This window comes from Physella acuta, unplaced genomic scaffold, assembly GCF_028476545.2.
Source record: "Physella acuta isolate Inbredline_101_S28 unplaced genomic scaffold, ASM2847654v3 ptg001199l, whole genome shotgun sequence".
Lineage (NCBI taxonomy): Eukaryota > Metazoa > Mollusca > Gastropoda > Physidae > Physella > Physella acuta.
The window spans coordinates 112,859-184,947 of record NW_026732716.1 but is presented as its reverse complement, the minus strand read 5'-3'; the positions used below and the strand labels follow the sequence as shown (position 1 = coordinate 184,947).

General features: G+C 40.5%; 2 protein-coding genes across 2 annotated transcripts in view; both read left to right on the top strand.

Annotated features, from left to right (window-relative positions):
* The first annotated feature begins 13,159 nt into the window (after positions 1 to 13,159).
* On the top strand, positions 13,160 to 39,519 carry LOC131957051 (SCO-spondin). Its single transcript, XM_059321752.1, has 45 exons — positions 13,160 to 13,217; positions 13,516 to 13,641; positions 14,334 to 14,495; positions 15,416 to 15,609; positions 15,822 to 15,963; positions 16,123 to 16,296; positions 16,481 to 16,551; positions 16,697 to 16,798; positions 17,256 to 17,427; positions 17,651 to 17,906; positions 18,202 to 18,352; positions 18,610 to 18,782; positions 19,011 to 19,125; positions 19,504 to 19,650; positions 19,764 to 19,950; positions 20,358 to 20,589; positions 21,029 to 21,245; positions 21,392 to 21,480; positions 21,872 to 21,927; positions 22,080 to 22,232; positions 22,354 to 22,551; positions 22,873 to 23,075; positions 28,165 to 28,292; positions 28,664 to 28,773; positions 28,896 to 29,045; positions 29,308 to 29,422; positions 29,637 to 29,797; positions 30,023 to 30,130; positions 30,422 to 30,541; positions 30,660 to 30,767; positions 30,930 to 30,959; positions 31,420 to 31,673; positions 31,872 to 31,998; positions 32,157 to 32,201; positions 32,399 to 32,631; positions 32,796 to 32,934; positions 33,349 to 33,438; positions 34,069 to 34,445; positions 34,844 to 34,898; positions 35,096 to 35,131; positions 35,999 to 36,111; positions 36,303 to 36,393; positions 37,800 to 38,258; positions 39,214 to 39,230; positions 39,484 to 39,519. The coding sequence occupies exons 2-45, from the start codon at positions 13,536 to 13,538 to the stop codon at positions 39,517 to 39,519; spliced, it is 6,402 nt and encodes a 2,133-aa protein (XP_059177735.1). The 5' UTR covers positions 13,160 to 13,217; positions 13,516 to 13,535.
* Positions 39,520 to 52,129: 12,610 nt separating this feature from the next.
* The window catches only part of LOC131957050 (sialidase-like), a gene marked incomplete at its 3' end in the record, with an annotated part of 27,012 nt that continues 7,052 nt past the window's right edge, over positions 52,130 to 72,089 (top strand). Inside the window, exons 1-2 of the mRNA XM_059321751.1 lie at positions 52,130 to 52,163; positions 52,707 to 52,835. Of these exons, the coding sequence (XP_059177734.1) occupies positions 52,130 to 52,163; positions 52,707 to 52,835 (163 nt within the window). The remainder of the gene's footprint in view (positions 52,164 to 52,706; positions 52,836 to 72,089) is intronic.

Below are 72,089 nucleotides of genomic sequence, written 5' to 3'. Positions count from 1 at the left end.
TTTAGAAAGGCAGTATAAACTTTACATAAAAAAGTGACCGAAAATTGACTTACCACTTCTCTTTTACTATCGAATCCACTGTTTATTTATTTATTTTGCAGTACAAAAAAACTATAATACATCATCTAGAAAAGACGGTGACACGAATTGCCCACTAGTAAGTATTGTTCAAATGGAAATTCTGTTTCAGCTCGCCTTTTCATGACCCTTCCTGGATGCAGTGGTGTAGCGAGGCAGGGTGTCACCCCCCAGAGGCGTAGCGACCCTTCCCTGGGACAAACTTTCAATTTTCGATTTGCACGACCCCCCCCCCCCCCCCCGTCAAACTTTAGATTTTCAACCCCCCCCCCCCCCCATCAAACTTTCGATTTGCACCTCTTAAAACACTATTTAACACCCGAATTAATTACTTAATTAAGTGGAATTATCATTTTTCTCTATATATTTTGCTATTTTTTGCCTTGGTGTCACCCCCTATATGGTGTCTCCCGGTGCGGTCCGCACCCCCCCCCCTCGCTACGCCTCTGCCTGGATGTATCCAAGTTATTGGATTAGATCAAAATATTTTTTAAGCAGCCTAATAATTTATGAATATGCAAGATTGTATTTTAGTTGCCTGAAACTTGCTTTGCTAAAATGCGACCCCCGTTTTATTAGTTTCATTAGTTTCGATTAAGACAGCAGTTTGATTGGACAAGTTCATAAAAATTGCATAAGAACAAAGCAACAGTATATTTTTTAACGAATTAATTGTTTCTTTTTAATGTATATTAAAAACAGTTCGGTTTTAAGTAATAAGTTTTGGTTAATTTCCTCTATAGAATCTGGCATTGCTAATTAATAGGTAAACAATTACAAACACTCATATTAAGAAATATATTATGACCTATTATAATTAGATGTAGATTAATTTGATTCCCATGTAATACGTTCTATCTATCATTGTTTTAAAAAAAGCTATGAATCATTCTATACTCAAATCAAAATTTGAAATGCACACACAAACGCTATTTTCAAAGAATTAGGCACACTTTCAAAGTGTTAGTTACTTTTAAGTAATTTTTTTTTAAATTGATGTTAAGGAATAAATGTTTGTAATTTAAGAAAACTTTGACGCATGGAATAAGATAAGGAAGAGGAGGAGGAGGGGGGTGGAGACAATGTTGTTCGGTGTGGAGGGATCTCCCCATCCTATCATTCAGAACTTGAGTATCAAACCAAACTGCTTACTGAGGTCATTTTCCTATTGTTAGTACACCGACAGATTTCAAAATCAAAGGACTAGTGGTCCTTCCGTCCGTCGTCCCCCCCCCCTGCAAGTTTTAAGTATTTTACTCACTGTATAAAAACGTGATGATAATAAACAGGACATATACAAAAATGAAAACTGATTTTTTATTTTTATATAATGATGCATTGGTTTATTTTCTTATTAGTCCTGACGGGAAGACCTACACAAAGCTTATAAAGCGAGCGCTATGTAGAAGAAGTCAACGGTTCTATTAAAAAAAATTATAGCACAGCGTACAGCCATGTTTGTGATGAATGAATAAATGCAACTGCATGTGCATCCCGCTGCTGCATAAGAACATTAAAACAAATGTTGATTGTAAAAATATTGAAGAAAAAAACATTATAAAAATTGAAACCTTACAATTTTCTTTCGCTTTCAAAATGTTTAGATTTAAAGCCCATTTCTCTATATGCTTTCCAATATGATGGCACAATAAAGTTCACCCATAAAAAAGAAAGCAAGCAAAATAAAACACTTCAATAAGCTGCCCCTTTTCCGAGGCGACAACTTATAAGGGGATAATAGAACCACAAAGTTGGTGGGGGTCAGATACGTCATGAGGAGTTTCAGCTGCTTGCAGTTTAATTTTGTATTATTTATGTAAAACTGTATTTAAGTGTTGGTTTATTTATCGTGTTGAGGAGAGTCGTTGACAAAAGAAACATGGGGTGGAAGTATATGGCTTGCCCAGCAATGGAAACCGTGTCGAGGTTCTCTTGGTGCCACATGCAACAAAGACTGCAAGGTTTTCTTCTTAGTTCTATTGTGTTGTTTCATAACGGTGAATTATTGTTTTTATCAACAAATTCAGAAATGAGCGCATATTCGTGTGAACCCATCTATGTATACTTCATATAGTTTAAAACATACTTATAAAAGAGAATTTTGATATTATTCTTATATCTGTCCATTGTGTTTCATGGTCGGCGATTTTATGCTTAATTAAGATTTTGATCACGCACGACGCTTATGATTGAAAAGTACAATCTAATAAGATTAAAATCGTATGAGTCGGGTTAAAATCCTAAACCTCGCTTTGGTCACTTGCCAAACAAGCTGTTGACAAACTTTGCAATCCATAATTCGAATTTTCTCTTAGCGCGATTTAAAATTTGCTTATGTAAGCCCTGACGGGAGGGGGGGGATGTCTAAAACCCTCTACCTGTAATTGCCTAACCGTATCCCCATTGCTAATCATTGATCGAGCGTCAGTGCAACCGTAACTAAACCCACGGTGGTTAAACCCTTACATTAATCTAGATAAAAAAAAAAATAAGTTTATCAATTTTATTTACACTAAAATAATGGAACCATCAATGTAAAAAAAACAAAAAAAAAAAAAAAAAAACAAAACAACAACAACAACAACCGTACATCTCATCTCAAGCTCAAACAACTATTTTAAAGACTAGAAAAACAAACAAACAATCTTGTCAAACTTAACAAAACACAACAAACAAACATCCAACCAAACAAACAACCAAACAAACGTCTAACCAAAGAAGCATCTAACCAAACATTTACATAATCAAATGCAATCTGGAAATGTAAAAGAAAACATGAATAAAATGCATTGGAAATATATACATAAATATATACATCCTAATCACCATTACTAAAGATAACTATCTAAAGCCTCGAGTAAAATCCTAATCGCTACTAGTACTACTAATACTATAGTACTACTAACACTAATTTTTAAATAATAAAATCAATTCTTAAAAATACACCTAACCACTCTCTTACCAAGAACGCCATGGTATCAAACAGGGTTTAATAAGCCATAAGGATTAATAAAATAGTATGCAAAATTTAACTTAGCAAATTAAAAATAACGTTTAATAAAATCATGGTAGAACCAACTTAACCTAAACAAGGAGCAGTCCGAAGTCATTGCTCTACCTTTACAACATCCACATTGATAACAATAAAGTTAACCCACCCGTTAAGGCCCCAATAAAGGCAGATATAAAGCAGGTGTCCAAATACACATGGTCCAAAACACACGGAAATGGTTTAGGAAATACAACAATTTATAAATCACAAACCCGACCTGCCGAAATCCACTATCTCGTTTCAATCGAAAGAATGAAAATAAACGAGAAATATATCGGCAGTCGCATTCATGCAATTTAAAACCACACTAAACACACATAAAAATAATATAATTTATAAATACCTCCGACACAAAGAGCCCACAACACACACTCTGTCTCCTGCCTAGCCCATCCTTGACCGCTTTCGAGGAGGGAAAAAAGTCTGAAAATCCCGCGTTACTGGCTTAAATAGTAACCGGGAGTAACATTCTCATTAAGATTTGACACGAAATAATTTAAAAAATACAAATAAACCATTACCCGCTCAAACTTATGACATCAACGAGAGAAACTCTTAATTCAGCAAATCTTGGGGGATTTATGTCGCGAATATAGAATTCAGCTATTGATCTTGGGGTTGTCGACTCGTTTTGAAAAAAATCCCATCTGGTATGTTTTTTAAAGAATATATTTAACTTAATATAGTATACTAGTCGATCCGCGGCGTAATATACGCCGCTATTTAGTGACCGAAGATTTCCTGATAGACACAGTTGTCCAAATAAGTTGGGTTTGGGCTAACGACTGTGAGTGAATGGAAAGAAGTAACTCTGGAGAGCAACATACAATTGTCCATGAGTGAAAACAGGTTTTGAAAGATATACAGACATATCTTTTTTTAACGTTTGGCCCTTTGCTTTATTGATCGTCATGGTAAAGGCAAATCTAACAGGGAATAATCTGCGAATTAAAAGTAAAAGGCAAATTTGAATCTGATGGAGTCAGGGATATCCGGGAAATAAGGACAGTTTGTGAGGTAGAAGCTGCGATAGTTTTACACTCCAGTACGTCGCGGTGAATGCGGTTAAAAAGGTAACATTCACTCTTGTGCCATTACAGAGACCTCTTGCTGGCATGAGGTTTCTAAGAAGCATGACAACTGAACCAATTTTAATTTTGAGTTTATGCGAGGGCATGCCAGTAAGGGTAACACTGTTAAAAAAATTCTACGGGGAAGGAAAGTTCATCTGCGGGATCGTCTATGACAATGGAGTCAACGCTGATGAACGTCACTTCGTCGATTGGGATAAGTTTCAATACTTGTTCATTCGGGTGCAGGGAGTCTTCGTTCGTGACCCTTAATATAGCTCGCGTACTGAGTTGTTTCGAAGTGACAGTTGAGAAGTCGGGGTCGCTATATAGTTGTTGAACGGGATCAGAATGAAGAGGGAAATAATGTGACGGTAATGTTACAGGTGTTCCAATTATCCCGCCTCCAATACAGAGAAGCCATTTTGCGAAATGTTGTTCGTCAGGAAGAGCTCTCATATTTGTTAATGCAAGTAGCGACAAAGCGTTCTTGGAAGCCACGCGGAATCATGGGGAGTATTTGTCGGAAATCTCCACCCAATAGAATTGTTTTCCCTCCAAATGGATGCGTCTCGCCTGTGAGATCACGTAACAACCTGTCGAATGGTTTGAAATCTTCGGGGGAGGGGGGGGGGGCGGTAGACTTTCTTCGGGGGGGGGGGGGGGGCGGAGGGGGCAGACACTGTTAAAAGTATATATTTTCTATTTAAATTTCATTTCGTTCGGGGGGTGGGGGGGGGGTAGACTTTTTTCGGGGGGGGGGGGGGGGGTGGGGCAAAGGCCACCCCGAAGAGATGCCTGGAAGAAACTCAGGTGTTGAGTTTGTCGCAGTGTTCATGCGGACGTTCTCGGATGTGATAGTAACGGGAAGTATTTGAGACATCGCCACAATTGCAGCCTTGCCACCATAAATGCCGGAAGTATTCATGTAGGCAGCGTATTGTTGAGCAGAGTGTATGACTGTGCTCCCGTGAGTAAGAACAACGGACAGGGCGTCGCCATAGTTGTCACAATGTTCACAAAGAAAGCTTACAGCCATCAACAGATTCGTCGATGACATTTTTCCCGAAATTTGCGACTGACAGAAATAAACAGTTACCCGATGCAGGAATTTCAACCATACGGAAAGACCTGTTGACTCAACGAAATATATGTGAAGTGATGGCCATGGTTAGGAAACGAAGGGGCAAAATCAAAACAAAGCTTCGGGGACAAACGTAGCTCAGGGGTCATCCATAAATGACGTCACGCTTTTTTTTGACGATTTTTACCTCCCCCCTCCCCACCGTCATACGTCGTCACAAAAAGACCCCCCCCCCCCTTAAATGACGTCACACCTCAGCCTCAAAATTGCAGTTGAATTTTTTTTTAAACATCGATATTTTTCTAAAATCTGGTCTGAACTCTGTCAAAGTAGAGTATTTTAATCAATTCCTATTACAATTTATTAAAACAGTCTTCTAAACCGCGAAATAACGTCTACAATTTGTTTTCTAGCATTGCTTTTTACTTTCTCGTATATACGAAGTATAGAGAAAGTCTTGTAATCGTGCAAAAAAAAATCGAGATTTTTGCAAATCTCGACGTTTTGCATCTCACTGATACGGAAAAACATAATTTTGCAATCTTGTCCGTATGTCTGTGTGTCTGTGTGTGTGTGTGTGTCCGTGTGTAAACACGATAACTTGAGTACCGTTACAGCTAGGTTGATGAAATTTCATATATAAGTATTTAATCAAAATCGTAGATCCGTATCAACTTTTGAGCGATTTCCGATAACCGGAAGTGGTACTTTTCCTACTTTGAATTTTTCAAAAGCCTATAACTTGAGTACTATTTTAGATAGATAAATGAAATTTCATACGTAAGTAAAAGATCTAATTCTCTACCTTCTATTAAATTTTGAGTCATTTCCGTTGACTGGAAGTAGTACTTTACGCTATTTCCGATTTCTCAAAAAACTAATGTAAATTTTAAAAGTAATAATAATATTGCGCACTATTATGCGCTTTTTTATTTCGCGTTCACTTGGTGTACAATTAATTTGTCTACGAGAGTTTATTCTATTTTTAAAACTTTAAGTATTTAAAATGGATTAAAAATCATGTCTATAGCCCGAGTTCCCATCCCCTGTTATTTTATATAAGAATATTCGAGAAAGTTTAGGGGAGATCACTCCCGGTTTATTTATAATGCAAAAGTGTGACGTCGCACCATCTGAACCCCCCCCCCCCTCATCACACACCGTCACAAAATTACGGACCCCCCTCCCCCTTACGAGTGTGACGTCATTTATGGACCACCCCTCAGGTGACTGTAGGATATACTAAAGCGATTGTGGACACACGATCGACTGAGGTACACACTGCTGCGGGTACATACTGTTGCACACGCTTTTCTCCTCCCCCCCCCCCACCCTGCCCCCGTGGAATCAGTCGTCCGTGACGACAGTTTACAGACGATAATGAAAAGATTAGAGATTTAGCAGAACTTGTTATTACCTCCCTTAGTTTCAAATCGTTTAAAAAATAAATTATCTGCTCCTAATAGCCGTAATTCGAACCGGCTCACTGGTGGGGGTGGGGGTGGTAGCGATATGGTCTGTTGAGCATGCCTGGACAGAAATTAGCGGGTTGTGTAACGGTAGAAAACTTAGAAGGTATAAAAGGGCGAGATTGGGCCGACTCAGTTAAAGAGCTCACAGCTCTGAGAGTCGCGCATATTTCTGTTTAATTGTGAACTTTGACATACAGGACTTGCGCATTCAAAGAGAGCATAACTGCGACACCACCAGCAGAAGAAGGCTTTTCGCCAACGCCAATTATGGCAACCAAGGGGAGAACACCCCTCCCACTTCTTGGACTGACTTTATGGCTTTTGACCGTCACTGCACCCACCAATGCCGAGTAAGTTTTCAATTTGACTCCGTCAGTAAAATAAATTTTGAACTTAATTTCACGACAGCAAAACAATAAAAGCGAAATAAACAAAATAAAATGTATCGGTATCACCAAGGTAGTCAACATTAAACTAACAAAAACTAATAACAACGGTGTAATGTTATAAATGGAATATAATATTTTATATAACGCAGCTAACTTGTAAACGGGTTAATGTTATTGGGGCTGTTGATTTGAGTTCAGTTAAAAAATAACATGTCTAAAAATGTAGGCCTATAAGCTTGGTTAAGACTGATTTAATAAATCTGAAATATTTCGTTTTATTTCCTGTCGTCATGGCGTAGCGAGGTAGGGTGTCACCCCGTGCGGCGAGGTAGGGTGTCACCCCTCAGAAAGAGAAAAGCGTAACGACCCTTTCCGGGGACAAACTTTCAATTTTCGATTTGCCCCCCCCCCCCCCCTCAAACTTTCGATTTGCACCTCCTAAAAGACTATTTAACACTCGAATTAATCACTTAATTAAGTGGAAATTATTATTTTTCTCTGTATATTTTTGCTATTTTTTGCCTTGGTGTCACCCCCCTAAATGGTGTCACCAGGTGCGGTCCGCACCCCCTCCCCCGCCCCATCGCTTCGCCCCTGCCTGTCGTCAAATAAAAGACAAAAGAATTACTATCTATTACAGCTAAAACCGTATTAAATAATTCAGTATAACAACCTTTTATTCTCTTGAAAGAAAAAAGGATAGATGTACCATCCAAATGTAGCCTGATAGGCCTACTACCAATGTCTTAGTGATATAATATACATTTCTAGCGCCGAATTGATACTACTTGTTTTGAAAAAAAATTTATTTGAATAAAAGATTTTAATGCTCGTGAATAGCCCATTAAGTACCGTCACATTCCTCTAGTCCTAAACATTTGAAGATAAATTTTTAACCATCAGGTTATCGTATCGTGGCAGGAGAGGTTGAGGCTTAAATATTCAATAGTCGTCTAACCCGCGTTAGGCGAGCGTTTTACCCGCGTTATGCTTGAATATTCAATGTGCTTCTAACCTGGGTTGGGCTAAAATATTCAATATTCAAAGCGGTTAGGGTTACGTTTTGTGCTTCTTTTGCGACTGGCGGTTGGGCATGGGGATAAGGCTTATAAGAGAATTCTATGGAACGTGAACATAATATATTTTAGTAGAATGTTGAGTTTTGCCTTTTTAAAAAAAAAAGTTTAATGAAAGACTAATTATTATTTACTTGTGACAATGCTTCATCTTGTTTTTAAAATATATTTAACAATATCGAAACCAAGTGCAGTGCTAACTTGTCGAATAGACAATTAGGAAGCACGTATCAATTTTTTGTAGGCTGAAATAAAAATATATTTCAGCGGGGTTAAATACAAATTTCTGGCATTAATTTTTGCTTTTTTTTTAATTTACTGTCACAATTTATAATGAAGTATTACTGCAGGATTAAATTTAAAACATCTTTTTATGTGCATGTCTGCATTTTAGTGTGAATTTAATATTTTAAAAAAGCTGTAATTATCGTTGAGAAAACTAGTTCCCAGGCCCATCAAACAATGGCTAGTCACATGATGACTGCCAGTGTCGCATCTTTCGACACGCCAGTCTCCCCCCCCCCCCCCACCTTAAACCATAATGTTGGAGTCTTACTACAACGACACCGAACTCGGCATTATAACTATAAGCCGTGTCTATTGAAATAAAATACTGAGCCTTAAAATGATATAAATGGGATAAATTATTTTTTTAAAAGCTTGGATTTTAAATTGTATTACTAAATTATACACAGTTAAAGTTGATAAACTAGATGTGTAACTTGCTGTGCAGTCTTTTTAAAATGCTTTCTACATCGATTGTATAGAAGCAAAATAAATGTTGTTTAGACTGAAGTCGTAATGGTCAGCGACAGGTAAAAAAAATGAGGGGGAGGGGGGGGATCATGCATCAGTAGAAAAGCATGAACATGTGAATGCTTGCTTCCTATGGTGACACATTCGCTAATGCCTTAATGAAGCTACTGCTAATACAAGACCCGGATTTTATCTTCGGAACAAAACGTCGACTGCCACTGTGACTTTGTTGGGCTAAACTTTAAATCTAACTATATATTAAACTATGTTCGAGAATGTTAAAAAAAATACGACATTAAAAATATGCCAAACAAATCCCCTTATAAACTCAAGTCGGGCATTATATTTTGTGATGATAGACAACGATAAATCCACTTAAAGCAAGTAAGAGTAAATTAAACACTGTATCGAAAGTGTTAGGAACAGTAGAGTACGCAGGGGGGGGGGGGGGGAGGGGGAGAAGGGGGAGCAGCCGCTCCCCCTCTGGCCATTTTCAGCAAAGTGGCGCTTTTTTTGGAAACTTTTTAAACTCAAAGCTTTAAACAATGATTTTTGTTAAAAAATTATTTTTGGTCGGCACATCTATGTAAATCACAAGATTTATTTTCATGCAGCAATTAAGCAGAATTGTACTATTCTAGTAGCTTCTACGTTTACAACACGTATTATCAGCTGTATCAAGTTTGTCATTCTAAAAATAACCATTACGATGCATTGCAATTTAAAAAAACCTCTACGGGTAGTACCACTTGGCAAGAGGGGTGTTAAGTTTAAGGCAGCTGTATAATGTATTTGCTAAAGAATAATTGATCTAGAAAATATTATACATAAATCTTCACACATAATTACTTTTTATATACAGTTTTAATCGTGTAATTAATTTTAAAAAAAATACAATACAGACACAAATACAACTGATGTGGCACCTCTATTTAAATTTACTTATGGGCAAACTGCGTAGTGGTGGGGAAATTTTGACAAGGTCAACAACGTCATCACGATGAAGTAGTAGTATTATGACAGTTTGGGCGATAGTGATTACGATTACCAATTATATGAAACAGTTACAACCCCCCTCCCCCCAAGGACCCCTCTGTAAAAAAAATAGTGTCATAGTACCTCTGCTACTTATTTAAATCCAGTGGCGTAGGTGGGGGTGCAAATCGAAAGTTTGAGGGGGGGGGGTGCAAATTTGAAAGTTTGAGGGGAGGGGGTGCAAATCGAAAGTTTGAGGTGAGGGGGGTGCAAATCGAAAGTTTGAGGGGGAGGGTGCAAATCGAAAGTTTGTCCCCGGGTAAAAATTGGAAACCCCACCCCCCTTGAGATGATCCTGGCTACGCCACTGTTTAAATCTATTTCAGAATCAGTATATATGTGTAATTGAATACGTATGTTTAGAACAGTCTTCTAAAAACTGACGCTATGCTCACTCTGTTCACCACACACACACACACCTCACCACCACAATTGTGTAGAGCGACATTAATGTCACACCTAGGTATACACTGGGTTGAATAATTGACCTAAAGTGACCTGACAGGGGTGAATGAAGTTGACCCCCCCCCCCACCCCGAACTGATCTGTTAAGTACATTTGGGAAAACGCGTAACGATGTACCAAAGTACCATGCCGCCAGAATCATAGCTTTTGAATCAGGTAAAACTCTGTGAATATTGTTTTTGCAATTACCCGTAAAAAGGTGTGTGATCAATACAGTGATCTAACCCATACCTGATCACTATGTTAAAAATGATCTTTAAAGAACACAAAAAGCAGTAGCTAATTAAAAAGAAGTATGATCTTAACTAAAAGACCGATATTTTAGTTAAATGTACGCTATTATTCCGGATGTTTTGCTATAATATTTAAAGCGTGTTTTTATACCAACTCTGATTTTAAAAACTTTCATTATGCTGTAATACTTTAGCATTTATGATGACGATATATTTAACTCTGATTGTAGACAAAAAAAAATTGAAAACACGAATACTATTAAATAATTATATTACATTCTAAAGTAACCATTGATTTGTTTTGACATTTATAATTAAGTATGTAGATGTATACATATTTATATTAAGAGCGTGATTATTTCCCGCTTGTCTTAATTAATGTCCCAGGAATTATTATGTAAAATTTCTTTTTACAAGAATTACAAAACAGATTGTGTTGCGTTTATTGTTTTTGGTTGTAGTGTGTATATATATATATATATATATATATATATATATATATATATATATATATATATATATATATATATATATATATATATATATATATATATTCTTTACATTGATACATTTTTTGTTTTGTCGACCTATATTGTGTGTTTTTTCTTATTTCTTCAAGTGCTAATAACAATGTATTTTACATCATAGCGAAGTAATGACATACAGTAATTTAATATATATATATATATATATATATATATATATATATATATATATATATATATATATACTAGCCGTCACGGCCAGGCCCTGCTCTGGCTTCTGTGAAAAACCTTTCTGTCAAAGACCATTACCTGTGTGTTTAGTAATCATCATAAACCCGGCATTGCCCACCCAAACCATAACCAACCAACACCAAAACAACAAACCGCAAACATAACGCTAACAAAATTGCAAATGAAAACAAAAACCTAAGAACAAACCCAACCACAACCACAAACACCAATACAAACACAAAGAAAAAACAAACAAAAAAGCAAACGAAAACAAAAACCTAACAACAAACCCAACCACAACGACAAACACTAATACGAACACAAAGAAAAAAAAACGAAAAAGCAAACGAAAACAAACCAAATCCAAACGCAAAACCAACCACAAACACAAACCCTAAGAAAAAACACAAACGAAAACGAAGAAAGAAAGAACAAAAACGAACCAAATCAAAACGCAACCACTAACGCAAACCCAACCTAAATACAAAGAAAACACAAACGTGAACATAAACGCAAAGTGCTCACAGTCTAGCCCGGGGCGGAATCGCCTGTTTCAGCTTAATAAACGACTATAGTACCCCAACTTATTCATAGTCTTTTCCAATCACTTAAACGAACGTAGGTGTTAAACCAAACCAAATGAACAATTATAATACTCCAAGCTTATCCGTAAAATACCTACAACATTTGCACTTGATCAATCCCCGCTAATTATGTAATTATTTTTTTCCCAACACCAAAACAAAGTAATAAAAAGTAAATTCTTTTCCACTAATGCAATGTTTTATAAAGGTAAGTAATTGTGTTTTCCTAATTTATCAAAGGGAAGTAAGTGCTAAAGGACTAAATATAAATAATTTTCAGACATAATTAGAATTTTTGTAAAAGACGATATTTTTTTGAAATTGTGTTTAATGAACATGCCGACAATTATTATTATCACTTTGAGACATGAAAATTATTTGCCAACACTTTCAGTATTATTTTTTTAAACTCATAAATTTAGACCGTGAGCACTATAATAATCTAACACTTAAATACATTGAAGTATCCACGACAAACTTTTTACATACTGAATTGAGCTTGATATATTAGATAATACACGCATATAGAACATGTTAAAATTTCGGCGCCTTTTTTTGCTCATTTCGCTCCCCCTACAACGAAAACCTGGATACGCCTCTGGTTAGGAATTATAAATCATGCACTGCTTCTTAGCTTATTTGTTGGCTAAACTGACAAAAGCAAAAACCCGATTTGAATAGATCCAACAGTTATTTTTTTTACTATACTAATAAGACTCCACACATTATTTCAAACACGTTCTACTAATACATGCTATTCGTGTGTTCTTCCACAGTGAACATCAGTGTATGGTTACTGAAACTGTTGAGACCAAAGAGAACCACCTATGTCGCGACATCATTGCCTTACTGAAACAATCCAATGAGACATCCAGAGTGTATTTTGTCGGCGCTATAGACGGCAGCTCCACCCCCGACCTGACAAGTCAAACGGCAATATGTGTTTATGCAAGGTTTGTTGCGTTTTATTGCTGAAGATACTCTAGTTGTTCTTGTCGAAAATCCTTGAATTCTTATAATAAATTAAACTATAAAGTATAAAAAAAATAATTAGGTGGTATAATATATAAACTTGTATGCATATATTTAAACTCTATATAATATATAAATGTATCATATACATGTGATGTCTACTGCACCCACAGGTCAAATACAATCACAAGAGCAGCTTGTTGCAAAGGTTGGAAGGGTCCAACTTGCGAAGAGCGTAAGACACAATTATTGTTATATGTAGTGTATTATATCTATATAACTGTTAGACACAACACACTCTCCTCTTTCTGTCTCTAAAGTTACAGGCCAATAATGATATATTTATATAGAGCTATAGATGATAATATAGATAGGCCTACAAATAGAGATAAATGTATATAAAATTATAGTCTTGTATAGATATATACATATTTATATACATAGACAGATATATGTATTTGTATAGATCGATAGTTTTATATAGTACCTTTTATATAGTAAGTGGGCTGACCTGTCATTTGTATGTCTTGCAGCTGTATGTGATCCACCTTGCATGAACGGAGGTCAGTGCGTTGAAGCAGAGACCTACCCAACAGCATTGCCAAAGTGCTTGTGTACTTCACCCTTCACAGGAAAACTCTGTCAGGAGAACTTAGATGGTATGTAAACTACTGTAGTGATATGTCTATCACCGATGTTTTAGTGGGATGGTATGTAAACTAATTTAGGGACATGTCGATTATATCTAACTACTGTAGGGACATGTCGATTATATCTAACTACTGTAGGGACATGTCGATTATATCTAACTACTGTAGGGACATGTCGATTATATCTAACTACTGTAGGGACATGTCGATTATATCTAACTACTGTAGGGACATGTCGATTATATCTAACTACTGTAGGGACATGTCGATTATATCTAACTACTGTAGGGACATGTCGATTATATCTAACTACTGTAGGGACATGTCGATTATATCTAATATGCTTTTTAGTTAAAACAATACGCGATTACAAGTCGATTGTACCAAGTTATTGCAGGATATGTCGATTATATTAGGCTATTGTGGAGACACATCTGTTTTAGTGTGGGCAGGGCTCTGTTATGTTACTTATTAGAGAAAAATATTTCTAATAAGTAGGCCCTATAGGCAAGTGTATTTTAGCAGCTGTATTTAGATGTTGTAATATTTCGTAAAATATTTTGAGCAATATAAAGGTTGACTTATTTTTTCTTTAATTTTATAATCAGCTCCGTAAAAACTATGGTTGCTAAGCATTTTAGTTTGCTTTTTTTTAAATTTATAACCCACGAATTCCTATCAAAGTGGTAAATTCCTTTCAGTTCTGAAGAACAGCACGCTGAGGTACTGCTACAAGGGTACAGGCTGTCAGGGAAATCTGAGTTCTCCTCAGGCCATGGAGATCGGTCAGTGTTGTGTTGATGGTTTCTCCGGATCCTGGGGAAGTCAGACTAGTCCATTGGCTTGTTCACCTTGTAACACAGGTAGGACATAGTTTATAGATGACAACAGATGATCGGGCTAATAAACATACATGCATTTATTTAATTGTGCTTCTCTGGTTAAAAACCTGGAATGTGTGTGCTTCCTCACATTTCATTGTTAACAAACTATTAATTCCCATTCCGTGCTGCATTTTTTTCCCATTACCTTAAATGAAAGGACAACTCAACAATAATTTTGCAAATAACTTTTTAATAAGGGAGATAAGTAAAAAAGTGAGTTTTTTTGTAATTGCCTCCCATGCTTATTTTTTAAATTTTATAACGCAGCGTTGGGTCACAGTGTTTGGCACTCGGTTTTATGACAACCCAAAAATTTTAATCTATTTTAATATTAAATTACTCATTAAAAATTAATTAAAAGATTATCATATTCAATAAACGGGGAAATAACAGGCTTTAGAAGTAGAAATCAATCACCAGTCGAGTGATCACGGATGTTTTCAATCTTAGAGCTAACAAAAGACATCAGGAAGGGGCAGATAATTGACAAACTGTCACTGAGATTTACTGATCGTTTCAGTTTTATCAATTTTCAGCATTGTTATTAAATGACAATTAAAAATGAATGGAATTGAAGTAATTTAATATGTTACTTATAATTATTTTCAAATCGTGATTAATATGATTCATTAAATATGTAAATATTTTCTGAATTGAAATTTTTTGGTCCTTTCAGTAAAAAAAACATAATTACATATAGGGCCTAGATCTATATCCTATTGGGCTATTATCCTAGTTGTTAATTCATTAACCATGACAGATTTACCCATGTTTGTACTTATCTCATAGATAGAGCACCACAAAACACTTTCATGTCATACAGCCTAGAAAGTTAGAATATCACAAAGCTGTCTTATGTCATGGACACATAGATTTAGAGCATCACATTTTTTTTGCAGACAAAGCTGTTAAAGTCAACAACAATCTTGACTACGTCACCTGTGTTACATCTGGACCAAGCTGGTACAGAACATTTGACTCTCTACAGTACACCTATCAAACTAACTGTGGTGCTGGTCTCGTAGTCACACCTCAGATCAGGATTGATTCCGTCACTGACTGCGAACCAATGAACACATGTGCATGCTACAAGGTATTGTAATTAGAAACTTTATTTCAATTAATTAAATTGTATCCCTCATTTACATTTAATCCTGATGATGTGAATAAAATTAAAAAAACTTACCTTAAATGCATTATTTTCTGCATAAAATTTTGAAGTGCATATGCCTATATTTAAAGTACCTTTTAAAAAATTAACTTTTGAAGTTTTAAATAAAACCATGTATGTATATTTATTTGCAGATTGTTACAATTACTGTATATGGTAGCCCTACCTACACATACACATTGGATGGCCCAATCCTGACATCAACAGATGGTCAAACTACTGACAGTTACGATGCCTCTGCCCTCCCAGACAACACACCAACATCCATCAACAAAGGTATTTAAGTTTCTAGCTCATATATGCATTACATTTGTGTTAAGATTTATTCAACTTTGACTGCAGTATCTAATTTATATCAATTGAAAATGCAGTTTAAATACTGTTTTTTTTATAAAAAGAGTTTATTAACAATGTATTTCATGCTATGTTTAATAGGAAGTTTGATGATGAAGTATGATAAAGATTCAAAGGCTGTGTACCTTATGTTCAGTAATGGCATAAGTGTACGAACTGAAACTGATGGAACTTGCTCAATCACTCTTATGAAAAACTCACCACTCATTGCCAATATGGCTGGTGTCTGTGGTAATGCAAATGGCTATGTTGATGGTAAATAATTTTTCTTAATCTCTTTTAAACAATTTTTTTATCTCTATGCAATTTGTTTCATTTATTTTTATTCCAAGTCAAAAGCTGTGTTTTTTATGATAGAGAAGACACAGGATTGGTTAGTGCATTATTAAATGCTTTGAAATAGAGAAATTACATATAATGTGTATTCTCTATTCTCTAGATGAGTATGGTCTTCAAACACAAATGGGAGCTCAGCGTATATTTGATATTTACAAGAATACAGATCTACCAGTAAGTCACCTTAGTTAGTTTACATTTGTATTCATTTTTAAAACTGAAAAACTGTACTTATTTTATCATATATTATTGTAAACATTTTTCCAATGCAAATATATTTATGAAACTTTTGTTAATTTGTGATTGTGATGTATTTTAGTGTGGAAGAGGTCTCTCCAAGTGTCCAACACCTGAATTGACAACAAAGGCTGATCTTGCTTGTCAGCCATTGCTTCTCATTATGTACAGATACCATCCATTTGTGAGTATTAACAAATATATTTTTAAATATTATACTTGACATAACTATTAAAACTAATTAAAGAATCATGATCATTATGTAATATGTGATATCATTATGTTTGCAAAAAAAATCATAAAAAGATTCAATTGATGGCTCATGCAGGGGATGAAATCCATGTTTAAATTATTTATTTTTATTCATTTTGCAACACTATATAAAAGATTGTCAGTTATCAAGCAAACAATAAGAGGAGATAATTAGTGTAAAACAGTTTTTTTCTCAAAACAAAAACAGCATTTAAACAATTTTATCAATCAGTTGTTATAAAAACTTGTAAATAAACCACAAATAAATCTTGCCATTTGTGTTCTTTTTATTTAACAATCCTAGTCTGTCCATGTTGAGCTTATTTAATTTCATTTCTTCTTGAAACACCTATGAAATTTTTTTTTTAAATTATTTTAATATTTACCAGGTGCCTGTTGAAACCAGTATAGAAAATTGTCGTCAATCCTATTGTACTTCTTTTGCTGCTGGTGGAATTGAAGCTGCAACCAAAGCAGTTTGTAAAGCTCTCTCAGCTTACCACACATTGGGCACACTCGCTTCAGGGGAAGCTATTTCATGGAGATCCAAAAATCTTTGTCGTGAGTACTCATTTCTATCTATGATTCTCTTTATATTTACTATATATAAAATTTTATTAAGTAATCATATTTTACTATCTTCCACGGTGTAAAAGGAATTATGACTCCTGTTTCATTATGTATCAACCATGATTGTGACAATATGTTTTTAAGTTTTTATATTTGATTATTTTGGTTTTTATGTGTTACTTTTATTAATGGTTTTGTGTGTTCATTCTTTTAGCCAAGACCTGCAAACAACCTATGCAGTTTAATGGCCTCATCATTAACAAATGCCCACTTACCTGCGGAGCCTCACTCTACTCCTACACAAGAAGCACATGCCGTACTCAACCCTATGGGGGTTGCGAGTGTCCTGATGGCTTGGCCAAAATCAACAGCACTTGTGTTGCACCAGAGACTTGTCAGTGTAGGGGAGATGATGGTCGCTACTACAACAGTGGTGATGTCATTGAGTCCGGAGATCACTGCAAAACCTGGTAACATTTCGTTTATGATTAGCCACTTCAACTGTACATGGTGTTAGAGTGACATAAGTAATATTTGTTGAATAAAGTTTAATGGTGTATGATAAGGCTACACTAATTTTATGAAAACTCAACAACACTTCACCCCTCCATTCCCACTCTAAATGTATCAAACTTTGTGAATAACCCCTTAATTTTGATGTAACTTCAATAATAAAATCTCAGACAGTGGGCTTATTTTGTATCAAGCAAGTAGTGATGTTAAATTTTGGTAAATATTTGTGACAAATACATTTTTTCTTTACAGCAAATGTGGTTACCTTGGTCTATGGGATTGCACAGATAGTCCAGAAAAATGCTCATCAACTTGCATTGTTTTAAGAGGAAGCTATGTAAAGACATTTGATAACTACATGTATGGAATTCAAAACGCTTGCGGTGAAATGACTATTGCTTCAGTAAGTCTTCCATTTTATATATTCAGTAATCACTGCGATAAGTTAGCTTTATTCTCTTCTTTGATTGTTTAGTAATTCAATAACTATTTTAGAATTGATTGAAAATTAGAAGATTTCTGTTAATTTGTCGTTGTATATATATATATATATATATATATATATATATATAAGCTATAATTGTATTATATGTGTACATATATTCGCATATACTGTAGAGGTTTTCTGATTCAATTATTCTTTACATTTTTATTTTGTAGGGAGAAGGATTAAAGATTGTTTATGGTACACTTACAAGCACTCAGGATGAAAATGGTGAAACAATTACACCCTCTTATGTTTCAATTACTTACAAAAATATCACAAGTCGTTTGGACATTCACAAATCTGGTGCAGTAATGGAGAATGCATTTAGACCCAATGTTTACATCAGGTATTTTATGCTGCAATTATATCTTGTGGTGACATCTTGTTTATTATTTTAAAATTTATATTGCTTGAATCATTATATTTTGAAATTTTATATTGCTTGAATAGAATATTAGTTGTATATTATTTTTTTATCTGTTGAAAATGTTTGTTTATTAGGTGATCTTAAAGGCAGGCAAAAAAGCAAAAAAAAACTTTAAAATGAATCAAATGCTTCATTTAATTTTTTCAGACAAATTGCCAAAAATGCTTTTGCTTGTGATATTGATGGAGGCAAAATCCGTCTGCTGTCTTATCGAGATGGAAAATTGTACATCAAGCTGAAAATAAATATGTTTAGAGACAAAGTATGTACATTTAAACTAAGAGTTAACATTTAAAAGATCTATTACTAATTATTTTGAACACATGAATGTATTTTATTGAAAAGTTTTTAAACATTTACTCTGAAGAGAGTGTTTAGAATATTATAATACTGATTGATTATGCAGTTCCAATATCAAACTAACCATCTACGTCCAACAAATATTTTGTATTTTTAATACAATACATGAAGATTGTAGTTAAATTTGTTGTAAACTTTCTATGATGAATCTATAAATTGTCAATATTTGTTACACTGATGATGTTTTGAAAACTAATAACCCAAAAGAAACTATTCATTTTAACCAAAATAAGCAAATTTTAATTTGAGAAAGCAATAATTACTATCTTTTGTATTTCAGATAAGAGGTATCTGTGGTAACTTTGACAACAACAAAGACAATGATCTGATGTCCCCCTCTAATGCTATCATGGATGGACAGGCATTCGTTGAGATGTACACCACATGCAAGGAGGCTGTTTTTGCTGAAGTGACACAATCAACTCAGGTATTGTTTTTCATGTACATTTTGTTCAAGAATTGCAAACTTAGTATAATTAATTATTTAATTAGACATATTAATCTATTCAACTCAAAATGTTTAATTTATTTTTGCCTTAGGATCCCCGCTGTGCAGCTATCAATGATGTTCAGAAACCATCCAACGCCAATGTGAATAGTGACATGGCTGTCATGTTTTGTAACAATGCCCCAGATGATGCTACACGATGCCAAACACTGCAGGCTTTTTGTTATCAAGCTAATGTTAACTTCCAAGAAGTCTTCAGTAGTATTTCTGGAGCATGCTGTAAGTATTAATTAAACAGTCTTCATTAGTAGTGTTAGAGCATGCTAGAGCTCTAACAATTAAACCAACCTGTAGGTTATGTACAGACTTTACCACATAACCCTTTACAGAAGCATTTTATACTTTGCACTGTGATATGGATTTCTTTTCAGTTTGTATCCAACTCGTTTAAAACTAAATAATTAACATTTTTGATTTGTTTCTGAGATACGCTAATCATGAATGGTTCTTAAATCTTTTCTATAACAGCACAATTGTTTGAAAGCTTAAGTAAAAGTTCAGCTGGGTGAATTACTTTCCCACTAATTTATTTAAAACATCTTTTAGGTGTAGGCCTGGGATATTTTTATTTTATTAACCTTTCTCGCAATAACAGATTATGTGAAATATTTTGTTTTTCTGACCAGCTGATACCACATGCCAAAGAACAAAAGTGGATGTCTGTACTGCCAGTTGCTATGGAAGCATGTTCCGAGACTGTGAGCCAGAAACCATTTACACTTGTGGCTGTGCTGAAGGCTTATTTATGAATGACAAAGGAGTCTGTGTAACCAAAGCTGAATGTGGTTGCAAAGACTTCACAGCTCCAGACAAACTCTATGCTCAAGATGACAAATTCATGAGTGGATGTAGAAAATGGTATGTCTATTACTTTTTACATCAACTCATTTTGCTATATTTTGTTGCTATATTCAGCTTTATTGTACTGATAAACAAAACTTTAAAGCCATTTGAGAAAGTCTCATTCAAATGTGGTGTGCTAAGTATTCTAAAAATGAATTGTAATTATTATATACATGGGACAGAGTGGTCGGACTGTAGAGACTGCTAACTTGAAAGTCATAACTTTGAGCCCCAGGCTTGAGTCTGAAGGGCATCCTTGAATCCATCCATTAGGGAAATTATGCTGGCTGAACATAGTGTTGACTACACTATCCCCCTTGTTTGCCAATGTAATTGAAACAGATGAACTCTATCTGCCACATGTGTCATTGGTATGAACTGGGGAAAATAAGTGAGAGTAATTGTATATAGCTTATTGCTTGCACTAATTTGTTCTGTCAATTTTCTATAACAGTACCTGCTTGAACAGCACACTGTCATGTGACCAAAACTGTGAAGAAGTGATCTGTGCTAAATTACACATCTCTAAAAAAGATTTACTTGACAAGAACCCAGACCCCACATGTGCCAGACAGATCTGTCCCAAACCATACTACACAGAAAAAGGCTGTATCAATGTTGCAACTAGTTCACAGTCATGCTTCTGTGGAGATGGAGATGTTCAAACTCAAGTAATTTTATTGTAGTTTTAAAATTATAAACATTTTAAAAACAGACTATGAATATAAAATAAATTACTATTTACAAATGTGCTATTAATATTAAAAAAATATAGGGTTTAGCTAATTTATTATTATTATTTTTTTTACTAATTTAGACTGGACTCTGTGTCAAACATTGCCCTTGCTACAACAAAGGCACATACTACCCTCATGGTGCAAGCATTGTTACCAACTGCATTACACAGTAAGTACACATTTGTAAAACTCAGTGAATACTGCTGAGAAAAAACATTTGTTAAACATTTTCAGCTTATCCTATTTATAAAAGAATTAATTTATACAGACATCTATTGATTTTTAAAAAAAAATTATGGTTTTGGTTTTTTATTAAGAACTATTTTTCAAAGATTGTGAATTGTGATTATTCATAATTTATTGTGAAAGAAGACAATTTAAAAGAACTTTACATTAGCATTTAATCCTATATGTGCAGAATTGCTCTACTTGTTGTACCTTTTTTTAGATCTGGTTAGCTTAATTTTAACTGAAGCTCTCAAGCCAGATTTATTTTTGGGTATGTAAAAGTACAATTATTCAGTTTGTTATATATTGAAAATTTCGACTTTTTACTACAGAATTTGTAATGATGGTGTCTTAGAAACACAGGAAGGACGAACATCAACTTGCTCAGGTGAAAATTATTTTTCAGTTAGCTTGGTGAAGTTTTTTTTTATATATACTTCCTTAAATTTTGTTCCTATAAAGTGCTTAAAAAGAATATTTATATTTTTAATTGAAAGTAAGATCTTAGAATAACACTGAAGTATTTTATTTTAATAACAGGCACTTGCACAGTCTCTGGAGCATCCATGAAGCTAAAATCTTTTGACACCTCAACTCTCAGTGATTTCTCATTTGATTCTAAGTGTGAGATTATAATGTTTAAGACTGATGAAGACACTATAAAAATTAAACCAACAGAGTGCGGCTCATCACGTATGTATTTTTAATGTACTTTAGTCTTTATAAATTTAATGCCAACAGAATTTTGTCAATGTTGTTTATTGTGTTGCAGATTAATATAATATGTTACTATTCAATTTATTATATTTGACAGAACAAACTTGCTTGTACCAAGTGACATGGGAAACTTCATATATCAATGCACCAATCACCCTAAGATCTACTGAACCCAGCTCTGTTATGGTGGGAAACAAAGTATATCAAAACAATGTGGGAAACTTTATACATATCTTTGACAATGGCATTATCTTGACAATTACAACTCCAAATATGGCTTTAATATGGGATAAAGGTTCGCATTAGTTTCTTATTTTAAAATTTGTATTAAAAATATATATAATAAATATTTTTATATCATAAAATTGAAGTTAGTTTTCAGGCATGATTAATTTTATAAAATATGTTTAAACATTCATTGTAATTATCTGTCCGTTTATTTTACAGTATTGAATACAAATATTTGAGCACAGTTATTGTATTAGCTAACCAAACTCAGAAGGCATATACCTAAACAAAAACAGTCAGCTATAATCTTATGTAAACAGTCTATCAAATTTAATAGTTTAAATTTAACATAGTTTTTTTTTTTTTTAAATATATTTATTTATTACAGGAACATCACTGAGCATTGAAGTTGGGGGCAACTATTACAATAAAACAAAAGGGTTGTGTGGTAATTTCAACATGGATGCTCATGATGATAGCATTGGTAGTGACAATCTACCAAAAGACACATTGAGCAAACTTGCAAAGAGCTGGATAGCTAATCCAGATGAATGTACTATGACAGAAGATCAGACAGTTGTAACTTGTGAGGTGAGGAAATAATTTATTAAAACATACTTCTATGTTATCGATTTTTATAAAAATAAATTTAATTATTGATCAGATAATTGATGGTGGACTGGTTGTGTCCTAGAGGCCCGGGAAATTTTAAAAAGGATCTCCAACCCCAGATTGGAGTTTTCATTGTGCTTTTTTTCATCAAATCCTGAATTTTAGCCATGGTAGATTTATAAAGGAATGGACAAAAAAAATCAGAACCATCCTGCAGGCCCACCTGGTTTTTGCCTGCAGGTAGACAGGCAGGCCAGTCCAACCCTGGTTAACAAATCTTTTCCTTTTTAGTAACCTAAACATGCATTCCTTTTAATTAAAACTTCTTATAATGGATTGACGATAGAAGCATGTGGTTGTATATAAAACGTTTATTGGCCTTCATCTACATGATGGTAAAGAGAGAGGACGGAAGTGACGAGAGACAATTATTTATATACATGTAAGGGACATCACTCAAGATAACAGTATAAATATAATACTAATACAAGAAGAGTGAGTTCCCTTGACTTCACAAGTCTCACTATATTACATCCCTTTACCCTTAGTAAACACAACACATCTCTCAATAGAACAATTTACAGTATCCTAAAATCACCAATTATATTGTAACATGAACACTATGGTAGATTGCATCCTTACAAACAATGCACAATATGTTACAACATAATTAAAATACAAAACAATGATGTCAAAGTCCTTTTGACCTTTAAAATCATAGGTCTAACTTATTTGGGACTTTGATTGTCCTGCTTGACCTTCTCAGTGGCTTTTGATTTGGTGACTCAAGATTCTGACCATCTGGATTCTCTATCTCAGGAGGTCTAGGATCAAAATCATTAATTCCAGAATTTACATTTTCTGACTCCAGACTACTTGGTTCACTCATATCAACAGAACTTGGTTGTGGAACAAACTGAGTTGGTGTGAACTGTTCAGATTTGGTGGGATTGACAGATTCACACTTATTATCTGCACAAGTTATTTTTACTTTATAAGACACAGGTCCTGTACATTGAACAATTTGACCTGGTATCCATTTTTCCCTTCTCCCATAATTTCTCAGATACACATTGTCATTAACTCCAAAATCTCTTTCAATGCATGTTTTGTCATGATTTAATGGAACTATTTTTGAATTGGCATCTGGAAGTATTATGCTGTTATTCAGATCCTTGACTGACATAGATTTCTTTGATTGATCAATTTTCTCAGGTAATCTGATAGTGCTTTTTAGTAACCAAAAATACTGTTTAAAAGTAATATCCTGGACAATATCACTTTGCAACTGTGATCCAGTATTTGAAGTGGGTGTATTAAATGGCAAAAATCTTTTTTTTTTCCTTTTGATGTTACCCTTTTAGTTTCTGTAAGTGCTAATAATGTTAGCAAAGTTGTTTGATGATCACATTCCTTCTTACTAATGTATTCTCTTTAAAAGCATTTGAAATTGCCATATCACCATAATCATTTATTAAGTTATAAATACTTTGTTTAGGTAACTCTGACTGATAATGGACTGCATCTTCTCCATCTTTTAGACTTAATTCTATTTTTCTTATTTTATATGGCCTTAAGTCATCATTCACAGACTCTTCAGGCCAACCATTCTTACAGTACTCATATGCTTTTATTAAGCACTCATCTTTTTGTGTTTCTCTTTTAATATCATTCACATTTATATTGGAGTTATCCATGATAGTGAAGAGAACAAATACATCTTCTGGTACATAGCTAAGGCTTTGGTTTTTTAAAGGTAATCTACTAAGACTATCTGCACTATTCTCAGATCCAGGTTTGTATTTCAATTCATAATTGTATGCAGTTAGTGTGATAGCCCATCTTTGAATTCTTGGTGAGGCATGCTCAGGTAAGGGTTTGTTTTCTCGAAATAAACCTAGCAATGGTTTATGATCTGTAAAGATGGTGAACTTCCTACCAAACAGAAACTTATGAAATTTCTTAACACCAAAATGATGCCTAAGCCTTCCCTATCTAACTGAGAATAATTTTTCTCAGCCTGGTTCAAAGATCTACTGGCAAAAGCAATGGGTCTGTCACCCTTTTCATCTATGTGGGATAAGACTGCTCCTACACCATCTGGTGAAGCATCACATGTTAATATAAGTCTTTTCCCTGGGTCATAGTGAGTTAGTAAGGTGTCAGAAGACAAAGCTTCTTTTGCTGTATTAAAAGCAGCTTCTTGTTGTTTACCCCAGTGCCAAGTTGCATTTTTCTGCAGCAGCTTGTACAGTGGTGATAGTTTACCAGACAGATTCCCTATGAACTAGGCATAGTAATTTATCAAGCCCAAAAAAGCTCTTAGTTGTTGGGTATTTTCAGGTTTGGGTGCTTCTTTAATGGCTTTTGTTTTCTCAGGTTGAGGTCTGATACCTTGCTTGCTTAATATATAACCAAGAAAACTAATTTCTGTCAGCATGAATTGACATTTATCTTTGTTTATCTTTAAACCTTTTTCACCAACTATTTTCAAGACTTTACGTAGTGTTTTAAGATGTTCAGTGTCATTCTTACCAGTTATGTACACATTGTCAAAGTAAACACAAACATTTGGAATATCCCTAAAAATACTGTCCATGACAGCTTGGAAAATTCCAGGGCTAGATGATATGCCAAAACATAGTCTTTCATATTGGTAGAGTCCTTTATGTGTGTTTATTGTCGTATAGACTTTTGAATCTGGATGCAGTTCTAGTTGAGTGTAAGCATGACTAAAGTCTAATTCAGTGAATTTGTCTCCTCCTGCCAAATTCAAAGAAATTTCCTCAATGTTAGGAATAGGGTACCTATTTAGCTCTATTTGCTTATTCAGTGTAGCTTTATAGTCTCCACAAATTCTTATAGAACCATCCTTCTTTAACACTGGCACAATGGGCGTTGCCCAATCGGAATAGTCTACCTTCTTTATGATGCCATTAGATTCCAATCTACTTAGCTCATTTTCAATTTTATCCCTCATTGCATAAGGTGGAACTCTAGCTTTGCAGTATCTTGGATTTGTGTCTTTAATGCTTAACTTCACTGTTCTATCATTTAGTAATCCAGAATTACCAAAAACACATTTATTTTCAGATATAACTTTATCTATTGAAGTAAGACTAGATTCTCTTGCATTGTTCAATGAACATATACTCTCCCAATTTAACTTAAGATCAACTAACCAGTTCCTACCTAGTAATGGTGGTCCATTTCCTTCAACCACAAGAAGAGGAAGTTTAACACTTTGACCATTATAACTTACATGAACCATACACTCTCCTATTACCGGAACATTGTCACCAGTGTATGTTGTTAGACACTTGTGACATGGTTGTAGAGGCACTGATTTTCCTGTGACAGCATCAAAGTCCTTCTTTGTGATGACTGTTAGAGATGCTCCAGTGTCAAGTTGGAAGCTGATGCTCTTACCGTTGATATTAACTAGTACATTGATGGGAGCATGACTTATTGATTTCACAGAGAACAGGCTGAAATCCGGCTGCGAATCAGTTTGAGCATTTTCACAGGTAGAGTGGTTCATTGGTTGGGTTAGGTAGTCTTGGTGAGAGTTAACATAGTGCTGCCTTTGGTTGCGGTACTGTCTTGACTGGCTAGATTTAGCAACAGACGAAGACTTTGCAAAGCAGGCCTTAGCAATGTGACCTTGCCTACTGCACTTATAACAAGTTGCTGACTTGAACTTGCATTGATGAGATGCATGGGGACCTTTGCATCGATGACATTTTTGATAATTATTACTAGATTTAGATCTAGGCTTTGAACGTGCAGGATGTTTAGCATAAGTTGAAATGCTCTGATGGAGTTGGTGTTTGTTGACTAACCTGCTGTTTACTGCATGGATCTCTGAAGGCGTTAGAGATTTTGCCGCATCTGATGACTGCTGGAATGAAGTTGCTAGTTGAATTGCTTTTTCTAATGTTAGATCTGACTCGAGCAGCAACTTTCTTTGAACATCAGGACTGTTTACACCTGTCACAAACTTTTCACATAGTCTGTCAGACAGCGTGTCTCCGAATTCACAAAATTCACTTAAATTACGTAAAGCAGCAACATATTCTGATATTGACTCGTTTGGTCGACGAGTCCTACCGTCAAATCTAGCTCGACATAGAAACTTTGATGGGGTAGGCGCATGGTGGTCTGTTAGCAATTTGCTCAGCTCGTTAAAGCTCTTGGTAGTTAGACTAGCTGGTGCGCATAAGTCCTTTAGTAGCCTAAATTGTTGAGGCCCTATGACTGTTAACAAAACAGCTCTCTTTTTGGCTTCTATCGTCACGTCGTTAGCTTCAAGGTAAAAGCTTAACCTATCTAGATAATCATGAATGGTTTCATCATTCGAATCAAATTCTTTTATTTGGCCATACAGCGCCATTATTCTAGAAATACTTAGCCAATATGCCATATGCTCTAGCAAACCTCTTTTTGAGTAAGTAGGTGCTCTTTCTAGTGGATCATTTATCCTTGTCGCCAGATATAATGGATTGACGATAGAAGCATGTGGTTGTATATAAAACGTTTATTGGCCTTCATCTACATGATGGTAAAGAGAGAGGACGGAAGTGACGAGAGACAATTATTTATATACATGTAAGGGACATCACTCAAGATAACAGTATAAATATAATACTAATACAAGAAGAGTGAGTTCCCTTGACTTCACAAGTCTCACTATATTACACTTCTAATGCCTAATACCTCATTTAAAATTGTCAATGATTTTCTATCAAACTTTAACTGTGAACTAGTCTATTTCACTGCCTGAAACATACTTGTTGTATGGGGTGAGGACAGAATTACAACACTAAAACAAGGCAGACAACTAAAAATATATTCAATTATATAATGAAGATGAAAAATGACCACTTGACTTAGTTAACACTATCAGACAGAATGAAGAAAAAAACAAAAGACCATAAGTTATACATCAAGACATCAAATGTTTATCTAGACAAAAATCTGAGGTTTGACTGCAAGGCTTATAGATGTGTATCTGGTTTGTATATAAAATTGTACATTGTTTATCTCCAAATTTGTTTTCATCTATTAGGGATCACCTCGTGAAGCATGGGCACGTAAAGCCTGTCTGATCATTTTGGAAGGTGAAGCTTTTGCTCAGTGTAGAAAACAAGGGGGAGCACTCAGCTTTTATCAAAACTGTTTGGTGCAATCCTGCGCGTATGTATAATCACTACTAACGCCTATAAAAATTGCTTATTTTCTATATTTTCTTTTCCACAATAAATGAAACTGTATTCAAACCATTTCAAGTTCATTAAAAATTCTTTCTCTTATATACTTTTTCTTAATGGAACTACTTTTAGCATTGTCTTCTTTCTATACAATGGCCAGCTGTGGATTTCAGACACCATCCTACTTTACAGTATCATTATAAAGACACACGTCTAATACTTGCATACTTCATGAATTCATTATTCTTGCAGTGGCTGGGATTTTAAGCCTTTGTATGGCAACTCATAATGCTTAGGGGGCTATTCAATAAAAATATATTCAACAATTTATTAAAAATTTCATTTTCATTTCTTTAGCTGTGATTTGGGTGGTGATTGTGAATGCTACTGCGAGGCTGTAGCTGAGTATGCAGCATTCTGTAACAGAATCAATGCACCAGCTCGTTGGAGAAACCAAAAGAATTGCCGTATGTTACACAACTTTGTCCCATTTTAAAGCTGCTAATTTTATAATTTAATAGTAAAGCGTACAAACTTTTATCAAAATAAAACGTATGAAGCATTTATTTTAAATACTTTAATTTTACAGCAATACAGTGTGAAGGTGGAACTCAGTACGATGCTTGTGGTAGCACATGCCCTGAGACATGTCAAAAACCAAGTAACACAACAGAGAGCATCTGTGAAGCTCTCAACTGTCAAGAAGGTTGCTACTGTCCTCCAGGCTATGTACGATCAAGTCAGTAAAACTTAATAATATCATAGAGTTCTATTGTTGTTCTCTTTCTGTATCACAGAGTGAACATTATTTAATTTTATTTTGTAGCTTTACATATTTTTTTGGGGATTATTCATCCTTTTTTTACATTTAACATTATTTTAAACTATCTTATGATGTTTAAAATAAATTTAAGCTGATCAAATAAAACTAAGAATTATCTTTGAACATGAGAAAAACTAAAGGTAACAGTATGGGAAAAAAATAATTTTTTTTTACACAGATCCAGATGACTTGGAATCATCCACTTGTATTAAAAAAACTGAGTGTCCATGTGTTGATGAAAAAGGCAGAACAATTCCACAAGGGGAGTCTGTAAAACTCTACTGCCAAGATTGGTAAGATAACATCCAAGGCTTTAGAGATTCCAATCAAATAGGGCTATAACTTTGTTTCTAACCATGCTAGTATTGATATACTGCCTACACTTATTTTTTTGTTTTAAAACAATAAAATTTAGAAACACAATTCTATTGTACAGCTTTCTTTTCAATAATTAGTACAAATAAAAAAATACAAAAAATGCTTACCATTTCTGTGATTATTTAACAGTAACTGCAAAGATGGAGAACTCATATGCACTGGAGATCCATGCAAAGATGAATGTAGTGATAATGAATTCAGGTGCAATGACGGTCATTGTTTCAATAAATTGCTCAAATGCAATGGAAAACCTGATTGTAGAGATGGTGCTGATGAATTTGGCTGTGAAGGTATGGCTTAGAAAATTGTTTACATTTTGTTTTAAATTAATAAATTATTATAGAGGTTTGTAACCATTAGAAGACGCAAGCATTTTTTGTAAAATAAAAAATGACAGATGTAAATAGTTTCAACTAATTTAGAATACATATTTTTACTTAGGTTCATAATTAACTTTGAATATAACATTGTATAATTTTATAATATAACATACAAGCGATCTTTACTTTACTCAGGAGAAAAATGCCAAGGATTTCCTTGCAAAAATGGACAATGTGTGGGAAATAATACACTTTGCAATGGAATCTCAGATTGCATGGATTCATCTGATGAAACTGACTGTGGTAAGAATTTACTTTATGGTATATTGCTTTATTCAATTTTATGGAAATAATTAAAGTGAGAGAACAAAAAGCATTTTAAAAACTAAGTTTAATATAGAATTTGTACACTTATACACTGTTATCCTTTGAATGAAAGGGCATATTATAATAAAGTTTACTTTCTTTTCAAGTTAATATTATTGTATTATAAATTTTTTTCTTATTAAATTTTTGTTTTACTGTGTTTTTTTAGATATATCATCTTTCACTTTCAAAATGAAGATCTACATTAATGTTTATATATTTTTGTAGACATTGTTTGTGATGAGGGAAAATTCAAATGTAATCAGAGCAACTATTGCATTGACAAGGACTCTGTTTGTGATTCATATTTTGACTGCTGGTATGGTGAAGATGAAAAGGATTGTCAAAGTAAGACATTTATAGCTTATTATCTGCAAAATGCTTAATGAATATTTTTTTTAAACTTTCAATTAATTAAAATACATTATTATGAAGTTATCCCTATTTGCAATATTTTTTTCTGCAGTCTGTCCACACAATGAAACACATTGTAACCAAACCTACTGCATACCTAAAGACTACCACTGTGATGGTCATGATGACTGTGGTGATGGATCTGATGAAATGGGTTGCAGTAAGTTGCACTTAACCTTTAGTCAAAGTAGATGTATCAAAAGTTATTTTGATCTTAAATTGTACATATTTTTTTAAAAATGTGTTTAGATAAATATTTACTTGTAACAATTATAAATGAAAATATAAAGTTTCATTTTAAAATTTTTAACTTTCTTTTCAGCAACTCCATTCACGACAACAGAAACTGAAAGTAAAATATAACTTTTGTTTTTTTATCTGTATAATGTAAAGATACTTTTAAAAGTATTTACTTCTTTATTTATTTCTATATCTATGTAGGCCTATATTTTCACCTCTTTATGCATTAATTTTCTTACATTTTAACACTTAGGCTTAATTTAGATCAGCAGCACCTAAGAATGCAAGTAATTGTAAGAAATGTTAAGACAATGAGACTGACATTTTAAAATGCCAAGATATATTTCTTTATTGCTGTTTGTAAAATAAAGGCTGGTGGGTTTTTTCTGGGAGTTGATTAATTTTATGCTTGAATAAATTAAAAAAACTACACCACTATTTTTAAACTTCTGCTTGAATAAATCTCACCTTATACTTCTGTATATTATGTAAAGTCTTAAACCTTCAAGTACAAAATTATTTATTTGTTTTTTTTTATGGTTTTCAATTTCAATGTGCATTCTTTTCACTAGAATGCCAGCATACATTGAAGAGATTTACCCAGCCATCAGAAGATCTTAAGATAAAGACAGTGCCAGAAGATGGTTTTGCTCCTAACATTTTTAGTCCAACTGGTTGGAAACCGCAAAATGTTGTTGATTTGGTTATTGAAATACAAAGTGGAGTGACCCCAGTCCTCTATGAAATAGGCTTTAAAGTTCTAGATGGTGTTGGTAAAAATTTGACTGTGAGAATAACCAACATTGCTGGCAATTCAATCATTGAAGTAAGTTCATTTATGTTTATCCTTTGGCATGCTCAGTCAATATATTTGATACATTAAATGTTCTGGGTATTCTTGATTTGTATTTGGTTTTAGCCATAAGTGTATGTGTACATTATAACTCAATTTACTAAAATGCACTAACTTTTTATTTTTCAATGTCACACACTTTTTTTTTTTTTTGGTTTTTTTTTTTTGCAGAACCGTCTAATAACACAAAGTCCAATGGACTTCAATGGGGTGTATAAGGCTGAGGCTAATATAATAACAATAACAACACAAGCTACAATCGCATCAACCTACATAGATGTTTGCATGGAGTCAATTGGTAAAAAAAATTCTTTATTATTCCTTTTTTAAAAATGTATTTCAACCTAAATTAAAAAGAAGTGTATCAATTTTTCTTCAAGATTTTTCTATATCCCAACATGTTAGCTTAATCATTGTTTTTAAAAAGATAACTCACCAAGCTTTATGTTTTTTTAGTGCCTTCATCAACCCCATATTCTTCAACTCCAACCACCCCACAAGGTAAATAATTGAAACAATTTATAGTGCTATAAATAGATTGTTAGGACAATACATGTGTGAATACTTTGTATAGATTATTTACTTATTAAAAAAATTTCAAAATAGAAACCACCAATTTAATTTAATTTAATTTACAAGTAAATTTGCTAAAATTAGAATGCTATAAAAAGCCTTTTTCACTTTCATTTTTTTTACAGAGTGTGCAAAAGATTTCACAACTTTGACCTCCTCATATTTTGGACCCATCTCCAGTAGCTCCAATGTTTTTAAGCCATCTGACAGCAACAATTTAGAAATTCAAGTTTCATTTGGGACAAAACCAAATGTTGAACAAATAAGTGTTCAAAGTATAGAGTTCAGTTTAACTGGGAATTATGAATCTTTCTCAGTTGCTATCAAATACAAAGATGGAAGTTTAGTTACTAGTCAGGTACTATTGTTAAGTCTTCATGGAATTACATCAAGCCACTGATGTCTTATTTATTTTTTATTTCAACCCTTTTTTTTCTAGTGTAGCTTAGAAATTATTACTTCATTCAGCTGACAAAATACATCTTTAAAAAAATGTCAAACATTCCCATTTTATTTTTATAGGTTGATGCACCAAGCTCAGATGTGACTTTCAGACCTGTTAATCCCAACAACATTCAAGATATAAAATTCACCTTTGAACTCACTCAAGCTACTCCAGGAGCTGAAGTTATTTATAAGGGAGCAGAGGGCTGTGTTAAAGGTTTGATTATTTGCTGATCTTAAAATCTAGTTTAACCAAGTTCCCGGGGAGGAGGCTCAAGACATTGGTCTATCTCTTAGAAATTTTTTAAAACTTAACTAATTCCTTGTATTTTGTCTAAGAATTATTACCTCTTGATTCAAGTCAACTAAATATAACTATTTTGTGTCTAAGGTTAATAATTGTTTTTGTGTAAACATTAAAGATAGAGCATTCTATTGCTAACCCAATAGAATAGATTAACCTATGTTCTGAATGAGTCTTCATGCTATGTACCTGACAATGTAAGTATAAAGAGCAGATAGCATATGTAATAGCTGTGGTTCTTTTGTCATCACAACAGAAAAAAAAAATCATGACGTGTTTGTTTAAAATTAGTTACTAGTTTACACATGTCTACAAATTATTTTTCAGTGGGAAACTGTTCACAAGGCTATTGCAATGGTCAATGTTTAGACAACTATTTGAACCTTTGTGAATCTCCATGTCCACCAAGTGAATGCTGTAAGTGAATGATAAAATATAAAGTCTAAATTATTGATTTGTTACAGATTTACATTTAGCATGTTTACCATCATGTTAAAAGTTTGTAAAACTTGAGCTAGCCACAGTGAGATTTACTTGTATTAAATTCCTTAGTGTCCCTAACAACTTATGTGTCAATGTGTGCTGATTAAATGCCAGTGCTAACTGGTATGTTGTTTTGTTAAAGAAATAGATGTTGGATGGTCACCTCTAGCATATACATCCTGATCATATTCTCCCTTTTTAGTACCATTTGGCATTATTTACCAGTTGAAAAAAAGCTCTCTACAATTGTTAAAACTTAACTGTTTATTTTAAAGAACAATATTCAATAACATTTTCAAATCCACATTATCCTGTACCATTTTTGTAGAAAACACTAAAATATTTTAGCAAAAACTTAAATTGTAACTTCACATTACTTACAATAAATCTTAAATGAACTAAAAGGCATTTTTGATATTAAAACTAAATTTAATTTGAGTTTTAAAAAACCACAATAGAGATTTTAAGTTTTACCTTATGATCCTGAATCTTTTTTTTTTTATTTTCTTTGATTATTTGTTTTCCTTTTGTAAAAAATGCATTGTCAGTAAATATTCTCTTCAGTCACAACACCTAACAGAACAACTGAAACAATTATTACACCTACACCTGAGTCACATAGCACACCTGGACCAACAAGCACACCAGGATCACCAAGCACACCAGGATCACCAAGCACACCAGGATCACCAAGCACACCAGGATCACCAAGCACACCAGGATCATCAAGCACACCAAGATACCCTAGCACTACTCCTTGCGCTGAAGTAATAATTCCACAGGATAAACTTGTGACAGTTACACCAGTTTTTGACAATTCTCTAGCTATTTCCAAACAACAGCTTGTTATTCTGAAAGCTGAAAATGAATCATCACTGCTTGATGTAAATCCTAATGGGCCAAATGCACAAGAAACTGTCATTTCCATCCCATATACCCAGGTAATTAACCATTTCTTTATACACATCCAGGGTTTCTTTCAGGTCAATGGTAACCATGCCCCGGGGGAGGATAGCACTGCCCCACCCCCTCCTCCTGATAGAGATGCTTGAAATAATTTCAGACACAATCCATTTTATTACTTTAAGAAACGCTGAGCACAGTTATTTACCAATTTGAAAATTAAATTAAATGACACAAATTTAGCTAATAATTCCTAATTGTTATCAATATAATACACAGTAATAAAGAGACATTTATTGTATAGTAGTAATGTTTGTATATTCAATTACTTTAAATTATAAATATGTTCATTAAAATCAGCATAATGGTATTGCTTTAATATTTTTTTAAATTTTGGCATTATACTCATGTCTTAAATTATATACATTTTTTTCAGTCTAAGGAATTTATAAATTCAACCGGACGTTATGCAACTGTTATCTATAAAAATGGTAAGGCTATTTTTATTCACTTTCTGTGTTAATTCTTACCTTTTATATTTTTAAAAACTAAAGTGCTAAATATTATTTATTGTATATTTGTAGATTTAATTTTCCCTGATTTTAATTCTAATAATAGTTGCACTGTTCTTAGTCACTATTTTGAATTATAAAACCATTTTAGTTAATAATATTACTTTATTCTTTAGATCAAGACTATGAAGCAAAATTAGAGACTTTCATTGGTAAGATAAGCGTTTCTATTAAATTTGAAACATTTATTTAAAAAAAAATATTTAAAAACTATTTTATATTAAATTAGGCTATAGGCTTCATTTTCTCTATTATTTACTTAATATGGCTGTCTATCCAGCTCTCTAACTGACTTATCTTGACTATTTATCAGAGAATAATTTGGGGAAAGGGTGCTTGCCCTATGTATGTTTTAAGATATTTAACAAATTGGCTCCAGCTTAAATGTTTAGGAAAATTGTTGTCAGTGCATAAGCTGTATACCACAAAACAACAAATTGTATCAATTATTTGGTTGGCCTTAATATGCACAAGCTAGTTGCCTATGATGTTTGCTTTCTAAAGCAGTTACCTTATGGGTGGGTCATAGACTATTTAGTTTCTTCTGTCAAGGGTGGGGGGAAGGGATGAATACATATAAGAAAAGAAGCTCTACATACAGAAATTGCTGGAATTTTAATTATTTGTCTCTATAGACACTAAAAAATAGTATATGTGAGTGTTTGTGTGGATGTATTTTTAAGCAGATACATTTAATACATTAAATTCATTTATTCATGAATAAAAATGTTTATAACTTTTAAAATTAACTATACTTGTATATATATATATATATATATATATATATATATATATATATATATATATATATATATATATATATATATATATATATATATATATAATTTGTTTGTGTTATATTTGTATTCATCATAGTAATATTTAATAATGGATAATTTTTACTTCATTGTGGAGCATTATCACAAATAATCAGTCCAAAAAAAACATCAATCATGTTTATTGTTCAAATTATTTTAATCATGAGAAAAATCCTTTATAACCATTTAAATTATGTTTAGACTTGACAGACGGTGTTCCATACCAATATGAAGATTCTACTATTGTGAGTTTTGTGGTAAACCCAGATGAAGGCGTACAGCTTCCTCCCAATACAAGGACGTACAATTTAGTTGTGAGTTTTTTATTAGTAAATATATAAATAAATAATTTACACACATATTTTATGTATTTGTATTTTTTAATCTAAAAATGAATACATATATTTATGGAATCAATCACTCTTAATTTATTAATTTTTATACATATGCCCATATAGAAAATAACATTGTGTTTTTGATGATTAATATTTTAAAACAATTTCAGAATGTAAATAGTGTTGTTATCAGCACACTGAATGAATTTGTGTTTGCCTTTACAAATACGGATACACCAGTTCAAGTTGTTAAATGTACAGGTATGCTTGTTTAAAAAATAATCTACAGTATTTAAAAATTTACAGTCAAGATAAAATAAATTATCTAATGTCTCTTGGGGTCTTATGGCAACTTAATTTATAAATTTAAACTTATTATATACATATGAATACTTACAAAAAAGCTAAGCTGTTATTTTTCTTGTTTTATAATGTAATGGAAAACTATTTCATTCAACTAGGTTATGTTTATTTTTGATGACATAACTCAGTATTATTGAAAAGCATGCTATGTCAAACAATGGTCTTATGTGGGGAAATAATTGTTTTTAAAAGTTTAAAGAAATGTTGGATTTGAAGATTTAATTTAACATCTAACCTCGAAAAATAATCATTTTAAAAAGGTTTAAAAAGTTTTATAATCGAATAGAAATCATTTCATAACTAATTAATATACTATCTCATAAATTGCCCTTATTTGCTAATTTTAAAAAATCTAACCCAATCTGGAACTTTAAATACAAATTTCTTTACCAAACTGTTATTTTATTTATAAATTATACGTTTCTTTATTTATTTCCCTGACTTTATTACACATACTAAAAGAAGCTTTGATTGAAATGTGAAATAAAATTATTTTAAAAAGTTTAAAGTAATACTAACTTAAGTCATGAAACTTCTTTGGTAACAATTATACATCTAGAAAATGCTGAACATAAAAATTTGTTAAACTTTGATTTAAAATGACCTAAATTGTCACAAAAATATAGAATTTAAAAATTTTAAATTTAAAAATTAGGATAGTACATTTTTAAAATTAACAATTTAAAACAAATAAACCAGGAGTGATCTCCCCTAAACTTTCTCGAATATTCTAATATAACACTACGGGGGATGGCAACTCGGGTCATAGACAATATATTACAACATGTAATTTAATAAATGTACAAGATGAAACAAGTTTAGCTTCAAATAAGGGGTGACAAGACCAAATCTTAATTAACAACACCTATTTGACTACAGGACATGTATAGTTTAGGTAGCATCTAATAAATATCTAAATATGTTAAAGATAAAAATAAAACACCTAATCTTAAAAAAACAAATAACATACTGATTTAATGAAAACATTCAGCAATTGGTTCGTCTAAATGTAATTTACTTATGGCTTATGTTTTGCAATACTTAATATCAATCTAAACATCAAGGAGATCTACATTTGCAAAATAAAAGAATTCAGTTATCAGCTATGAATTCCTAGTTTCCAATTTCTTTATAAAATACTTCTTACACTTCAAGACTAAAAGTCATAACAATTTTATAAGAAACAAAATACACTTTAAAAAAATTAAGGGAATACTAAATATTAAGTAAAACAACTATAATCCAAAATTTAAAATTAAGCTTTGATCATTCACACTAAAAACAAATTCCTTTTTAAAACTCAGAACCCACAAGCACACCAGGATCACCAAGCACACCAAGATCACCAAGTACAACTGGATCACCAAGCACACCTGGATCACCAAGCACAACTGGATCACCAAGCACACCAGGATCACCAAGCACACCTCAAACACCAAGTACACCTAGATCACCAAGCACACCAGGATCACCAAGCACACCAGGATCACCAAGCACACCTGGATCACCAAGCACACCTGGATCACCAAGCACACCTGGATCACCTAGCACAACTGGATCACCAAGCACACCAGGATCACCAAGCACACCTCAAACACCAAGTACACCTAGATCACCAAGCACACCAGGATCACCAAGCACACCAGGATCGCCAAGCACACCTGGATCACCAAGCACACCTGGATCACCAAGCACACCTCAATCACCAAGCACACCAGAATCACCAAGCACACCAAGATCTCCTAGCACACCTGGATCACCAAGCACACCTGGTTCACCTAGCACACCAGGATCACCAAGCACACCAGGATCACCAAGCACACCAGGATCTCCAAGCACACCTGTGTCACCAAGCACACCTGGATCACCAAGTACTCCTGGATCACCAAGCACACCAGGATCACCAAGCACACCAGGATCACCAAGCACACCAGGATCTCCAAGCACACCTGTGTCACCAAGCACACCTGGTTCACCAAGCACACCAGGATCACCAAGCACACCTGGATCACCAAGTACTCCTGGATCACCAAGCACACCAGGATCACCAAGCACACCTGGATCACCAAGCACACCTGGTTCACCAAGCACACCAGGATCACCAAGCACACCAGGATCACCAAGCTCACCAGGATCACCAAGCACACCTGGATCACCAAGCACACCAGGATCACCAAGCACACCAGGATCACCAAGCACTCCTGGATCACCAAGCACACCTCAATCACCAAGCACACCAGAATCACCAAGCACACCTGGATCACCAAGCACACCTAGATCACCAAGCACACCAGGATCACCAAGCACACCTATATCACCAAGCACACCTCAATCACCAAGCACACCAGGAACACCAAGCACACCAGGAACACCAAGCACACCTGGATCACCAAGCACACCTAGATCACCAAGCACACCAGGATCACCAAGCACACCAGGATCACCAAGCACACCTGGATCACCAAGCACACCTCAATCACCAAGCACACCTCGATCACCAAGCACACCTCAATCACCAAGCACACCTAGATCACCAAGCACACCTCAATCACCAAGCACACCAGGATCACCAAGCACACCAGGATCACCAAGCACACCTGGATCACCAAGCACACCTGGATCACCAAGCACACCAGGATCACCAAGCACACCTAGATCACCTAGCACACCTGGATCACCAAGCACACCAGGATCACCAAGCTCACCTGTGTCACCAAGCACTCCTGGATCACCAAGTACTCCTGGATCCCCAAGCACACCAGGATCACCAAGCACACCAGGATCACCAAGCACACCTAGATCACCAAGCACACCAGGATCACCAAGCACACCTAGATCACCAAGCACACCTGGATCACCAAGCACACCTGGATCACCAAGCACACCTCAATCACCAAGCACACCTGGATCACCAAGCACACCTAGATCACCAAGCACACCAGGATCACCAAGCACACCTGAATCACCAAGCACACCAGGATCACCAAGCACACCAGGATCACCAAGCTCACCTGGTTCACCTAGCACACCTGGATCACCAAGCACACCAGGATCACCAAGCACACCAGGATCACTAAGCACTCCTGGATCACCAAGCACACCTCAATCACCAAGCACACCAGAATCACCAAGCACACCAGAATCACCAAGCACACCTGGATCACCAAGCACACCTAGATCACCAAGCACACCAGGATCACCAAGCACACCAGGATCACCAAGCACACCCGGATCACCAAGCACACCTCAATCACCAAGCACAACTGGATCACCAAGCACACCTCAATCACCAAGCACACCAGGATCACCAAGCACACCAGGATCACCAAGCACACCAGGATCACCAAGCACACCTGGATCACCAAGCACACCTGGATCACCAAGCACACCAGGATCACCAAGCACAAAAGGATCACCAAGCACACCTGGATCACCAAGCACTCCTGGATCACCAAGCACACCTGGATCACCAAGCACACCTGCATCACCAAGTACACCAGCATCACCAAGCACACCTGGATCACCAAGCACACCTGGATCACCAAGCACACCTGAATCACCAAGCACACCAGGATCACCAAGCACACCAGGATCACCAAGCACACCTAGATCACCTAGCACACCTGGATCACCAAGCACACCTGGATCACCAAGCACACCAGAATCACCAAGCACACCTAGATCACCAAGCACACCTAGATCACCAAGCACTCCTGGATCACCAAGCACACCTGGTTCACCTAGCACACCTGCATCACCAAGCACACCAGGATCACCAAGCACACCCGGATCACCAAGCACACCTAGATCACCAAGCACACCTCGATCACCTAGCACACCAGGATCACCAAGCACACCAGGATCACCAAGCACACCAGGATCACCAAGCACACCAGGATCACCAAGCACACCTAGATCACCAAGCACACCTAGATCACCAAGCACACCAGGATCACCAAGCACACCAGGATCACCAAGCACTCCTGGATCACCAAGCACACCTCAATCACCAAGCACACCAGAATCACCAAGCACACCAGAATCAGCAAGCACACCTGGATCACCAAGCACACCTAGATCATCAAGCACACCAGGATCACCGAGCACACCTGGATCACCAAGCACACCTGGATCACCAAGCACACCAGGATCACCAAGCACACCTGGATCACCAAGTACTCCTGGATCACCAAGCACACCTGGATCTCCAAGCACACCTGCATCACCAAGTACACCAGGATCACCAAGCACACCTGGATCACCAAGCACACCTGGATCACCAAGCACACCTGAATCACCAAGCACACCAGGATCACCAAGCACACCAGGATCACCAAGCACACCTAGATCACCTAGCACACCTGGATCACCAAGCACACCTGGATCACCAAGTACACCAGAATCACCAAGCACACCTAGATCACCAAGCACACCTAGATCACCAAGCACTCCTGGATCACCAAGCACACCTGGATCACCAAGTACTCCTGGATCACCAAGCACACCTGGATCACCAAGCACACCTGCATCACCAAGTACACCAGGATCACCAAGCACACCTGGATCACCAAGCACACCTGGATCACCAAGCACACCTGAATCACCAAGCACACCAGGATCACCAAGCACACCAGGATCATCAAGCACACCTAGATCACCTAGCACACCTGGATCACCAAGCACACCTGGATCACCAAGCACACCAGAATCACCAAGCACACCTAGATCACCAAGCACACCTAGATCACCAAGCACTCCAGGATCACCAAGCACACCCGGATCACCAAGCACACCTGGATCACCAAGCACACCTAGATCACCAAGCACACCTAGATCACCAAGCACACCTGGATCACCAAGCACACCTGGATCACCAAGCACACCAGGATCACCAAGCACACCTAGATCACCAAGCACTCCTGGATCACCAAGCTCACCAGGATCACCAAGCACACCTGGATCACCAAGTACACCTAGATCACCAAGCACACCTCAATCACCAAGCACACCAGGATCACCAAGCACACCTAGATCACCAAGCACACCAGGATCACCAAGCACACCTGGATCACCAAGCACACCTGGATCACCAAGCACACCTGAATCACCAAGCACACCAGAATCACCAAGCACACCAGGATCACCAAGCACACCTAGATCACCTAGCACACCTGGATCACCAAGCACACCTGGATCACCAAGCACACCAGAATCACCAAGCACACCTAGATCACCAAGCACACCTAGATCACCAAGCACTCCTGGATCACCAAGCACACCTGGTTCACCTAGCACACCTGCATCACCAAGCACACCAGGATCACCAAGCACACCCGGATCACCAAGCACACCTGGATCACCAAGCACACCTAGATCACCAAGCACACCTCGATCACCTAGCACACCAGGATCACCAAGCACACCAGGATCACCAAGCACACCAGGATCACCAAGCACACCAGGATCACCAAGCACACCTAGATCACCAAGCACACCTAGATCACCAAGCACACCAGGATCACCAAGCACACCTAGATCACCAAGCACTCCTGGATCACCAAGCACACCTCAATCACCAAGCACACCAGAATCACCAAGCACACCAGAATCAGCAAGCACACCTGTATCACCAAGCACACCTAGATCACCAAGCACACCAGGATCACCGAGCACACCTGGATCACCAAGCACACCTGGATCACCAAGCACACCAGGATCACCAAGCACACCAGGATCACCAAGCACACCTGGATCACCAAGTACTCCTGGATCACCAAGCACACCTGGATCTCCAAGCACACCAGGATCACCAAGCACACCAGGATCACCAAGCACACCTAGATCACCTAGCACACCTGGATCACCAAGCACACCTGGATCACCAAGCACACCAGAATCACCAAGCACACCTAGATCACCAAGCACACCTAGATCACCAAGCACTCCTGGATCACCAAGCACACCTGGATCACCAAGTACTCCTGGATCACCAAGCACACCTGGATCACCAAGCACACCTGCATCACCAAGTACACCAGGATCACCAAGCACACCTGGATCACCAAGCACGCCTGGATCACCAAGCACACCTGAATCACCAAGCACACCAGGATCACCAAGCACACCAGGATCATCAAGCACACCTAGATCACCTAGCACACCTGGATCACCAAGCACACCTGGATCACCAAGCACACCAGAATCACCAAGCACACCTAGATCACCAAGCACACCTAGATCACCAAGCACTCCTGGATCACCAAGCACACCTGGTTCACCTAGCACACCTGCATCACCAAGCACACCAGGATCACCAAGCACACCCGGATCACCAAGCACACCTGGATCACCAAGCACACCTAGATCACCAAGCACACCTAGATCACCAAGCACACCAGGATCACCAAGCACACCAGGATCACCAAGCACACCTGGATCTCCAAGCACACCTGCATCACCAAGTACACCAGGATCACCAAGCACACCTGGATCACCAAGCACACCTGGATCACCAAGCACACCTGAATCACCAAGCACACCAGGATCACCAAGCACACCAGGATCACCAAGCACACCTGGATCACCAAGCACACCTGGATCACCAAGCACACCAGGATCACCAAGCACACCTAGATCACCTAGCACACCTGGATCACCAAGCACACCAGGATCACCAAGCTCACCTGTGTCACCAAGCACTCCTGGATCACCAAGTACTCCTGGATCCCCAAGCACACCAGGATCACCAAGCACACCAGGATCACCAAGCACACCTAGATCACCAAGCACACCAGGATCACCAAGCACACCTAGATCACCAAGCACACCTGGATCACCAAGCACACCTGGATCACCAAGCACACCTCAATCACCAAGCACACCTGGATCACCAAGCACACCTAGATCACCAAGCACACCAGGATCACCAAGCACACCTGAATCACCAAGCACACCAGGATCACCAAGCACACCAGGATCACCAAGCTCACCTGGTTCACCTAGCACACCTGGATCACCAAGCACACCAGGATCACCGAGCACACCTGGATCACCAAGCACACCTGGATCACCAAGCACACCAGGATCACCAAGCACACCAGGATCACCAAGCACACCTGGATCACCAAGTACTCCTGGATCACCAAGCACACCTGGATCTCCAAGCACACCTGCATCACCAAGTACACCAGGATCACCAAGCACACCTGGATCACCAAGCACACCTGGATCATCAAGCACACCTGAATCACCAAGCACACCAGGATCACCAAGCACACCTGGATCACCAAGCACACCTAGATCACCTAGCACACCTGGATCACCAAGCACACCTAGATCACCAAGCACACCTAGATCACCAAGCACACCAGGATCACCAAGCACACCTAGATCACCAAGCACTCCTGGATCACCAAGCACACCTCAATCACCAAGCACACCAGAATCACCAAGCACACCAGAATCAGCAAGCACACCTGGATCACCAAGCACACCTAGATCACCAAGCACACCAGGATCACCGAGCACACCTGGATCACCAAGCACACCTGGATCACCAAGCACACCAGGATCACCAAGCACACCAGGATCACCAAGCACACCTGGATCACCAAGTACTCCTGGATCACCAAGCACACCTGCATCACCAAGTACACCTGCATCACCAAGTACACCAGGATCACCAAGCACACCTGGATCACCAAGCACACCTGGATCACCAAGCACACCTGAATCACCAAGCACACCAGGATCACCAAGCACACCAGGATCACCAAGCACACCTAGATCACCTAGCACACCTGGATCACCAAGCACACCTGGATCACCAAGCACACCAGAATCACCAAGCACACCTAGATCACCAAGCACACCTAGATCACCAAGCACTCCTGGATCACCAAGCACACCTGGATCACCAAGTACTCCTGGATCACCAAGCACACCTGGATCACCAAGCACACCTGCATCACCAAGTACACCAGGATCACCAAGCACACCTGGATCACCAAGCACACCTGGATCACCAAGCACACCTGAATCACCAAGCACACCAGGATCACCAAGCACACCAGGATCATCAAGCACACCTAGATCACCTAGCACACCTGGATCACCAAGCACACCTGGATCACCAAGCACACCAGAATCACCAAGCACACCTAGATCACCAAGCACACCTAGATCACCAAGCACTCCTGGATCACCAAGCACACCTGGTTCACCTAGCACACCTGCATCACCAAGCACACCAGGATCACCAAGCACACCCGGATCACCAAGCACACCTGGATCACCAAGCACACCTAGATCACCAAGCACACCTAGATCACCAAGCACACCTGGATCACCAAGCACACCTGGATCACCAAGCACACCAGGATCACCAAGCACACCTAGATCACCAAGCACTCCTGGATCACCAAGCTCACCAGGATCACCAAGCACACCTGGATCACCAAGTACACCTAGATCACCAAGCACACCTCAATCACCAAGCACACCAGGATCACCAAGCACACCTAGATCACCAAGCACACCAGGATCACCAAGCACACCAGGATCACCAAGCACACCTGGATCACCAAGCACACCTCAATCACCAAGCACACCTGGATCACCAAGCACTCCTGGATCACCAAGCACACCAGGATCACCAAGCACACCAGGATCACCAAGCACACCAGGATCACCGAGCACACCTGGATCACCAAGCACACCAGGATCACCAAGCACACCAGGATCACCAAGCACACCAGGATCACCAAGCACACCTGGATCACCAAGTACTCCTGGATCACCAAGCACACCTGGATCTCCAAGCACACCTGCATCACCAAGTACACCAGGATCACCAAGCACACCTGGATCACCAAGCACACCTGGATCACCAAGCACACCTGAATCACCAAGCACACCAGGATCACCAAGCACACCTGGATCACCAAGCACACCTAGATCACCTAGCACACCTGGATCACCAAGCACACCTGGATCACCAAGCACACCAGAATCACCAAGCACACCTAGATCAGCAAGCACTCCTGGATCACCAAGCACACCTGGTTCACCTAGCACACCTGCATCACCAAGCACACCAGGATCACCAAGCACACCTGGATCACCAAGCACACCAGGATCACCAAGCACTCCTGGATCATCAAGCACACCTCAATCACCAAGCACACCAGAATCACCAAGCACACCTGGATCACCAAGTACACCTGAATCACCAAGCCCACCTGGATCACCAAGCACACCAGGATCACCAAGCACACCAGGATCACCAAGCACACCTGGATCACCAAGTACTCCTGGATCACCAAGCACACCTGGATCTCCAAGCACACCTGCATCACCAAGTACACCAGGATCACCAAGCACACCTGGATCACAAAGCACACCTGGATCACCAAGCACACCTGAATCACCAAGCACACCAGGATCACCAAGCACACCAGGATCACCAAGCACACCTAGATCACCTAGCACACCTGGATCACCAAGCACACCTGGATCACCAAGCACACCAGAATCACCAAGCACACCTAGATCACCAAGCACTCCTGGATCACCAAGCACACCTGGTTCACCTAGCACACCTGCATCACCAAGCACACCAGGATCACCAAGCACACCTGCATCACCAAGCACACCTGGATCACCAAGCACACCTAGATCACCAAGCACTTCTGGATCACCAAGCACACCTGGATCACCAAGCACACCTAGATCACCAAGTACACCTAGATCACCAAGCACACCTCAATCACCAAGCACACCTCAATCACCAAGCACACCAGGATCACCAAGTACACCTGGATCACCAAGCACACCTCAATCACCAAGCACACCAGGATCACCAAGCACACCAGGATCACAAAGCACACCTGGTTCACCAAGTACACCTAGATCACCAAGCACACCTGGATCACCAAGCACACCTGGATCACCAAGCACACCAGGATCACCAAGCACTCCAGGATCACCAAGCACACCAGGATCACCAAGCACACCTGAATCACCAAGTACACCTAGATCACCAAGCACACCTGGTTCACCTAGCACACCTGCATCACCAAGCACACCTGGATCACCTAGCACACCTGGATCACCAAGCACACCTGGATCACCAAGCACACCTGGATCACCAAGCACACCTAGATCACCAAGCACACCTCAATCACCAAGCACACCAGAATCACCAAGCAAACCAAGATCTCCTAGCACACCTGGATCACCAAGCACACAAGAATCACCAAGCACACCAGGATCACCAAGCACACCTAGATCTCCAAGCACACCTGGATCACCAAGCACACCAGGATCTCCTAGCACACCTGGATCACCAAGCACACCTGGATCACCAAGCACACCTAGATCACCAAGCACCCCTGGATCACCAAGCACACCAGGATCACCAAGCACACCAGGATCACCAAGCACACCAGGATCTCCAAGCACACCTCTGTCACCAAGCACACCAGGATCACCAAGCACACAAGGATCACCAAGCACACCAGGATCACCAAGCACACAAGGATCACCAAGCACACCTGGATCACCAAGCACACCTGGATCACCAAGCACACCTAGATCACCAAGCACACCTGGATCACCAAGTACACCTAGATCACCAAGCACACCTCAATCACCAAGCACACCAGGATCACCAAGCACACCTGGTTCACCTAGCACACCTGGATCACCAAGCACACCAGGATCACCAAGCACACCAGGATCACCAAGCACTCCTGGATCACCAAGCACACCTCAATCACCAAGCACACCAGAATCACCAAGCACACCTGGATCACCAAGCACACCTAGATCACCAAGTACACCAGAATCACCAAGCACACCAAGATCTCCAAGCACACCTGGATCACCAAGCACACCAGGATCACCAAGCACACCAGCATCACCAGGCACACCTAGATCACCAAGCACACCAGGATCACCAAGCACTCCTGGATCATCAAGCACACCTAGATCACCAAGCACACCTAGATCACCAAGCACACCAGGTTCACCAAGCACACTAGGATCACCAAGCACACCTGGATCACCAAGCACACCTGTTTCACCTAGCACACCTGGATCACCAAGCACACCAGGATCACCAAGCACTCCTGGATCACCAAGCACACCTGGATCACCAAGCACACCTAGATCACCAAGCACACCAGGATCACCAAGTACACCAGGATCACCAAGCACACCAGGATCACCTAGCACACCAGGATCACCAAGCACACCAGGATCACCAAGCACACCTGGATCACCAAGCACACCAGGATCACCAAGTACTCCTGGATCACCAAGCACACCTGGATCTCCAAGCACACCTGCATCACCAAGTACACCAGGATCACCAAGCACACCTGGATCACCAAGCACACCAGGATCACCAAGCACACCAGGATCACCAAGCACACCTAGATCACCTAGCACACCTGGATCACCAAGCACACCTGGATCACCAAGCACACCTAGATCACCAAGCACACCTAGATCACCAAGCACTCCTCAATCACCAAGCACACCAGAATCACCAAGCACACCTGGATCACCAAGCACACCTAGATCACCAAGCACACCTAGATCACCAAGCACACCAGGATCACCTAGCACACCTAGATCACCAAGCACACCAGGATCACCAAGCACACCAGGATCACCAAGCACACCTGGATCACCAAGTACTCCTGGATCACCAAGCACACCTGGATCTCCAAGCACACCTGCATCACCAAGTACACCAGGATCACCAAGCACACCTGGATCACCAAGCACACCTGGATCACCAAGCACACCTGAATCACCAAGCACACCAGGATCACCAAGCACACCAGGATCACCAAGCACACCTAGATCACCTAGCACACCTGGATCACCAAGCACACCTGGATCACCAAGCACACCAGAATCACCAAGCACACCTAGATCACCAAGCACTCCTGGATCACCAAGCACACCTGGTTCACCTAGCACACCTGCATCACCAAGCACACCAGGATCACCAAGCACACCTGCATCACCAAGCACACCTGGATCACCAAGCACACCTAGATCACCAAGCACTTCTGGATCACCAAGCACACCTGGATCACCAAGCACACCTAGATCACCAAGTACACCTAGATCACCAAGCACACCTCAATCACCAAGCACACCTCAATCACCAAGCACACCAGGATCACCAAGTACACCTGGATCACCAAGCACACCTCAATCACCAAGCACACCAGGATCACCAAGCACACCAGGATCACAAAGCACACCTGGTTCACCAAGTACACCTAGATCACCAAGCACACCTGGATCACCAAGCACACCTGGATCACCAAGCACACCAGGATCACCAAGCACTCCAGGATCACCAAGCACACCAGGATCACCAAGCACACCTGAATCACCAAGTACACCTAGATCACCAAGCACACCTGGTTCACCTAGCACACCTGCATCACCAAGCACACCTGGATCACCTAGCACACCTGGATCACCAAGCACACCTGGATCACCAAGCACACCTGGATCACCAAGCACACCTAGATCACCAAGCACACCTCAATCACCAAGCACACCAGAATCACCAAGCAAACCAAGATCTCCTAGCACACCTGGATCACCAAGCACACAAGAATCACCAAGCACACCAGGATCACCAAGCACACCTAGATCTCCAAGCACACCTGGATCACCAAGCACACCAGGATCTCCTAGCACACCTGGATCACCAAGCACACCTGGATCACCAAGCACACCTAGATCACCAAGCACCCCTGGATCACCAAGCACACCAGGATCACCAAGCACACCAGGATCACCAAGCACACCAGGATCTCCAAGCACACCTCTGTCACCAAGCACACCAGGATCACCAAGCACACAAGGATCACCAAGCACACCAGGATCACCAAGCACACAAGGATCACCAAGCACACCTGGATCACCAAGCACACCTGGATCACCAAGCACACCAGGATCACCAAGCACACCTGGATCACCAAGTACACCTAGATCACCAAGCACACCTCAATCACCAAGCACACCAGGATCACCAAGCACACCTGGTTCACCTAGCACACCTGGATCACCAAGCACACCAGGATCACCAAGCACACCAGGATCACCAAGCACTCCTGGTTCACCAAGCACACCTCAATCACCAAGCACACCAGAATCACCAAGCACACCTGGATCACCAAGCACACCTAGATCACCAAGTACACCAGAATCACCAAGCACACCAAGATCTCCAAGCACACCTGGATCACCAAGCACACCAGGATCACCAAGCACACCAGCATCACCAAGCACACCTAGATCACCAAGCACACCAGGATCACCAAGCACTCCTGGATCATCAAGCACACCTAGATCACCAAGCACACCTAGATCACCAAGCACACCAGGTTCACCAAGCACACTAGGATCACCAAGCACACCTGGATCACCAAGCACACCTGTTTCACCTAGCACACCTGGATCACCAAGCACACCAGGATCACCAAGCACTCCTGGATCACCAAGCACACCTGGATCACCAAGCACACCTAGATCACCAAGCACACCAGGATCACCAAGTACACCAGGATCACCAAGCACACCAGGATCACCTAGCACACCAGGATCACCAAGCACACCAGGATCACCAAGCACACCTGGATCACCAAGCACACCAGGATCACCAAGTACTCCTGGATCACCAAGCACACCTGGATCTCCAAGCACACCTGCATCACCAAGTACACCAGGATCACCAAGCACACCTGGATCACCAAGCACACCAGGATCACCAAGCACACCAGGATCACCAAGCACACCTAGATCACCTAGCACACCTGGATCACCAAGCACACCTGGATCACCAAGCACACCAGAATCACCAAGCACACCTAGATCACCAAGCACACCTAGATCACCAAGCACTCCTCAATCACCAAGCACACCAGAATCACCAAGCACACCTGGATCACCAAGCACACCTAGATCACCAAGCACACCTAGATCACCAAGCACACCAGGATCACCTAGCACATCAGGATCACCAAGCACACCTGTGTCACCAAGCACACCTAGATCACCAAGCACACCAGAATCACCAAGCACACCTGGATCACCAAGCACACCTAGATCACCAAGCACACCTAGATCACCAAGCTCACCAGGATCACCAAGCACACCAGGATCACCAAGCACACCTGGATCACCAAGCACACCTCAATCACCAAGCACACCAGGATCACCTAGCACACCAGGATCACCAAGCACACCAGGATCACCAAGCACACCAGGATCACCAAGCACACCTGGATCTCCAAGCACACCTGGATCACCAAGCACACCTCAATCACCAAGCACACCAGGATCACCTAGCACACCTGGATCACCAAGCACACCAGGATCACCAAGCACACCAGGATCACCAAGCACACCTGGATCTCCAAGCACACCTGGATCACCAAGCACACCTGGATCACCAAGTACTCCTGGATCACCAAGCACACCTGGATCACCAAGCACACCAGGATCACCAAGCACACCAGGATCACCAAGCACACCTGGATCACCAAGCACACCTAGTTCACCTAGCACACCTGGATCACCTAGCACACCTGGATCACCAAGCACACCAGGATCACCAAGCACACCAGGATCACCAAGCACACCTGGATCACCAAGCACACCAGGATCACCAAGCACACCTGGATCACCAATCACACCTAGATCACCAAGCACACCTGGATCACCAAGCACACCTGGATCACCAAGCACACCTCAATCACCAAGCACACCTCAATCACCAAGCACACCAGAATCACCAAGCACACCTGGATCACCAAGCACACCTAGATCACCAAGCACTCCTGGAACACCAAGCACACCTGGATCACCAAGCACACCTCAATCACCAAGTACACCTGAATCACCAAGCACACCAAGATCCCCAAGCACACCAGAGACAATATCAACTCCATTATTCTCCAGCACCACTGTTACACCTCATGTTAGTGGACCTGCAGGAACAACACCAAGTAAGAAATGTTTTTGTTTTTACTATAATTTTTTGAGAAATAAATACTTCTATTTGTAAGACCTGTCAGTGTGGGTACTTAATCTTATTCCTAACGGTACTAAAGAATGGGGCATGATAGAATAGTGTAGGCATGTTAAATCCATGGTGGTTAACCTTATTCCTTGTTAAAATGAAATCAAAAGATGATTAACTTCTAGTAAATCATATTACATTAAAAATGTGGAACTAAAATTTAAAATTTTCTAAAATAGTTAAAAATACCTTTCTACAATTCTACAATTAGGAAAAAAAACTAAAAATACACTACATTTAGAAAAATAAAACGACAAAACAACTTAGATGACTACAACATAAAAAAAATAACTCCAAGTCTACATAAACTAGAACCTTTAAGTGATTGGTGAGAAGACCTAATTTAATAATAACTTACAAGTAGTTCAACCAGAAAGGTTTTAAATACACATTCTCCCCTGAGGTCTCACAAAGATATCCCCTAGAATTGGTAAGTTGACCAAAATGACATTCCATTTAACACAGTTACAAATATTCATTAAAAGGGACATGAATTGATATGCGAACGATCATATCACCATGTGGTCTGGAACTACAGCAGTCATGACTACTCGTGTGTTGTAAACTTTAGTCACATGGACAAAATTAGCCCATGCTAATAAAAACATACACAAAAAATGAATTTTCTTTACCAGGACCATGGGAATACCATACAGAAATTAAAACATTTCACTCAGGCCTTGACTTCCCCTCAGAAAGTGCCTTCCTGTTCCATACACCATGTTCACAAACAAAAAAATAATAATAATCTGGCTCTAAGTCAAAGTAAACTCACACCACATATTCTGCATGGGAAATAATTCCTAACAGATACAGTATTATTTGAGACCATCCAATAATACAAACTTAAAATAAATAATATTATCAAAACATACACAAACCAGTATTAAAAAGTGAAATCAAAATAATGCTTGCACCATAATATAGTACTGTGAAAAAAAAAACTTAAAAGGCACTTTCACTTTTTAGCTAACCAAAATAATAATAATGAAATTAAATAACTCCCTAGCCAGTTACATGTGAAAGTCTTTTTACTTTTTATTTGAAGATTTGCCTTGCATTACTTTTATACTCATTTTGCTTGTTTACATTTTAGCTTCAACAAAGTGTGATTTTGAGAGGGGTTACGTGCCTTCCAATGCCAGTTATGAGCTTGTTCATAAATATCCTGAAGGAAGTCCAACACTTAACCTAATCAAACTGTCTGATGCTCATGAATATGTTGGTAGAATATTTACTGTATCCAATGAAAGTGTGGATGTATTTATTCTAAGTCCAGTATATCTAACAGACAATGAGGTACATTAATTATAATACATTATTTTTTAAATGAAATTCAATTAGTATTTATTTTATTAGTTTATTTCAGTGTGTTGCTGAAAATCAAATTAATTATCATAAATGGTCCATGTGAGTCTTTTTTTCTGTGGCATATTACCTTAGCTACACTTATCCAACAGATCCAATAATGGAATAATTCCTTTTGGCTGCATCATTTAATAAAGCCTATGTATAACAATGTAAAATTAAACCACCTGGTCAATATCTAAAGATCACTATGGTAGATGAAGCACTGTGTTTTTTTGAGTTCTGGAAATTGAAGTTAGGGGTTGTCCATAAATGATGGTGTGTGATTTCATTAAATTATTAAAATACTATGTTGACCTGTTTCAGACAAGATTTTGGAAAAAATATCGATGTTTTAAGAAAAATTCTACTGCAATTTTGAGGGGGGGTTGTAGGCTGTGGTGTGATCTTATTTTAGGGGCGTCTGGTTTTTTGTGACGATGTGTGACGGAGGGTGGGGGAGGTAAAAATCGTCAAATAAAACATGACATAATTTATGGATGACCCCTTATAACACAGCATAGCTTTTTTTAAAAAAAACAAGTGCCTTCAAAAAAAGAAAATTCATCCCTTGAAATTTTAGTATTTTACTTTTATAAAAGAATTAAGTTATTTTTGACAAGTTTTAAAGGACTCTGTAATTGGTCTTTAAGCTTTCCTGAAGTCTATATGAATATATATAGTGTATCAAACACAGAACGGCATATTATTTTTTCATGTTCAGTGTTCTACAGTGTATTTCACACTATGTTATTTATGAGATAGCATAGTTTTCACGCATACTAACCAAGTATTTCTGAATGATAGGTTTCCTAATGTTTATATCTATATATATATATATATTTCAGCTAAGTACCCTACAATTCGAAAAACAATTTAAGTTCAATGAGACCTACCAAATGTAACAACAATCTTTAATTTTTTTTTTGTAAAAACATTTTTTTTCAGACTGTAATTGGTGATGGTACACAAAAAGCTGTTCTCTTCACTATTGGTAATATTGATTTAATATAATATATTTATTATGTTTAATTGAAGAATTGTATAGTTACTTTTTAATCTGTAAATATCTCTAGTAAAGAATATAATTATATTTAAGTATTTACATAAAGCTATTAGTATTAACTTAAGTTTGTTCAATGAATTCAAATTGAATATTTTCAGCTAAAGATCTTCAGAGTGAAAACATTTTTGGTAAGACAAATTTTGGATATGATTTTTCAATCACTTATCTAAAATACACACCATTTTTGATGTTCATTAAATAATTTTCTCTAAAATGTTGTGTTATTTTAGATATTTAAATGATTTTATTCTTCTTGTAAAATTTTATGAAATAACATATTTTTATGTCTGTAGGAATAAAAGCTGTTAATTAATTATTGAGCTGTTAAAATGACAATTATCATTTCAATTTTATTATATCAATACAGCTTTAAGTGTGGCGTTTAAAATTAATAGACTAGCTTTTTAAAAGTTAAAACAGGAGTGATCTCCAAAAAACTTTCTCTCATATTCTTAAAAAACAGAAAGTGGGATGGCATTTTTAATGCTATTGGACTATAGAAATGTTCTTTAATATTTTTTTTAATACTTACATGTTTTAATTAGAATTGAATCAAGTTGAAAAAATAATTGCACACCAAATGAATGCAAACAATAGATGTATCATATAGCAGAAAATTAGTATGCCTACTTCATAAAAGAATTATTGATTAATTTTCAAAAAGTGCCTTAAACATCTAATTAAGTCATATATTATTATGTCACAGTGCACTGTCATCAAGTCTTGACCTACGTAAAAAGTTTTAAAGATATCAGTCCTGTAAAAGTGATCTTTTTTGAGAAATTAGAAATAGTGTAAAGTACTACTTCCAGTCAACTGAAATTACTCAAAGTTTGACAGCATCAAGAAAATAGGATTTTACATAAATGTATAAACTTTTGACCACATAACTGAAACGGCGCTCAAATTATCGGTGTTTAAGAAACCAGAAAAATAGTAAAGTACCCCTTCTGGTTATAGGAGGTCATTCAAAAATTGATAATAAGCCAGCTATATTATTTTATACTTATATGTGATATTTTGTCTACCACACCGAAACAGTGCTCAATTTATCACATGAAAATAAAGTAAAGTACCAATTCTGTTTACTGAAAATCATTTAAAATTTTATAGTTTTACCATTCTGGAAGGAAGCAAAACATCAAAATTTGTTAAAAATCTTGATTTAATTTTGTATTGCACAATTACAATACATCCTTTATGTTCTGTTTACAACAAAGTAGATGGTGTAAAATGGTGACAAATGTCAAAATATTCGTTAATTATTCAGGATGATTACAATCATACTTCCTCTATACCAGTGTTTCTTCCAGACTTTTTTCTCCGGGGGGGCACTTGAAATTTTCGGGGGGGCGGTAAACTTTCTTCGGGGGGGCGGACACTGTTAAAAGTATATATTTTCTATATAAATTATATAAATTTTATTTCGTTCGGGGGGGCGGTAAAAATTTTTCGGGGGGGGGGGCAAAGCCCCCCCGAAGAGATGCCTGGAAGAAACTCTGCTCTATACTCTGTATAGAGTTAAAAATATGACTCAAATGAATTATATGTCAGAAAATGTTCTAAATTTTTTATAAACATTTGAATCAATACATATTATTCACTTTCGCTCAACTTATTTCTAAATGGTATGCTAATAGTCAGCTAAATACAGATTATTTATCATCAATCTAGTTTCTAATCATGTTAATTATGATTTATTTACATCCCTCCAGTATTTGTTCCTGTGGTCAATTTCAATATTTTATTTAAAAATTTCTTCCATAGGTTGGCTGAATCCACACTATATATTTGAAAAGGACTACAATACTACATTAAAATACAGCTTGGTTGTTTTTAAATCAGAAAAGAATAAAGATTATGGACTCCATAGCATTAATGCTGACTTCCAAAACCTGTTTGATGTTACAGTAAGAGCTTCATTTTTTTAATTATTTTTTATTATTTAACATACATAGACACAACAATAACATAGAACCTGCCTTTAACTGTTAAACGTAATTCTCATATTTTTATAACAGTTAAACATTTGAAACACTTACTTTCTTACTTTCAATTGTAGAAATTAATATTAAAAAAGTTCTAGTTGAAAGCTCAACTAAATCACAAGGAATAACTGTTAAAAAAACATTTAAATCTAAAAAAACAAAATTTGTAGTAATTTTATTGAAATCAGAAAACTAGAAATGCCCACCTAAACTTTGTATATATATATATATATATATATATATATATATATATATATATATATATATATATATATATATATATATATATATATATACATATACATATACATATATACATATATATATACATATATATACATATATATATATATATATATATATATATATATATATATATATATATATATATATATATATATATATATATATATATATATATATATATATATATATATATATATATATATATATATATATATATATATATATATATTTGCAGTCTATACAGCTGCCTACAGAGAAAGACATCAGTCAAGTCACACCTGGTCCTGTATATGTTTTAGCACCATCTAATGTTTCCCTTTCTGTTGAATATTGTGCTGGTAGGTAACAAATTCCATAGACCATATGAGTAAATATAAATCTCCTAGACAAGAACCCCCACCTACCCCTTAAAAAAGCCTCCAAAAATAAATCCACTATTTGAGGCATATATAAGATAATATTTTATAATGCTAAATAATTCACATATTGAGGGAAAAATGCAATGGGTTCTAGGCTGATAATGTATCTTAATTGTTTTTCTACCCAGCTGGAATCAAACATATTTAACAGATAAATGATCATTGACATAAGCATCATTGTTTTAGAATTGTCTTTTGCACAGTATACAGCATCAGACTCATAGTTTCATATAAAGAGGACTATTTTTTTAAAAATATATTTTTACATCCTAAGACTAAGTATCAATTGGCAGAGATTTTTGCCAATCTTTATGAGTAATCCATAATCTAAATTAAACCTAAATAACTGGTACGTAATTATTATAGAATTAAATGCAGATTTAAACACAGCACTTGCACTTTCCTATGAAATTTTATAAAATGATTCACATTAGAGTAGAATAATCAACACATATGTTATGCAATAATTACTGCCCTACTCATCAATTAATGACATCACAAAATTATCCTCACCCTAAACTTAACTTCAAACATCACAAAAATGTGAGAAATCCATGCCATCAAAATGTCATTACAATGTTCTCCCATGTCAAACACACACAAATTCCTTTATATATTTTCACAAAAATGGACTTTGTTTTTATCATTTTTTTTTAACATTTAAATATGAAATTTAAGCTATGCCACAATTTTTTACATGGGACGGCATGGTCATATGGTAGAGCATACAAATGCTAAACCTTAAATCTCCTGTTCAAATCACTTCAAGCCTGAAGGTCTTGAGTTCAGATCTTGATCAGGACTTGGAACTGTAGGATGTCCCTGAGTCCACCCAGCTCTGGCATGTACCTGACTCACATTGGAAAAGTAAAGGCAGTTGGGCATAGTGCTGACCACACCATCCCTTCAAGAAACCAATGAACTCTACTTCATCTGTCTTGCTAATCTTTAGGTCTTAAAAGGGAGCTTTACTTTTTTTTTGTACATTTTTACACTGATACATTGGCTTATACCACATTCTCATATTACATAGCATTTTTGAAAGCCACCACCAGTCCCCCAAATCATTTTAATTAAAATTTAATACCAAATAAACAATGTCTGCAAAAGTGTGTAAACTTTGAATGATACCTGTTTCTACAACTGAGCAAGCATTTTCAAAAGTAAGACAGAGTGAATAACAGAAAGAATATTAAACTACTAGCGTACCCGTCCCCGCGCGTTGCCGCGGGAATAGAAGAAGGGTTTCATCCATACGTTACCAATCCTATATTCTTAGACGCGTGACCTTGTTTTCTAAAAGTGAGTTATTTAAATGTAAACAATGCCTGCGCTGGATCATAAATACCGCGACACGGGTTTACCTACACCACCGCGTGAAAACCTTATGTGTACTTTAATCACTCACCGAAATAATCAGGTAGAACACACTTCGGTGACCACCTATGTGTCAGGGACGTAGAGGGGCGCTCTCATGAGCACCCCCCTCGATTACACTACCGCATAGGCGCCACGTACGGCCCCTGGCTCCTTAAAAACTAACAGGAGCCATCGTGCCAAATGGCACCCTGTTAACAATGATGCAGATTGCGGCATTCGCAAAAGTGACACAAATGAACAGGATTATTTTCTTTAGCACGTAAAAAAGCATTTGACGTGTTTTAAACATCAGTGTGAATGATGCAATATGTTATCGTTACTAATGGTGTATTATTAGATGCTCGATCTCAATTTCTGATTGGATCGTCTACAAATAAATGCTTATCGCATCATTTACAAAGTGACGAAACTGTACAGTAGGCTCTCAAAAAGTAATTGTTTCATCTGTCGCAAAGTGACGAAACCGGACAGAAGGATTTCCTTCGCGTTACAAAGTTATTTTTAGAAGCCTGTTGTAGTTTTACCGCTGAATATAGCAGTACCCCTTACTCGCTATGCAGGACGCTCGACATTTTTTTCACAGAAATATTCTCGGGAGTATTCTCATCTACTTTCCAAAGTTTCATGGCACTCGGATGAACCGCATCCGAGTTTTATTTTTATAAACCGTATATAGAGAAAAATCGTAACCTCCCGTGGCGCCGCCCTTGCGAAATTAAAAAGGATTTTTTTTTACAGAACCCTTCCCTGAATTGCTCTAATCAACTCCCCAAAGTTTGACGGCGATTGGATGAACATTAAAAATCTGCAATCGACTCTTATTTTTATATACCGTATATAGAGAAAAAAACAAATCACGCCCTGCCGGGGCGCCACCCCTGCGAATTTGATTTTTTTTCTCGCAGAAACCTCCCCAGGAATATTCTTAACAACTTCCCAAAGTTCAACGGCGATGTGATAAGAGGTGTGGTAATGCATAAAAGACACACACAGACACACACACACATGCATTGCTTTATATATATATATATATAGATAGATTAAATAGAAAGGTAGACAAACTAATCTACCGAATAGATGGCTGCCTCTCTATAAAATAGTGTTTCTTTCAGACTTTTTTATCCGGAAGGGAGGGGGGGGGGGAGACTTGAAATGTTGGGGAGGGGGGGAAGGGGTTGGACTAAAATTTCTGTGGGGGGAAGGGGGTAGACACTGTTAAAAGTATATATTTTCTCCATAAATTAAATTTCTTTGGGGGGGGGGGGGTGAATAAATTTACATACCATTATATTGCATACACAAAAGACTATAAAATTATAACTAATTAAAATTATATGCTGTAAAAGGTTAATGTAAATAATCATTTTGCTTACTTTTCAAAATGTGTGGTTCAAATTTAGGAACACCAAGCACACCAGGATCACCAAGCACACCAGGATCAATAAGCACACCAGAATCACCAAGCACACCTGGATCACCAAGCACACCTGGATCACCTAGCACACCAGGATCACCAAGCACACCAGAATCACCAAGCACACCAGAATCACCAAGCACACCTGGATCACCAAGCACACCAGAATCACCAAGCACACCAGGATCACCAAGCACACCTGGATCGCCAAGCACACCAGGATCACCCAGCACACCAGGATCACCAAGCACACCTGGATCGCCAAGCACACCTGGATCACCAAGCACACCTCGATCACCAAGCACAACAGAATCACCAAGCACACCTGGATCACCAAGCACACCAGGATCACCCAGCACACCAGGATCACCAAGCACTCCTGGATCACCAAGCACACCAACATCTCCAAGCACACCTGGATCACCAAGCACTCCAGGATCGCCAAGCACACCAGGATCACCAAGCACACCTGGATCACCAAGCACACCTGGATCACCAAGCACACCAGAATCACCGAGCACACCACAATCACCAAGCACACCAGGATCACCAAGCACACCTGAATCTCCAAGCACACCTAGATCTCCAAGCACACCAGGATCACCAAGCACACCAGGATCACCAAGCACTCCTGGATCAACAAGCACACCTGGATCACCAAGCACACCAGAATCACCAAGCACTCCTGGATCACCAAGCACACCAGCATCTCCAAGCACACCTGGATCACCCAGCACACCAGGATCACCAAGTACTCCTGGATCACCAAGCACACCAGGATCACCAAGCACCCCTGGATCACCAAGCACACCAGGATCACCAAGCACACCAGAATCACCAAGCACACCAGGATCACCAAGCACACCTGGTTCACCAAGCACACCAGGATCACCAAGCACTCCAGGATCACCAAGCACACCTGGATCACCAAGCACACCTGGATCACCAAGCACACCTGGATCACCAAGCACACCAACATCTCCAAGCACACCTGGATCACCAAGCACTCTAGGATCACCAAGCACACCAGAATCACCAAGCACACCAGAATCACCAAGCACACCAGGATCACCAAGCACACCAGGTTCACCTAGCACACCTGGATCACCAAGCACACCAGGATCACCAAGCACACCAGGATCACCAAGCACACCAGGATCACCTAGCACACCTGGATCACCAAGCACACCAGCATCTCCAAGCACACCTGGATCACCCAGCACACCAGGATCACCAAGTACTCCTGGATCACCAAGCACACCAGGATCACCAAGCACACCAGAATCACCAAGCACACCAGGATCACCAAGCACACCAGAATCACCAAGCACACCTGGATCACCAAGCACACCAGGATCACCAAGCACACCAGGATCACCCAGCACACCAGGATCACCAAGCACTCCTGGATCACCAAGCACACCAACATCTCCAAGCACACCTGGATCACCAAGCACTCCAGGATCGCCAAGCACACCAGGATCACCAAGCACACCTGGATCACCAAGCACACCTGGATCACCAAGCACACCTGGATCACCAAGCACACCTCAATCACCAAGCACACCAGGATCACCAAGCACTCCTGGATCACCAAGCACACCTCGATCACCAAGCACACCAGAATCACCAAGCACACCAGGATCACCAAGCACACCAGAATCACCGAGCACACCACAATCACCAAGCACACCAGGATCACCAAGCACACCTGAATCTCCAAGCACACCTAGATCTCCAAGCACACCAGGATCACCAAGCACACCAGGATCACCAAGCACTCCTGGATCAACAAGCACACCTGGATCACCAAGCACACCAGAATCACCAAGCACTCCTGGATCACCAAGCACACCAGCATCTCCAAGCACACCTGGATCACCCAGCACACCAGGATCACCAAGTACTCCTGGATCACCAAGCACACCAGGATCACCAAGCACTCCTGGATCACCAAGCACACCAGGATCACCAAGCACACCAGAATCACCAAGCACACCAGGATCACCAAGCACACCTGGTTCACCAAGCACACCAGGATCACCAAGCACTCCAGGATCACCAAGCACACCTGGATCACCAAGCACACCTGGATCACCAAGCACACCTGGATCACCAAGCACACCAGGATCACCAAGCACACCTGGATCACCAAGCACTCCAGGATCACCAAGTACACCAGAATCACCAAGCACACCAGAATCACCAAGCACACCAGGATCACCAAGCACACCAGGTTCACCTAGCACACCTGGATCACCAAGCACACCAGGATCACCAAGCACACCAGGATCACCAAGCACACCAGGATCACCTAGCACACCTGGATCACCAAGCACACCAGCATCTCCAAGCACACCTGGATCACCCAGCACACCAGGATCACCAAGTACTCCTGGATCACCAAGCACACCAGGATCACCAAGCACACCTGGATCACCAAGCACACCAGGATCACCAAGCACACCAGAATCACCAAGCACACCTGGATCACCAAGCACACCTGGATCACCAAGCACACCAACATCTCCAAGCACACCTGGATCACCAAGCACTCCAGGATCACCAAGCACACCAGAATCACCAAGCACACCTGAATCACCAAGCACACCTGGATCACCAAGCACACCAGGATCACCCAGCACACCAGGATCACCAAGCACTCCTGGATCACCAAGCACACCAACATCTCCAAGCACACCTGGATCACCAAGCACTCCAGGATCGCCAAGCACACCAGGATCACCAAGCACACCTGGATCACCAAGCACACCTGGATCACCAAGCACACCTGGATCACCAAGCACACCTCAATCACCAAGCACACCAGGATCACCAAGCACTCCTGGATCACCAAGCACACCTCGATCACCAAGCACACCAGAATCACCAAGCACACCAGGATCACCAAGCACACCAGAATCACCGAGCACACCACAATCACCAAGCACACCAGGATCACCAAGCACACCTGAATCTCCAAGCACACCTAGATCTCCAAGCACACCAGGATCACCAAGCACACCAGGATCACCAAGCACTCCTGGATCAACAAGCACACCTGGATCACCAAGCACACCAGAATCACCAAGCACTCCTGGATCACCAAGCACACCAGCATCTCCAAGCACACCTGGATCACCCAGCACACCAGGATCACCAAGTACTCCTGGATCACCAAGCACACCAGGATCACCAAGCACTCCTGGATCACCAAGCACACCAGGATCACCAAGCACACCAGAATCACCAAGCACACCAGGATCACCAAGCACACCTGGTTCACCAAGCACACCAGGATCACCAAGCACTCCAGGATCACCAAGCACACCTGGATCACCAAGCACACCTGGATCACCAAGCACACCTGGATCACCAAGCACACCAACATCTCCAAGCACACCTGGATCACCAAGCACTCCAGGATCACCAAGTACACCAGAATCACCAAGCACACCAGAATCACCAAGCACACCAGGATCACCAAGCACACCAGGTTCACCTAGCACACCTGGATCACCAAGCACACCAGGATCACCAAGCACACCAGGATCACCAAGCACACCAGGATCACCTAGCACACCTGGATCACCAAGCACACCAGCATCTCCAAGCACACCTGGATCACCCAGCACACCAGGATCACCAAGTACTCCTGGATCACCAAGCACACCAGGATCACCAAGCACACCAGAATCACCAAGCACACCAGGATCACCAAGCCTACCAGAATCACCAAGCACACCTGGATCACCAAGCTCACCAACATCTCCAAGCACACCTGGATCACCAAGCACTCCAGGATCACCAAGCACACCGGAATCACCAAGCACACCTGAATCACCAAGCACACCAGGATCACCAAGCACACCAGGTTCACCTAGCACACCTGGATCACCAAGCACACCAGGATCACCAAGCACACCAGGATCACCAAGCACACCAGGATCACCTAGCACACCTGGATCACCAAGCACACCAGCATCTCCAAGCACACCTGGATCACCCAGCACACCAGGATCACCAAGTACTCCTGGATCACCAAGCACACCAGGATCACCAAGCACACCAGAATCACCAAGCACACCAGGATCACCAAGCACACCAGAATCACCAAGCACACCAGGATCACCCAGCACACCAGGATCACCAAGTACTCCTGGATCACCAAGCACACCAGGATCACCAAGCACTCCTGGATCACCCAGCACACCAGGATCACCAAGCACACCAGGATCACCAAGCACACCAACATCTCCAAGCACACCTGGATCACCAAGCACTCCAGGATCACCAAGCACACCAGAATCACCAAGCACACCAGAATCACCAAGCACACCAGGATCACCAAGCACACCAGGTTCACCTAGCACACCTGGATCACCAAGCACACCTGGATCACCAAGCACACCAGGTTCACCTAGCACACCTGGATCACCAAGCACACCAGGATCGCCAAGCACACCAGAATCACCTAGTACTCCTGGATCACCAAGCACTCCTGGATCACCAAGCACACCAGGATCACCAAGCACACCAGAATCACCAAGCACACCAGGATCACCAAGCACACCTGGTTCACCTAGCACACCTGGATCACCAAGCACTCCAGGATCACCAAGCACACCTGGATCACCAAGCACACCTGGATCACCAAGCACACCAACATCTCCAAGCACACCTGGATCACCAAGCACACCAGGATCACCAAGCACACCAGAATCACCAAGCACACCAGGATCACCAAGCACACCTGGATCGCCAAGCACACCAGGATCACCCAGCACACCAGGATCACCAAGCACACCTGGATCGCCAAGCACACCTGGATCACCAAGCACACATCGATCACCAAGCACACCAGAATCACCAAGCACACCTGGATCACCAAGCACACCAGGATCACCCAGCACACCAGGATCACCAAGCACTCCTGGATCACCAAGCACACCAACATCTCCAAGCACACCTGGATCACCAAGCACTCCAGGATCGCCAAGCACACCAGGATCACCAAGCACACCTGGATCACCAAGCACACCTGGATCACCAAGCACACCTGGATCACCAAGCACACCTCAATCACCAAGCACACCAGGATCACCAAGCACTCCTGGATCACCAAGCACACCTCGATCACCAAGCACACCAGAATCACCAAGCACACCAGGATCACCAAGCACACCAGAATCACCGAGCACACCACAATCACCAAGCACACCAGGATCACCAAGCACACCTGAATCTCCAAGCACACCTAGATCTCCAAGCACACCAGGATCACCAAGCACACCAGGATCACCAAGCACTCCTGGATCAACAAGCACACCTGGATCACCAAGCACACCAGAATCACCAAGCACTCCTGGATCACCAAGCACACCAGCATCTCCAAGCACACCTGGATCACCCAGCACACCAGGATCACCAAGTACTCCTGGATCACCAAGCACACCAGGATCACCAAGCACTCCTGGATCACCAAGCACACCAGGATCACCAAGCACACCAGAATCACCAAGCACACCAGGATCACCAAGCACACCTGGTTCACCAAGCACACCTGGATCACCAAGCACTCCAGGATCACCAAGCACACCAGAATCACCAAGCACACCAGAATCACCAAGCACACCAGGATCACCAAGCACACCAGGTTCACCTAGCACACCTGGATCACCAAGCACACCAGGATCACCAAGCACACCAGGATCACCAAGCACACCAGGATCACCTAGCACACCTGGATCACCAAGCACACCAGCATCTCCAAGCACACCTGGATCACCCAGCACACCAGAATCACCAAGTACTCCTGGATCACCAAGCACACCAGGATCACCAAGCACACCAGAATCACCAAGCACACCAGGATCACCAAGCACACCAGAATCACCAAGCACACCTGGATCTCCAAGCACACCTGGATCACCCAGCACACCAGGATCACCAAGTACTCCTGGATCACCAAGCACACCAGGATCACCAAGCACACCAGAATCACCAAGCACACCAGGATCACCAAGCACACCAGAATCACCAAGCACACCTGGATCACCAAGCACACCTGGATCACCAAGCACACCAGAATCACCGAGCACACCACAATCACCAAGCACACCAGGATCACCAAGCACACCTGAATCTCCAAGCACACCTAGATCTCCAAGCACACCAGGATCACCAAGCACACCAGGATCACCAAGCACTCCTAAATCAACAAGCACACCTGGATCACCAAGCACACCAGAATCACCAAGCACTCCTGGATCACCAAGCACACCAGCATCTCCAAGCACACCTGGATCACCCAGCACACCAGGATCACCAAGTACTCCTGGATCACCAAGCACACCAGGATCACCAAGCACTCCTGGATCACCAAGCACACCAGGATCACCAAGCACACCAGAATCACCAAGCACACCAGGATCACCAAGCACACCTGGTTCACCAAGCACACCAGGATCACCAAGCACTCCAGGATCACCAAGCACACCTGGATCACCAAGCACACCTGGATCACCAAGCACACCTGGATCACCAAGCACACCAACATCTCCAAGCACACCTGGATCACCAAGCACTCCAGGATCACCAAGTACACCAGAATCACCAAGCACACCAGAATCACCAAGCACACCAGGATCACCAAGCACACCAGGTTCACCTAGCACACCTGGATCACCAAGCACACCAGGATCACCAAGCACACCAGGATCACCAAGCACACCAGGATCACCTAGCACACCTGGATCACCAAGCACACCAGCATCTCCAAGCACACCTGGATCACCCAGCACACCAGGATCACCAAGTACTCCTGGATCACCAAGCACACCAGGATCACCAAGCACACCAGAATCACCAAGCACACCAGGATCACCAAGCCTACCAGAATCACCAAGCACACCTGGATCACCAAGCTCACCAACATCTCCAAGCACACCTGGATCACCAAGCACTCCAGGATCACCAAGCACACCGGAATCACCAAGCACACCTGAATCACCAAGCACACCAGGATCACCAAGCACACCAGGTTCACCTAGCACACCTGGATCACCAAGCACACCAGGATCACCAAGCACACCAGGATCACCAAGCACACCAGGATCACCTAGCACACCTGGATCACCAAGCACACCAGCATCTCCAAGCACACCTGGATCACCCAGCACACCAGGATCACCAAGTACTCCTGGATCACCAAGCACACCAGGATCACCAAGCACACCAGAATCACCAAGCACACCAGGATCACCAAGCACACCAGAATCACCAAGCACACCAGGATCACCCAGCACACCAGGATCACCAAGTACTCCTGGATCACCAAGCACACCAGGATCACCAAGCACTCCTGGATCACCCAGCACACCAGGATCACCAAGCACACCAGGATCACCAAGCACACCAACATCTCCAAGCACACCTGGATCACCAAGCACTCCAGGATCACCAAGCACACCAGAATCACCAAGCACACCAGAATCACCAAGCACACCAGGATCACCAAGCACACCAGGTTCACCTAGCACACCTGGATCACCAAGCACACCTGGATCACCAAGCACACCAGGTTCACCTAGCACACCTGGATCACCAAGCACACCAGGATCGCCAAGCACACCAGAATCACCTAGTACTCCTGGATCACCAAGCACTCCTGGATCACCAAGCACACCAGGATCACCAAGCACACCAGAATCACCAAGCACACCAGGATCACCAAGCACACCTGGTTCACCTAGCACACCTGGATCACCAAGCACTCCAGGATCACCAAGCACACCTGGATCACCAAGCACACCTGGATCACCAAGCACACCAACATCTCCAAGCACACCTGGATCACCAAGCACACCAGGATCACCAAGCACACCAGAATCACCAAGCACACCAGGATCACCAAGCACACCTGGATCGCCAAGCACACCAGGATCACCCAGCACACCAGGATCACCAAGCACACCTGGATCGCCAAGCACACCTGGATCACCAAGCACACATCGATCACCAAGCACACCAGAATCACCAAGCACACCTGGATCACCAAGCACACCAGGATCACCCAGCACACCAGGATCACCAAGCACTCCTGGATCACCAAGCACACCAACATCTCCAAGCACACCTGGATCACCAAGCACTCCAGGATCGCCAAGCACACCAGGATCACCAAGCACACCTGGATCACCAAGCACACCTGGATCACCAAGCACACCTGGATCACCAAGCACACCTCAATCACCAAGCACACCAGGATCACCAAGCACTCCTGGATCACCAAGCACACCTCGATCACCAAGCACACCAGAATCACCAAGCACACCAGGATCACCAAGCACACCAGAATCACCGAGCACACCACAATCACCAAGCACACCAGGATCACCAAGCACACCTGAATCTCCAAGCACACCTAGATCTCCAAGCACACCAGGATCACCAAGCACACCAGGATCACCAAGCACTCCTGGATCAACAAGCACACCTGGATCACCAAGCACACCAGAATCACCAAGCACTCCTGGATCACCAAGCACACCAGCATCTCCAAGCACACCTGGATCACCCAGCACACCAGGATCACCAAGTACTCCTGGATCACCAAGCACACCAGGATCACCAAGCACTCCTGGATCACCAAGCACACCAGGATCACCAAGCACACCAGAATCACCAAGCACACCAGGATCACCAAGCACACCTGGTTCACCAAGCACACCTGGATCACCAAGCACTCCAGGATCACCAAGCACACCAGAATCACCAAGCACACCAGAATCACCAAGCACACCAGGATCACCAAGCACACCAGGTTCACCTAGCACACCTGGATCACCAAGCACACCAGGATCACCAAGCACACCAGGATCACCAAGCACACCAGGATCACCTAGCACACCTGGATCACCAAGCACACCAGCATCTCCAAGCACACCTGGATCACCCAGCACACCAGGATCACCAAGTACTCCTGGATCACCAAGCACACCAGGATCACCAAGCACACCAGAATCACCAAGCACACCAGGATCACCAAGCACACCAGAATCACCAAGCACACCTGGATCTCCAAGCACACCTGGATCACCCAGCACACCAGGATCACCAAGTACTCCTGGATCACCAAGCACACCAGGATCACCAAGCACTCCAGAATCACCAAGCACACCAGGATCACCAAGCACACCAGAATCACCAAGCACACCTGGATCACCAAGCACACCTGGATCACCAAGCACACCAGGATCACCCAGCACACCAGGATCACCAAGCACTCATGGATCACCAAGCACACCAACATCTCCAAGCACACCTGGATCACCAAGCACTCCAGGATCGCCAAGCACACCAGGATCACCAAGCACACCTGGATCACCAAGCACACCTGGATCACCAAGCACACCAGGATCACCAAGCACTCCTGGATCACCAAGCACACCTCGATCACCAAGCACACCAGAATCACCAAGCACACCAGGATCACCAAGCACACCAGAATCACCGAGCACACCACAATCACCAAGCACACCAGGATCACCAAGCACACCTGAATCTCCAAGCACACCTAGATCTCCAAGCACACCAGGATCACCAAGCACACCAGGATCACCAAGCACTCCTGGATCAACAAGCACACCTGGATCACCAAGCACACCAGAATCACCAAGCACTCCTGGATCACCAAGCACACCAGCATCTCCAAGCACACCTGGATCACCCAGCACACCAGGATCACCAAGTACTCCTGGATCACCAAGCACACCAGGATCACCAAGCACTCCTGGATCACCAAGCACACCAGGATCACCAAGCACACCAGAATCACCAAGCACACCAGGATCACCAAGCACACCTGGTTCACCAAGCACACCAGGATCACCAAGCACTCCAGGATCACCAAGCACACCTGGATCACCAAGCACACCTGGATCACCAAGCACACCTGGATCACCAAGCACACCAACATCTCCAAGCACACCTGGATCACCAAGCACTCCAGGATCACCAAGCACACCAGAATCACCAAGCACACCAGAATCACCAAGCACACCAGGATCACCAAGCACACCAGGTTCACCTAGCACACCTGGATCACCAAGCACACCAGGATCACCAAGCACACCAGGATCACCAAGCACACCAGGATCACCTAGCACACCTGGATCACCAAGCACACCAGCATCTCCAAGCACACCTGGATCACCCAGCACACCAGGATCACCAAGTACTCCTGGATCACCAAGCACACCAGGATCACCAAGCACACCAGAATCACCAAGCACACCAGGATCACCAAGCACACCAGAATCACCAAGCACACCTGGATCACCAAGCACACCTGGATCACCAAGCACACCAACATCTCCAAGCACACCTGGATCACCAAGCACTCCAGGATCACCAAGCACACCAGAATCACCAAGCACACCTGAATCACCAAGCACACCAGGATCACCAAGCACACCAGGTTCACCTAGCACACCTGGATCACCAAGCACACCAGGATCACCAAGCACACCAGGATCACCAAGCACACCAGGATCACCTAGCACACCTGGATCACCAAGCACACCAGCATCTCCAAGCACACCTGGATCACCCAGCACACCAGGATCACCAAGTACTCCTGGATCACCAAGCACACCTGGATCACCAAGCACACCAGAATCACCAAGCACACCAGGATCACCAAGCACACCAGAATCACCAAGCACACCAGGATCACCCAGCACACCAGGATCACCAAGTACTCCTGGATCACCAAGCACACCAGGATCACCAAGCACTCCTGGATCACCCAGCACACCAGGATCACCAAGCACACCAGGATCACCAAGCACACCTGGTTCAGCTAGCACACCTGGATCACCAAGCACTCCAGGATCGCCAAGCACACCAGGATCACCAAGCACACCTGGATCACCAAGCACACCAGGATCACCAAGCACACCAGGATCACCAAGCACACCAGGATCACCTAGTACTCCTGGATCACCAAGCACACCAGCATCTCCAAGCACACCTCAATCACCAAGCACACCAGGATCACCAAGCACTCCTGGATCACCAAGCACACCAACATCTCCAAGCACACCTGGATCACCAAGCACTCCAGGATCACCAAGCACACCAGAATCACCAAGCACACCAGAATCACCAAGCACACCAGGATCACCAAGCACACCAGGTTCACCTAGCACACCTGGATCACCAAGCACACCTGGATCACCAAGCACACCAGGTTCACCTAGCACACCTGGATCACCAAGCACACCAGGATCGCCAAGCACACCAGAATCACCAAGCACACCTGGATCACCAAGCACACCTGGATCACCAAGCACACCAACATCTCCAAGCACACCTGGATCACCAAGCACACCAGAATCACCAAGCACACCAGAATCACCAAGCACACCAGGATCACCAAGCACACCAGGTTCACCTAGCACACCTAGATCACCAAGCACACCAGGATCACCAAGCACACCAGGATCACCAAGTACTCCTAGATCACCAAGCACACCAGGATCACCAAGCACACCAGAATCACCAAGCACACCAGGATCACCAAGCACACCAGAATCACCAAGCACACCAGGATCACCCAGCACACCAGGATCACCAAGTACTCCTGGATCACCAAGCACACCAGGATCACCAAGCACTCCTGGATCACCAAGCACACCAGAATCACCAAGCACACCAGAATCACCAAGCACACCAGGATCACCAAGCACACCTGGATCACCAAGCACACCTGGATCACCCAGCACTCCAGGATCACCAAGTACTCCTGGATCACCAAGCACACCAGGATCACCAAGCACACCAGAATCACCAAGCACACCAGGATCACCAAGCACACCAGAATCACCAAGCACACCAGGATCACCCAGCACACCAGGATCACCAAGCACACCAGGATCACCAAGCACTCCTGGATCACCAAGCACACCAGGATCACCAAGTACTCCTGGATCACCAAGCACACCAGGATCACCAAGCACTCCTGGATCACCAAGCACACCAGGATCACCAAGCACACCAGGATCACCTAGCACACCTGGATCACCTAGCACACCTGGATCACCAAGCACACCAGGATCACCAAGCACACCTGGATCACCAAGCACACCTGGATCACCAAGCACACCTGGATCACCAAGCACACCAACATCTCCAAGCACACCTGGATCACCAAGCACTCCAGGATCACCAAGCACACTAGAATCACCAAGCACACCAGAATCACCAAGCACACCAGGATCACCAAGCACACCAGGTTCACCTAGCACACCTGGATCACCAAGCACACCAGGATCACCAAGCACACCTGGATCACCAAGCACACCAGGATCACCAAGCACACCAGGATCACCCAGCACACCAGGATCACCAAGTACTCCTGGATCACCAAGCACACCAGCATCTCCAAGCACACCTGGATCACCCAGCACACCAGGATCACCAAGTACTCCTGGATCACCAAGCACACCAGGATCACCAAGCACACCAGAATCACCAAGCACACCAGGATCACCAAGCACACCAGAATCACCAAGCACACCTGGATCACCCAGCACACCAGGATCACCAAGTACTC

What these genes read in the sequence shown, in the direction of transcription:
- LOC131957051 (XM_059321752.1), top strand. Translation starts at nt 13,536, where the DNA reads ATGAACGGAGGTCAGTGCGTTGAAGCAGAGACCTACCCAACAGCATTG. An exon ending in ACACATGTGCATGCTACAAG is followed by an intron (nt 15,610 to 15,821) that starts GTATTGTAATTA and finishes ATTTATTTGCAG; the next exon opens with ATTGTTACAATTACTGTATA. An exon ending in CTGGCAATTCAATCATTGAA is followed by an intron (nt 31,674 to 31,871) that starts GTAAGTTCATTT and finishes TTTTTTTTGCAG; the next exon opens with AACCGTCTAATAACACAAAG.